We start from the raw sequence: 72,089 nt of genomic DNA on the forward strand, positions 1-72,089 counted from the left end.
GAAGGGAATTTCCTGAGGGAAATGCCAGTGGCATCCCATTCCTGATTGCCATTTCTCGTTCAGGGGCTGGATACATCATGGGGCCATGTCCCTGTCTCCTTTGTCTGGTTGGTTCCATCAGGGCACCTGGCAGTGAACATCAACTCAAAGTCCCTGTAGTGTGAACATTTTTTGTGACTTCCTGAACATCTACAGGGCAGAGAAACCCTTCCAGAGGTGTTTAAAAAGCTGTACCTTTTGAGAGGAGAACTCAGAAGCAGACTTGAGGATTCTTTTGAAGAAAGAGAAAACAATTAAGAGTCCAGATTTGGGTTGACACTGCCATGTTTAATAGAAATTTTTGCATCCTGAATAATCTAAGGGCTTTTCCCTTGCAGGTTTAACTTCAATTAGTCTCTTAACCTATGCACATAATTAGTGTCCTTTAGCTAAACAATGTATATGCAGAGACTAGATTGTTTTAATTATTATTCTAACAAAGAGCAATAACCTGAACTTGCTATTTCAAATCAGGAGAGGAAATTAAAGGTAAGCACAAAATGTCTTCAAGTAATGATCAAAGAGAATCCTTTGTGATTTTCTCCTGGTGTTAATTAATACTGCTTAGTTGGTCTGGTTTGCACTGACAATTTCATTTTTCAGAACATTGGGGCTTGCAGAAGATTAAAGGCTAATTTTAAACATACTTGGATTAAACCAGGCATGTACAGCTATTGCATAATTCAGAAGGCTAGTTCTGAGGGACATCACCAGGGATGTCCACCTTGATTTACAACAAGAAACGCTATCTTGCAATGGAAAGGCCATCTTGCAATGGGAGCTTCCCTTCCCATGGGTAACTTGTCTGGATAACACTCCCACAGCAAACATAGTGTAAGCACGAGGCAGGTCTGGAAAGGTTTGCTCAGGCAGGAGGAACATGTAGCTTTAGTGGAGCCTGTAGAGTCCTGAGTAAGAACCTTCAGCCTTTTTTTCCTGTGTCCTCTCTCTTTTCCATCTCATTTCTTAGGCAGCACCGAACTGGAAGAGGACCCAATCCAGACTCACAGGATGAGAATTATTTGATATAGGCAAGAGTGGCAGAGTTGATCTTCAAAGGAGTAGAACAGAGGTCTTCAGAGTCTCTTTGTAGATAAGACATTACACAGGGAGATAAAAGCAAAATCTAAACAAAGTTAAAATCCTGTGAGAGAGGCACTTAATCAGGTCAAGGCCTGTTCCTAAAGCCAAACTTGCATATGAAGAAGGGGAATAAGGGATCAGAGTAGTTCTGAGTGTGGGGAGCAAAGACCAGGTAGAAGATGCTGCTGTGTCTACTTTCCTTTGCTGAGACTGAGATAATTCTGCCAGAACAAATAACATATACTTCATTTGGTGTCTTCACTCCTTTACTGTTTTCATTCAGTGAGTAGACAGCTGAAATACTGCCAATGAAGGAAAACAGATTTTATGATGAATAGTCCTACCCCATGAAAAATGAGATTAGAGGAATGCCTAAACTAATTTCAAGTTATTGCGTTACAATCTTCATCTCAGACTAATTCTCAGTAGCTTTATTCCACGTTTATGGACAGAAATTTAAAGCCAGTACATTTTATCATCTGTATCATTCAGTCCTTTTTTTTTTTTTACTGAAGCTTTGCAATGTTCTCTTTAATTTCCAGGAGAATGAATTTCACCTTTTATAACATTCAGAGACAATTATGCTGTCTTTATGATGAATGATGTCACCCTGATCCCAGCAATAAAAGAGAATGTACTAATGCCAATAAATATATTAACTGTATCAATCATTCTCCTGATTTTTTTTTACTTTGTTGTTCAGAAGAAATAGCATGCAACCTTGAGCTTTTAATTGGTTAACACTTCCATAAACACCATAATGACTCTTTAAATCTTTCTTTTTGTCATGAGAATGAGGAAAACATAATGAATAAATAATTGAATACCACAGCAGAGCTCAGCACTGATCTATGGGTCATTCAGGAGGTGAACTTGATCTAAAGATTTATTCAAACTCTACAAGACAAATTGAGCGGTTTGTGCTGGAAGTAGCTGTATAATACAATATATATATGCCCTTCCAATTACAAAAGAGTTCCTCAATGAAATGCAATATTGCAATTGAACAGTGGTATAAAAACATGGGCTGGATTCCACTGCAGTCAATGGATGTGGGTCTTCTCTGACACAGCAATTAAATGAGAAGTATTAGAAAAGCAGAATTTAAATCAAAAGATTAAACCAGCCGTGCCTCCCCAGCAGGCACAGGCAAGGTGACGCTGGTGTAAGATCAGCTTCTGCAGCGCAGCTTCCTTGCTGCCTTCCCTGCGAGCAGCGATGCTCCCTGTGCGCTCACGGCAGGAACACATCCCTGACTTCCAGTCACATTTACCTTGCACGTGGCTTTGCAAGCAGCAAGCTCCTGAGAGCTGCGGTCTGAAGCTGAACAGCTTTCCCGAGCGGGATTTTAATATGCTGTCTGACTATGTCACGTTCAAGTGACACGTCTGGCTTGAGCAGAGCTCTAAGCGAGCTCGGAATATGACCCGGTTCTGTTGCCAGCGCACAGACAAGTTAAGCAGAATGAAAAAAAGCCGAGAGAAAAAGGCCTGTTTCTCCCCTCTTTATCGGAACATTGATTTTCACAAAATGGCTGGAAAATGAGGTGGAGAACACCTTTACGAAACAAATGACAGTGGTGGGCCCGCCGCAGGGAAGAGCCGGCGCTGCCAAACGCGAGCGGCTGCTGCCACCTCGTGTCGCCGAGCGGAACCGGGCCGGGCTCCCGGCACAGCCCGGCCTCCAGGGGGAAAGTGACCGCAGATTCCCGCACTTAAGTCCTCCTTTGCTCGCTTCCCCCTCCAGACCTGGATGTGCTTGTGTCTGGCTCCGTTTCCCAGTCACGGGGCAGCTGCTAAGAGAGCGAGGACACGGTGGAGCGGAGCGAAAGGGTGAAGGAAGGGAAAGGGGTCTTCTTCAGCCAAACCTGAGCCGTGCAGGGCCCTGGTAGTATTGTGAGGGGTGCTTTGCTTCTTGAGCATTTTCAGTAACCCGAGCAATGCCTCAGGTGTCAAAATTCCCTGACTTCATAGAGTCACAAAACGGTTTGGTGGGAAGGGACCTTAGGGATCGCTTCGTTCCACCCTGCTGCCATGGGCAAGAATGCCTTACACCAGACCAAGCTGCTCAAAGCCCTATCCCAGCTGGCCTTGAACACTTCCAGGGATGTGGCATCAACAATTCCTCTGTACAATCTGTTCAACTGCCTTTCCACTCCTGTAAAAAAGAATGTCTTCCTTGTATCTAATCTAAACCTACCCTCTATCAGTTTGAAGCTGTCACCCCTTGTCCTATCACTGCACACCCTTGTCAAAAGTTCCTTTCCCGCTTTTTTGTAGGCCCCTTTAGGCACTAGGAGGCTGCTGTAGGCTCACCCTGGAGCCTTCTCTTCTCCAGGCTGAACAACCCCAACTCTCTCAACCTGTCTTCACAGGAGAGGTGCTCCATCCCTCTGATAATTCTCATGGCCCTCATCTGTACTCACTCCAACAGGTTCCTGTCCTCTTAGGACCCCAGAGCTGGATGCAGCACTCCAGGTGGGGTGTCATGAGAACAGAGCAGAGGAGATAATCCCCTCGCTTGACCTTTTGACCACTCTGCTTTTGATGGAGCCCAGGACACCTTTGGCTTTCTGGATTGCAAGCACGCATTGCTGGGTCATGTCAAGCTTCTCATTAACCAGCACCCCAAGTCTTTTTCCTCAGGGCTGCTCTCAATGCATTCTCTGTCCAGCCTGTATTTGTGCTTGGGATTGACTTGAAAACCTTCACCCAGTGGTTTAGGCCATTAAGCTTCTTTTGGTTTAAGGAGGGAGGCTGTGCATTTCACACAGCCACCAAGCAGCTGGCTCATGTTTCCGTGACATGTCTGCTGCTACAGCAGCAGCTGGCTCAGGTGTCCCCTCACCCAGTGCACTCACTGAGCGAGGCAGGACATCTCCCCATCAGGCTAACAGCACCAGCACAGCTCCGCAGCCCTGTCAGACAGGCAAACTGGTGCTGGCGTTGGAAGCACTCACTCTGTCCATTCAGAGCATCATGCAGCCTTTCACACACATCGCTCTGCTCTGCTTGCCAGTGTCACACTGTTTAGTTGCTCCCATTGTAGCCCTTGGACTGTAAGCTTCTTTAGAGCAGGGATCTTGTTCCCCTGCAGTTCTGCAAAGTGCCAGGCAAAATGCTAATTGTGATGACAAAGTCTAAAATTTGAGAGCATAATTGACATATGCAATAGGACTAAATAACTTAAATAGAACTGGAAAAATACTGAATTATCTTTTAGCTGTAAGAGAGCCCTCATTTGTCGAAAGCTATGTCCTATCCTCTAAATATGGGAAAACAGTGATAAGTAACTGAAACCCATGCTGAGATTTTTTTATGGCAATCAATGTATCTGTGGCAAGTGACCCACACATGATCTTTCCTTAGAGAAGATAAGAGAGTACTAATCAGCAGCAATTATCTACTGGCAAAACCTAACAAAATGCTGCGAATATGCACAAAATAAACAGTCTGCTTGCCTAATAACTGGACTCTGAAACAAACTGACAGTTGCTATGGATAATCACCTTATAACTAACCATTGCAAGTTCTGACTGCACATCTACAAGCATGTTGATTTTACAGTCTGTAAAGAAGTTCCTGTCAGTTTTTACAATAATGGTGGTAAAGTAAAAAAAAAAATAAAAACCAACTAATTTTTTCTTTCTTGGGAAAGAAAACAATGCTCACAATACTGGAAAACAACAGGAGATCAGTAAGAGCTACAAACAGGATATAGAATCATCTGTGCATCTTGGTGCAGAGGAATAAGTTGTAAAGAGACAAGAGTAAGTATGGAAAGTCTGCAAAGCAGAGAAGAAGGGTAATGGATATTGTTAACTATCCTTGTATTTCCTAACAGAAAACTGATTCTGCAAATAAAGAAAGGAATTGGATAGGGCAGCACAAAGAATAAGTGTTCCCATACCTATGGCATTTAGGAGTGTGCAGAAAGCTTTGGGCACAACTCATTACTCTGAGATAAAGCTTGAATTTAAAAAAAAAAAAAAGAAGGCTGCATGGCTTAGAAATTTTTTTTCTGAAGACTAATAAGTCTCTGGATAGGTTTTTATGAAATATTGCTTGGTTTCTTATAGGAGCAGCTGAAGGGTGAGTCACATATATTGATATTACAAGATATGTGTGTGGGAGGTAAGCCTGGCTCTCGACTCATACTCTGTGCTTTAATATAAAGCATTATTCACCTGCAGCATAGATAGTTTTTGCAGTCGGAGTATAAGAGGTGAATTAACTGTATGTGGGCATCCTCCCTGAACTCTGCTAACACAAGAAAATGTGAGAAAGCAGAACTGCCCACTGATGGGTCTTGTCTTGGCCATCAGACATCACCTTTGTGGTGTTATGTGTTGCTGGTTTCCATCCCCAGATCACTGTCAGAGTTGGTGCAAGCCTTAGCTCTGGAGCCAACAGCCATGGTAGCTGTGAGGTTTTGTGTCAGTTATGAGCAATTAGCCAAATGGATTATGAATTTAGGTACATCTGTTAGGCAGATCGGATCTCCCTTTGGAAATCTGTGAAACTCCTTCCCCCTGCCATGTGTGATGAGGAATTTGTGTTCTTGCTTCAAAGGACGAGTCCATGAAATCCACTAAAAAAGACTAGTCTGTCAAAGTACTGGCTGGAGCCTAGTAAGATTGACTGGATCCTGTTTGTACTCATTAATGCAAATCTGCTATGTGACTGTGAGTTCTCCAGACCTGAGTTTCCTCTGTTTCTTTTTCTCTTATTTTTAGAGTATGGAGCTAAATATTATGGCCTATATTATAATGCAGCTTAGTCTACCTCCTCTGGTGGTTTCTCTGGTCTCCTCGGTGGATCTCCAATGGGCTGGATTTTGATGTCTGTCCAGAGACCTCTGGGTCTCCCCATCAGTGCTGCAGGGAAAGGCTGACTCCCACCTTCCCAGCCTCTTGGCTGCTTTGGAGTCCTACTTGTGTTCCTCTGAGGGGTCTCAGTGCAGTATTCCCATCAGTTACTCATCTTTCCAGCTTATCCATGCAAGCACAGAGTGTTATGACTATTATAGCCAAGCCTTTTGACATTCAGTGAACATCCATGGGATGATGCATCTGCATCATCAAAGACTGAACTGGCTGTGCATATCACATCCAATCATTTCTGTTTCCTGACTCTTCTTCTTCCTGTAGTATCTCCAGTTGGTTCATTTTGCAAACATTGAAGCAGCCCTTGGCTGGAAAAGTGAGTGGACCCTTGACAGAAGTGATATTTTCTCCTGTGTCAAGCTGGGATTTCACAATGTTGCAGAGAACCTGACAATACTTTTCTGTTGCTGATTACATGGCTCCATGTACACCTGACACTGGCCTGTGCACACTCTTGGGCCATTCATTTCTGAACAGCGGCTGATCTCTGGTGTATTTCTGTGTGTTAAAATCATGCTATAGTTCAACAAGCACTTAAAGCCAGCAGACCTACTAAAAGAGATTGTATTGTCCTTTCTCATTGCCCTTCAGCCATTTCTGCCTCCACGTTTTCCTGGCCTGTATCAGGAATAGTGTGGCCAGCAGGACTAGGGAAGTGATTCTTCCCCTGCACTTAGCACTGGTGCAGCCACACCTTGAGGACTGCATTCAGTTCTGGGCCCCTTAATTTAGGAAGGGTGTTGAGGTGCAGGAGAGTGTCCAGACTCGGTGAAGGGTCTGGAACACAAGAGTGGCTGACGGAGCTGGGGTTGTTTAGCTGGAGAAGGCTCAGGGGTGACCTTACTGTTCTCTACAACTCCCTGAAAGGAGGTTGCAGCCAGGTGAGGGTCAGTCTCTTCTCCCAGGCAATCAGCAATACGACAAGAGGACACAGTCTTAAGCTGTGCCAGAAGAGGTTTATATTGGACATTAGAAGGAATTTCTTCACAGAAAGGGTAATTGGGCATTGGAATGGGTTGCCCAGGGAGGTGGTAGAGTCACGGTCCCTGGAAGTGTTTAAGACTGGATGTGGCACTTAGTGCCATGGTTGGCAAGGTGGTGTTCAGTCATAGGTTGGACTTGATAATCTCAAAGGCCTTTTCCAACCTAGCTGAATCTGTGATTCTGTGATTATCTCCTTCCCTGTGTTCAATTCCAGCCCCAAGCCATCCAGCTGCATTCAGCTCTGCCTTTTCCTGTGTGTGATAAAGACAGTGACACAGGTAACCACGGGTGACTCTGTGGCATCCCAAAGAAACCAGCCAGTTACTGCTTCTGTAAGCTTTCTTACAGCTACCAGGTTTGTTTCCTCAGGAGCTCCAGGCTATGTGTGTCTTGCTGAAGCAGCTGGTGTCACATCTCCCTGTGCTGCGGGGACTTCTGGCATCCAGAGAGGGACCTTACTTCTCTCTTTAAGGTGCTTTGAAAAGGACTTAATCTGAAAAATAAGAAAAATACAATATGAAATTGGGTTTTGATACTGTTCCAACCAAATAAGTCCTGGGGCTCACTAATGCAGAGGTATTTTAAAATATTGTGCTATTTCTCTTTTCTGGAGGCAGATACCTGCATTTTCTGAGAGGAGACAAAATCACCAGCTACACAGAGTGTGGGCAAACTACTTGAAACTCCCTTCAAACTCTGGCACTGCACCCTTCTGATAAGGGGCTGTGTGTCGCTGGGAGTGGGGGGACAGATGGGCCATTGTCCCCATAAAATAATTTCAATCCATGTGTAGACCCTAAACAATGAAAAAAACCAAAGTTCACCCAACTCAGAGCACATTTGTTCTGAAAGTTCATCCCTAGGAGTATAACCTGAATTTTCTGCCGAGGTCACGTTGACTCTGAAGACACGGGACCTGTGCTGCACGTTTTCAGGTTGCACAGTGGCTGCTGCCCATCACTGTTTTTTAATTCAATAGACAGGCGAAGTGCCAAGGCTCCTCGTCAGCCATATATACATGACCCTTGGAAAGCAGCAGCATGATCTCTTCCACACCATTACTTTTTATTGCATTCACTGTTATCTCTCTGTGAAACAGGGAGACAAAATACCCACAGAGCTATTTTCGTTCTTTGACAGAACAAGTCTGTTGAGCCTCATGTGTGTGACGTGAAGAACATCAGACATTTAGAGCCAAACTGCAGTTGAAAAGGTCACAGTCACTGTGACAGAGTAAATGAAATGTTTAATTCAAATAGAATATCAGTTACAGTTGCAGTGGTGCTCAAAGTCACTTGTGTTTTCTTTTCTTTTCCCTAAAGCTCAGCAGAGTATGATTCAGCATCAGCCACAGGCGCCCTTATGCTAAAGAGCCCTTCCAGAATGTAATTTCTTTTTATTTTAGAGGTTCTATAAACTGAACAGCAGGTTCCATCTGCAGAACCCTGCCTCATCTCCATGGGTCGCACAGGAAGAGAACTGGGAGAAAGGGGGAATGTATTTGTATTTCTTTTGTATATATAGTAGTATCAGTCACAGACCCAATTTTGGAATTTTTTTTAGTGAAAACTAGGTTCTTTGGAAAATGTGAGTTTTTTAAAACAGATTTTTTTACGCAGGTTGTTTATGGGAAATAAAAACGTTTTGGCTGGAGATATCATCCCTGCCCTTCAGCTAGGCTCTCTGCTCAAGGCCCTGGCCAACACAGCTGGAAACTAGCCTGGCCCCAGTCCTGCCCCCTGGCATGTGCTCTGGGGTGGACTTGAGGCTTACATGGACATGGGCACTAAAGCCTCTCCCTTTCTCCATCTTTATTGTAAGGATTTCACTCTATCACAGCAAAATTCAGCAGCAGCAACTCTATTTATGTATTCTTGTGGTTGTTCACAGGAGTGGAGAATTTTGTCTTCCATGTTCATGGGGAAACTCACCACCATGACCTGTCTGAGCTATAGCCACATCCTGCATTCAAGTCAGTGCTTAAAACTGCCCTGGGTGTCAGACTTAAGTGCTGAGGCTTCATCTTAGTTCTCAACCTAGCAAAACACATCATCCTAATATGTGAAACACCAGATAACACCAACAGGATACACTGTCTTTTTGAAAATGTATCAATTGCATCATGACTGTCAGCCTGATAAAAGAAGTCTGGGAAGGCTCAGCAGCACTAGTGCTTTCTTGACTTGTCAGGGCTTTTATTTAAATGGGAACTGGAAGAGGGGAAGAGGGTGGCATTCCCTGGAACCAGGAAAAGTTCATTGTACTGGCCTTTGCTGTGGGCTTAGAGACCAGCCAAGCTGCCATATGTCTGTGAGTGATGCAGAATCCACTGGCAAATGAAAATTGTACCCAAATTCCTGGGTCACCAAGGAAAAAGGCCCAATAAAAAAATATGCCAATTATGCCAATTTCATATGTGAATTAGGAGATGGTGAAGAAGACATCGATGCTGCTGTCCATGTGATGTTTAGTAGTGACTTATAAAGCATCCAGAGCAGTGCTGGCTCCTTTGAAGCCAGCATGGCTGTCCTGGCTCTTGATGGCGTGGACAGTGCCCAGTCTGGTTAAGTCACTCACAGGTGCTCCAGCCTTTGCCCCAGCTCTGCACAGCCCAACGCTTTGCTGGTGGAGCTGAGCTGTGCTGGCTCGTGCTCGCCGAGGGCTCAGGGAATACAAACAAGCTGTGACTCACCTGAGCCACAGCACCTCTGTGAGCCCTGGATATGAAGCCATGAGTTTCACCAAACTGCCCTGGAGCCTGAAGTTTGCTGCCTAAACGTGTGATGAAGCATGTGAGTCCACAGCCTGTGGTCCAGAGCCCAGTTCAAGAGGAGCATCCATGAAGAGGGCAGAAAGAAGGGCTCTGCTTCCTTGGGCTCTCTAATTTTTCTCAAATTTCTGACTTTGCACTTCAGTATAAACCTCTGTGATTTTAACAGTGGCTGGTTATCCATGCTTCTCATTTTTGATGTGCTGAGGCTGTACATTTCCTGGGAAAAAAAATGACTGGGAGAAGCAGAGTTGCAGAAGGCATTTGAAGGTTTAGTAATTTGCACACAAAAAACCCTCTTCTCCCAGGCATGCCTGCCAATTTCCCATTTTCAACCTCTGATGCCTTTACTATTAAATTACAGCCACTGAAGCAGATCCTGAATTGGTGCTCCCAAAGACAACAGCAGTTGCTTTGCTGAATGGCAGGAGTCCTAATAGCAGCCTCAGCAATCACAGGAACACCAAGATCTGTTGCCTCTTTGTGGATATCTTCTTGATTTAGGCTCCAAATGTCACTGCTGTGGAGAGTTCCTTGTTTGGTGTTTCTCCCTGCTAATATACTTTAAAAATCAGTTCCTTTCCTTTCTCTTCATGCTACACCTATTTCACAACTTCCCAGTTATAATTAGATTTTGTGTGGCTTTTTTTACAGGGTGCTTGTTGGCTTGACTATAAAAAGAGCTCTGGTGCAATTGCAAATGTTTACTGTGTGCTTTGCGTGGGACCACTCAGACCTGAGAATTTGGGTAAAGAGAGGGCTTAGATAATGAACCTGCAGTGTGGGAGTGTGTAAGGAGCTAGAAAGATCTTGCAATTAAACAGCACAAGGAAATCATCTGAACAGAGCTGGAGAGCACTTGGAGCAGGATGGGCTGGTGGGAGCTGCCTGGAGCCTCTGCAATGCAGTGAGCTGCAGCTCTGCCCCCTGCAAATCCTGTCCCTGGAGCTCACAGAGGGCCTTCTGACGTCAGCCCTGATTACTGCTCACCGTGGCTTCTCCAGCCAAGATCAAACATTATTGGGGTCATGTGTAATTCCATCCTCTCTATTCCTTTTTGCTTTGACAAGGCTGGAGGAAGGCTGAAAATAATTTCTCATGTGAAATATGACCTCTTGTCTGTGGACTCCTGTATTCCTGGGGAGTATCTCCTGCTTAGCAGCATCTGGTCAGTGCAAACATTTATCAAAGTCCCTAAATGCTGTTTGGTTGCTGTCCCTCATTTTCCCAAGCATCTCTGTCACTGAATGTTGTTGGGACACACTCATTGCCACAGCGTGCTACAGCATACCTTCTTTAGGAAATCCTTCTTGTGCCAGGTTCCTGTGTATACCTGCAGCTGTATGTTAGAGAGGAGGGTCCCTAGGAATTTTATCCATAAATACGAAGCAAGACAAATATAAATGTGCATTTGTTTCTTTTTGATGTGATGAGCACTTGGAAATGTTAATCATTCTGCAGTTTTTACATGAGCAAAAAATGGACTGCCTGCAAATCATAGCTAGAAATAGAGCTGCAAGATATGCACTGAGGGCAAGGCCATGTTAGATGCTCACATGGCAAATATATTTGAGAGAAAGTTCATCACCCGACATTCAGCCCCTTTTAACTGCTGTCCCACAGGAATGATACAGGTCAATTCTGACCACCTCTGGCAGCCTTCATCTCATGTTCCACCCTCTGGTATTTGTTCTTATTTTCATGATTTTTATGAAAATCCCCAAATAGCAGTCAGATAAATACTGGATTCCAAGCATTGCTTGGAAAACTGCGCACAGGCCTGCCTGTAGCCAGACTCTGCCAGTTCCTGCTGGATGGTGGTGATCATGTCACTGTGGTTTTTATGTTTCTGTTACTTCAAAAGCTATTATATTCTTAGCTAGGTGTTTTGAGGTGCAATGATATAAATAGGTAAAAAGCAAGATACAGATAAATTCATTGAATCATAGAATGGTTCGAAGTCAAGGGACCTTCAGAGGTTATCTATCTCCAACCCTCCTGCAATGAGCAGGGACATCTTCAACTAGATCAGGTTACTCAGAGCCCAGTCCAGCCTGACCCAGTGTTTCCAGGGATGGGGCTTCTACAGCCTCTCTGGGTAAGCTGTGCTACTGTTTTACCATCCTTATTGTAAAAAAAGTCTTCCTTATATCTAGTCTGAACTGTCCCTCTTTTAGATTAAAACCATTATCTCTTGCCCTAGCGTAACAGGCTCTGATAAAAAGTTTGTGCCCATCTTTCTTATAAACCTCCTTTGAGTATTGAAAGTTGTGAGTTGTGATTAAGCTGTAGGTTGTACATGAACAAATCCAAAACTGTCTTTGCATCAAAACTAAAACAAATGTTGTGTAAAGAACTCTATGAGTAACAGCAACATAGAAAGCACAAGAAATCCATCCGTGGTGGATATGTGCAAGCAGTCTGTCGTCATGTAAATCTTTCTCAGGAAAATCTCTGACTCAGTGGAAGGCTGGAGTTCTGTCATCATGTTTTATCTAGTAAAAAAGATACAAGTGCTGAACCCAGAGCTTTGAAGTCTGTGAATATAGTTTATAGACTTAAGGAAACCAAGTCCAGTAGGTAGCATTTTTTTCTCTCAAATAATAAATCCAGTTCTTTATGGTAACAGCCTGTAAGTGATGGCATGGTTCTGGTGTACAAAATGCCAGTCTTTTGTAAATTTACATAGTTTCCTTCCTTAGAGCAGGAACTTTGCTGTGTACCCAGGTAAAACCTATCTTCAGGGTGACACCCAGTGACATTGTTCAGGAGCCTTCAGCCAAACATCACCCTGAAAACAGTTCTGGATTTGCTTAAAAGCTGTTTGTACTTTCCTCAAAAAACACAATACACTCCAGAGGTTGTTTTTATCACAGATTGTTGTTTATTTACCTTAATCTTCCTGATGAAATGGAAGTCAGTGGTAAATGTCTACCTTTGGTAGATCCTTTTAGCCCATCTATCTCCTGTGACAATGAGGCTTTGTCTGAGTTACACCCGACCATGTAACTTTTGGATGCCAACATCAGGGCAGAGCACCACCACACTCTATACCAGGAACACTGATAGGCAAAGTACTGAAATTGAATTCCAGTAAAGAATTCACTTTGAGGCTTTATGTTGGCATTACTCAGAGAGTAGGACAAGCTATAAACCCTGAAATAGGCAGTAGGGATGAAAACATCTGTATATACTAGATACACTTTAGTAGGCAGCAACTTTCCAGTAGATTATCAACCAAGCATCTGACAGAGCAGAATGAGCTATCATACTAATAAGAACATGTCATAAATATTATTGCTTTGAGAATGTTGCCTACTTTTCCCAAACCCTTTCAATTTTGTCCCCAGTTTCTCTCCAATCATTGTCAATGGTAGACCTGGATGAAAATCCATGGGTTTATTGTTGATCTCTAGGAAATAGTGACTTCTCCATCATTATTCTCAACTCTAAATGAAAACTTAGAGCCAGCATGGCGAAACTTCCCATTCAGTAAAAGTTCCAATAAGTCAAAACCAACAAAAACTTTTCATTGTGATAATGCCATGTATTAGAAAAAAGTTTCCTACTATGCACAATATCTAACTTATTGAATAAAATTGAAACATAAATACAAAAAGCATTTTGACACTGTCAGAACAAGCCAGCTGGACTTTTTCCCTCTGAAAAATGCAATCAAATTGTCCTCTAAAAATTTAATACAACTGCATTTACCAATTGAAGAACTGATCCATCAGCTGGCCCTAGCTTAAGGAGTCTGATCCTGCAAATGGGTATTCTAAAAATCGTCAGCAATCTAACCGGGTTAGAGTTGCAGAGCTTTGGTTGAACTCTTTCTCTGGGTTAAATTCTTGTAGGGTCATTAATCTCTGGTACAGGGCCCTGGCTGATGGAAACCAGTAATCAGCCTGACTTCTTTGAGCCCTGTAACGGTAATGCCAGGTTAGACCCACCTATTTCCTCAGCTTTAGCTCTGGATCCAGAGAAGAGGAGTGTGCTGATCCACAAAAGCCTTGCTGGTGTCCCACAGCAAAAACCTTGTCATAATTTGTCACTTTTCTGAACTGCAGCAAGAAGATGGTGAGAATCAGATTTCTTTTATTACTTGTGGAAACCAGGAGTGGAAGTAAATAATTTACTCAGCAAAGCATTTCCTTTCTTGAAGAACTCTGGCAGTGATCTTTTCGTCCCAAATCCGACATGGTTTAAATCCATTGCTTGCTTGGTTGTATCCTCTTTTCTCCCTGACACTTTTGACAAGCCAAAGTAATTCTCAGAGTGATGTTTTTCCCTTAAAGTGGCACAAGCTGGTTTTACACCTAGACATATTTTCAGACCTAACACAGATTCCTCTTTATTTTTCTTGTTTTAGCGAAAGCATAGCCAAAAAAAAAAGAAAAAGAAAAAAAAAAAAAGCACCTTTCTGTTAATTCTCCCACATTTTCTGCTCTCCTTATTGCCTCTCTGAAGCAGGATTGATCCTCCCCTGCCCAGGATGCATAATGAGCTCAATGCTCCTGCATCTCCACTCAGCAAGTTCCTCCCGAAAAGACACAGCAGGTCAGTGTCCTTGTGCTGTTAATCCATTGAACTAACAACTGAAACATGGGAGGATTTTTAGCCAATTATAAATGAGCAAGTTCTTAATGATTAAAGTTACTCAAGCATGACTTTGTATTCCTCGCCTCAACCCTACTCCCTTTTAAATAGTGTCATCATCATATAAAGAAAAACCCTGATATTGAAATGTTCTTGTACTTACATACTTTGACAGAAAGTTAGCAAAAAATCTAATGCTTACTGTCTCTCTGTTATGTAGAGGTTGAATTGTTTTTAGAGCAACTTGGTACCTGATAAATGAACCTCACCTGAAATGAATCCGGTGGCTTGCCTTGTTATTTTCCAGCATGCTGTTACAAAGAAAGAGAAAATGAAATTCTTATCCTCAGAGGTGGATAAACGCAGCAAGGTCAAGAGGTTTACATTGCATTTCTCACCTAAAAAATATTGTTGCTGTTCACTGAACTGCTCTAGACACCTTCTTACAGCAACTGGGTCAGCCCTGAGTGGGGGGTTGTTCCCCTCTGATGTTGGCATCCAGGTGTGATGTGACCTGAGTGATGCTCTCCTAACCCCTGAACATGGTAAACTGACCAGAAGGACACACCATCAGTGGACTACTGTTTTACTATCCTCCTTTAGGCATTTCATGGATTTTTCAGTTCTCACAAAGCTTGAGCAGCTTCACAGCCATTTTAACTATCATTTAGCTCATGGTCTTATTTCATGGTGAATTAAATTTTAGGTTTTTCCAGCAGAAAGAAAGCAGCAATCATATATGATTTCCTCACAGCTATTCCAGGCATGTAATAGCTGAAATGCACTTGAAAGAAAAGGTCTTGGTCAATGCAAGGAGTTTTAAGGTATCTTACCTAAGTTACAGGATTAGTCTGTGGACTCCCCAGGTAATCAAGGGAAAGTGCATCCTGAGAGCAATTCGGAGCAGGAGCCTAAATTGGACTAAATTTTGGGTGTCCATCCTTCTTATCCTTCTCTCCTACTGGCGGCTCAGTTTTCCAGACTAACTTTAACTTGAGATTCTTTCTGTCAACATTTACTTCTTAAGTGTCACTAACTGAAGCTTTTTCTCACCACTGTCCATAACTACGGGCAGATGACAAGGCATATGATGTAAGAGAAAAAAATTTTTTGAGAGATCTGTGTTATTGTGAGTGAAAACATTATGAAAAGCAACCTAAGACAGATAAATCACGCTCCAGCTAAGGATACCCTCCTGTCATTGCTCAAGAGAGAGTGTGGGCACAAGTAGCACAGATTTTCTTATTTCTGGTTTCTAGCTGATGAGTCTGAAAGGATTTTTATTAAATCTTCCCACATCCTAAAGGAAATCTTGATGTTTCATTTGTGTTGCAGAAATAAAATTCAACACCAAGCATAAATATTTTATGCTGGATTTTACCTGTGGCGCATCAAAGTCCAGCCAAGCCAAGAAAAACAAAGCAGAACTGCAGGGAAGCATCTGCCATTTCCTCCTTTTCCTGATGTGTCCCATAAGCAAATCTGATAAGTAACTTCTGCAAAATGTTGTTTGAAATATGACATTTTAATGAAAAGCCATAGAAAGTGGTAGAAGTAATTCCTAATGCACAGATCTCTTTTGTTCTATTATGCATTGATGAGGGAATTTGCATGATCATTAGGGGATGACTGAATTCTGGAATCTTTTTAATGAATATTACATTCCCATCTATTAATGGGAGGAATGACAGTAAATTCTTCTTTTAGAAAATTTCTGCCGTCTGTGTAACTTTTACTTAGAGCACTACTAGGAACCAAGTCGAAGAAGGCATTTAAATAGAGCAAAGCAAGGAACTTCAGCAAAGTAAGACCTAACCAGCTTTCCGTGTTGCTGGTCCCTTCTCTCTCTGGAATTTTGCTTTTTCTTTTCTTTATTGTCTTTCTTTCTCTTTTTTCTTTTTCATTTTGCAAATTGACCTATGCTCCATGAAGTTCAGCTGACCTCTCCTCATGCTCTTTTTGTATGAAATTTTGAAATATCACGAGACATACAGGCTTCTTTTATTATATTCAGTGAAATATATTTGACAGAAAAGTTGGCATTGATAAGTAGATATTAAAAAAATCCAGTAAGTTTTGCACTAGTTTTCTGCTTCTTAGACTCTACATTTTTCCATTATCAACAGTTTAATTCAAGGAAAGTCAGATGGACTACTTGCCTAGTTTTCAAGAGTATGGATATTTATTCAACCAGAATTTCATGTATATGAAAGAAACACAGGGTTTTTTTCTTAACTGAATATATATTTTAAAGAGATAAAAAGACTTGATTGAGGGGTCTGAGCAACAAGTACTTAATCACGTAGTTAATCAGCTAACATGTACTAACTAGAACTGTTTAGAAAATGTTTCCCTCCCCTTTAATTATTTTGAATCCTGAAATCAGTGTAATTGATTCTCAGAATGCTTCAAAAAACAACTCCAAACACAGGAGATGTGATTTGCTCAAACTCATCATAATCAAATCTGATTAATCTCCATACTTCATTATATTTGTCTCTCCCTTTTTGTTGAGAAGCCATATACATCATGAGACCTTTTGTAACAGACCACCATGAGAAATGCAATCGTCATGCCAACATGGCAACATGCGAGTAAAAGCTGAACCGCAAAGGCATCAAACAGCATATTTGTACTGAAAAGAGATAGAAAACATCCACATTTCCACAGAGAAAACTTTTTGTTTGGAAAGTCATTTATCTGGAAAACAAATGGAATTGCTCTATTTTCAATTATTTTAGCTGGCAGTTTAATTAATTCTTCAATTTATTTTCAAACTTCAGCCCCCAGCCATTTGATATTGTTGTTAAGGAATGACCTGCTATTTCTGTTAAAATCATGCTGTTATCTGGTATCTTTCTCTTATAGACGCTTTTAACCACTCTGCAATATTCTTTGGCTTTCAAAAGCTAAGTAAGTTCACCTCCTTTGGTTTTCTCTCTTCAGGTCAAAAATCCTTCCTTCAGATTCCTTCTGAATTCTTTTTAACCTTCAGAATTCCTTATGGACTGTTTTCTATGAAAGTTTCTAAAAACTTGTCTTTCCCTTTCAAGCACACTCCTAACAGTCTTTCTTCTAATGTCATTGTGGCGGTTCAAGAAGACAGGAATACATCTGACTACTTACTTAAAATGTCTCACCACCCCCTCATGTACCAGAAGTAACTCTTCTCCTAAGGTCTGATATCAAAACCACACCAAGCCTGTCTGTCCCTTGGACCTCTGAAAATATCTGAAATTTCAAATCCTTGCTATTGAAAGGAGATCTAAGCAGGACCATGAAGCAGGTTCACCAGGTCCCCATCAGTAAGTACAATGGAAGGTGGACAGTGCTTGTTAGACAACAAAAGAGCTCCACAGTGTGGGTGCATGAAGCTCACGTCAGTCATGCCATGGCCAAGAGACCTGTGAAGATTTCCTGAAAATGTGCTGCATACTCCCACAAAACATGTTTCTCATCTCTTTGGCTACTTTCCATCTTCTTGAGATGGAAGAGAAGGCAGTGAGCTTTGTGTGACCTTGCTTTTCGTGTTTCATGGGGCAATCATGACTCCTACTGGAGATTTGCTACTTACCAAACCCGGAGTGCTTTCAGCACAAATTGTGTAAATGCACGTATTGGCTCACCATACATTAAGAAGAAACATGCTTGTGTGGGAGACTCTCGGTAGAGAGGTCACTCCTTCTGGGAATTTGTTCATACATGGAGACAGATGACTGCTGAGATTCTGGTTTCAATGCTCCTACCACAAAACCTCCTGGGAAGAAGAGGTACCTTTCCTTCAGCTGTTCTTTGTGCCCTTGTTGTGGGAGAGCTGGTTACCTTGACCTCCTCATTCAGGCTGTGGTTACTCTTGGGAAACAAATGAAGCAGCGAGTTAAGTAAATGAAGTAGTTTCTGTTTTCTCCTTTCTTTTGCTGCTGAAGAAAGCTGAAGCCACCAGTATGATTTCTGACTTGAGGCAAGACAACCTCAACAACCCATGCCTGGAGAGCTGGTCAACTGCAACTGCACAGTTCTGGTGGAGAAAAGATCCTGGGTGAAGTCTGTAACCACAGCCAGGCTGAAACTTAGGTTCCACTGTCTTTGGGGATGTACCAAGATTTGAAACAGAGCTCAGTTTTAATAGGAGAAGAAATCAGTGTAAAGATGAAAAGATACTTAAAGCAGTAAGAATGGTTTGACAATTCAACAGATTCATTGCATTTCCTTGTCTATCTGAGCCATGACCCAGCAGATGCTGAGTACTGAATTGTACTGCCAAAATGTTTATTAATCAGAGTAACTGTCTATCTTGCCACTTCTAGGAATCCAAGACATGTCTTTCTTCTATTTCCATGGTAGTATTTTATGGAAACCAGTAAGGATAGAATAATTTAGGCTGAAGTACCTGAATCATAAGTAGCCATCAAAATCAATGAACTAATTTTCAGAGATGCTAATCATCTCTCAGTTCCTATGGAAAAAAAAGAGGCCCATGGTTGTTTGTAATTTGAATAGACATTTTCTATTTTTATTCATTTTGCTCCAGTAAACCTTTATTCACTAAGAATATGTGGGTTGCTAGCTGTTAATTATTATGCTAACAGTATTCTGCTAAATGTGGTCTGGAAACCAGTTTTCCCAGTTACTGATTCATCTAATTTGAAAAAAATAAAGTATTAAGACTGTTTAAAATAGCTGTGACATTGATATTTTATCTAATGCCCAGTTTAACAGAAGCATTCAGTATCTTCTCTTTGCGTCAGCAGGTGAAACTGTATATTGCCACTCTAATTCTCTAGTTCTGTGACTGGATTTCTTTAGCCTCTTAACCTTAACAGCAGTGCTTTCCATGTGGAAAGATTTAGTATCCATAAAGGTCCTCCCCATAATGTGGTGCTACAGGAGGAGTCCCTACCTCCCTCTGAGGAAAATGTGATTATTAAAGACTTCTTCAGTGATTAAAGGTAACTCAGATTCAAAAGTCCTTTGCAGTGCAGGCATTTAGCTCAAGACTGAGACATCTAAATTAAGATGTCTAAATGTAAGATCTTGATTTAGGTGCCTAGTGCTTTTCAAGATGCCCTTGTGAATTTGTTGAGATGCTCATTTGGCCTTCAGCTGCAATTCTAGAAGCAGATGGGTCTCCTGCAGGTCATGGCTGTATCTGCCAGCTCTGTGGATGTCCTAGGTCATCTGAAATGGCACCCAGCACCTATGTTTACTAATTGGATAGAACCCTGAATACTATTAGATTGAGGAACACAGAGAGAGTCAGTAGAGAGATTCAGCTCTCACCAGGCTGGCAGCTGGATCTGCCTAATCTCCCCTGAGGGTACTGACTACTGCAGTGGTTTAGGCACCGAGCTCACATATAGACATTTACTTGGAAACACCTGATTTTAGGTGTCTTCATCCCAAGCAAGACCAACCCATGACGTATCTGTTATAACAAAGCATGAATTCAGAAATGGAAGGCAGAACATGTTGAAAGGAGGAAACTGCAGTGTTTATGCCTTTGTGAGGGCTCAACAACTGATACAAATATCAGTGGGCACTCCTCCTCAGTCCCCCTCCGAATGTTTCAGTGGGTGCCATGTCTAGAACAAAGGGGACTACAAAAGGGCAACCTTCTCTTTTTACCTTCCACTGTTTGAGGTTAAACAGTGCCTCTTCTATGGAAGACTTACATCAGCAATCAGCTGTAGGCCAAATACAGGGACAGTTTTTTAATAATTATCCTGTTCTTTTATTAACACAATTGGCTTAAGCACCAACCACTGCATTAAAAATAATCTGAACTTGATTGTGCCCTTCTGTTTTAGTCAGGAGTATCTGCCATATGCTTGACAGAAAGGGACAATATTCAATGGTAGAATTTTTGAAATGCTTCCAAAATTAACCTTCCTGTTTCTTACACTATTAAAAACAATTCTCTCCTGCTACTCAATGCAATTTACAGGAGGTGCTTGGAAGAAAACAACCTTGAATTTTCTTATGACACTAACTTCAATCATGATAAATCTCAAGGTGAGAGTAAACAGGAAGATATAAGCCTCTTTTACAACCATGTTTCTGAATAACATTATAGTCAGAGATGTTCTTTATAGTCTCTGCTGAAAAAAATGCACTGAATTTTATTGTCATCATCTGACAGATGCCACTACTGTCCTTGTTTAAATCAGCATTAAAACGTTAAATATAACTTGAAGAAAAAGCCTGTTATAAGAGTTTGCATTTAATGAAATACAAAAGTAAAAAATAATTACCTAGAAATTAAAAATGAAACTCGAATTTGCTAAAATAAAAATTCTGCATTAAAGGTATGTTGTGTGGGATGCTGAATTGCAGAAATTAATACAAATACGTGTAGAATTGAATAGTTTACAAAATTGACAAAAGTGCTAATTGTGCGTGCCAAAACCCCACTTTCTGTCTTAACTACTCAGTGAGTTTAACTTTTTTAATATCTACTTTTAGCACTGTTCTTTAGAAGCAGAGATAACTATTTAGAAAGTTTTACAAGACAGTGCCATACCAGTAACATGAAATATTACTTAATAGCTCCTTCCTAAGTATTAAAATGATGCAAAGAGAAAATATATTCTTCCTTTTAAGAGCAGAAAATTGTGTTCTATCTGATTTTTCATCTTCGCATTTATTGAGATAATTATTAGAGGTTATTCTGTAGTTTGGAACAAAAATCCAGAAGTTCCCTGGTACATGTGTCCAGCCAAGCATTAATTAGTCTGAGTGCCTCAGATTCTTGCTTTACTTTCTGTATTCACTCTTCCTAAGATAGCCTAAGTGAGATTTTCTGTGATGATGTGCTGGACCCTCCAGAAGTCTGATGGAAGCTTTCCAAGGCACTATCCTGCAGTCAGGAGCTCTCACACAGATTGTTGCACCAGCAGCAAGACTGTGGGCAAATAGTGAGAAGCTCTGGAAGTTTCTGTAGAGCTGCCACTGAGGAACTTGCTTTTGTGAAAGGTAACAGCCTTCTAGAAATCCCAAGTTAGGGACCTGAGTAGGAATGGCTTTAGGTACCACAAACCCGGTCCTTGCCTTATCTGATCTGATGGAAAATTCTGTAATGTTTGTTGATGGAGTTTTGCAGTACAGCTGGAGCCATGTGTGGCCATGGAAGTGCTTGTCCCATTTATAATGCTGCCAGTAATATTGAATCCCAGCACTGAACATCACAGGCATAGGGTAGGGTATATTTTTTGTGTAACATTTTTGTAGCACATTCAGTAGTGACATGCTTACTCATTATGAACAACAACACACTTAGGGAATGGACCTGTAATTCTAAGTATTTTGACCTCCACCATCTCCATAAATATTCAGTAAATCTGTACTGAAGTAGAATCAAGAAAACTATGCCAGACCTTTGCTCTCACCAAGAAATATTTCTCCTGACACTGCATTAAAGAGCCATATATAAATACCTCTAGGGCAGTAAGAGATGGAAAGCAACTGCTTACATCAATAAGTCATTAGCAGCAATTAGGACAGAACAAAATTGGCATCTGGCTATTCCAGATGATGATTGAAGCGATGTATAATTGTAAAAACCATGAAAATGTAAAAGAGGTATTGGAAATCCATACTCAGTGAACTAACGCAGGCAGCCTGAGCACAAGCTGCAAGTCACTAGAATTTGACAAGCCTTTTTGAGCAACACTGTTCTGAAAGCAGAGAAAAGGCATATGAAGTGTGAAATAGTCTGTAAGTTAAGAGTTGATGGACTGCCTGGTCATTTCCCAAGTTCCCTTATGAGGTCTAAATAATCAGCAGCAAAGTGAGTGCAAACACAGCCTGTTTCCTCTTGCACTGGAGTTACTGCACTCTTGTGAGCAGCATTTTGTTAGTAAGAGTAAAATTTGGTGTACAATGAGAAAATAAGGCACAGATGAAACGCCACTTGACTAAGTACAGCAAAGCAAGTGACAGAGTGGTGTTGATACAGCTCACAAGTGCAAGCAGGTGGGAGCTTCAGGAGATGGGACAGGTACCCAGCATACTTCAGTTCAAATAAATAATGCCATTTGCTACACTGCATTTGGGTGTGTATTTATGATTCCTACGAGGAATCATTTGCAATAATTCAGGCTGATTTAGACACTCAGCCAAGAGTGTGTAGATTTCCTGTATGTATCCCTCGTGCATAAGGCGGCCAAAATCCTCCTTAAATCTGGAAATTTGGTTGCTCTTCATGGAATACTTGTGGAAAACAACATGGCTTTTTCCTGCTGTATAAATATCAATGTGGGTATTTTTGCACTTAAAAAAATCTAGCCGCTTTACATGTGCAGAAAATTTGCTATATTTTTATATCTGGCATTCAAAATACTCTGAAAATCCACAGAAGTGACTGCTAATGAATATGGCTTTAAGAAGTCTAACATTTCAGTCTCTGTGTCTGTTTAGTACCTAGTCTTTCTGCTGTGACTACCCCTGATGGGTTGGAAGGCAGATGACTGTGCAGCTGGAGGCACCTTCAGGTGCTTTCCTGCAGGTCATTAACCCTTTTTCTGCCCACCCTTATTGGAACTACCAGCATCTATAAGTCACATAGGGCAACGATAGCGCTACACACAGAGATTTTTTATTTATAACATCATGTGAGGCATAAAGCACTGTCAATTCAATGTACAGATCAAACAATGGTGTGACAAAAGAGGAATGCACTTCAGCTCAAGCAGCCTATGCCCCTATGGTCTAATTTGAAGGCCACTGAAATAGCTGGAATGAGATAGTCATTTCCTACGGGCTTTGGAGCTCTCTTTTGGTTGTTTCTGTGAAATCCTGAGTGTGAAGCAGAGTGGTATTTGTGGGGTTCTTTGTGTTTATGATTATAAATATAATCCTTCATTCAGATGCTGTGATGCTGAAAGCTGTAGAAATCCCCTAGGCTCATATAAAGAGTAAGGCTGTTTGGTAAAAAGGAGATTCTTTTGCAAAAATGTGTTATTTCCATTTATTTAAAAGCAGCTTTCCAGCAGCCAATGGATGCTGATGGAGTATCCACTGAAGTATGGCAATTTCCTGATTCCAAATTGGTTTTTCTCCTACAATGCTATCAGGTTGTTTTTATCTTAAAATATTTTCCTGAGAAGACCAGTGACATTTTTTGGCTTTTACAGCTAGAGAAACTCAAATCCTCAGAATTTCATCCCCATGAGCTATCCCTGGCCCTACCATATTTCAGTTCAAAAATTCTTAGTCATGCACCCTTGTGTCACTGCACTTCCCAGTGGATGAATATGAAATGAACTCCGTTAGGAATTAGCTCTTCTGAAGAGCTGTCACTGATGTTTCTGGAGACGTGATGTCACCAGCAGGTCAACGGAGGGGATTCTCCTCTCTGCTCTGTTCTCGTGAGACCCGGCCTGGAGTGCTGCATCCAGCTCTGTGGTCCCCAGCATAGGAAGGACATTGACCTGTTGAAGTGAGTGCAGGTGAGGGCCATGAAGATGATCAGGGGAATGGACCACCTCTCCTATGAGGACAGGCTGAGAGAACTGGGATTGTTCAGCCTGGAGAAGAGAAGGCTCTGGGAAGGCCTTATAGCATCTCCCAGTACCTAAAGGGTGCCAACAGGAGACATGTAGTGACAGGACAAGGGGAAATGGCTTCAAACAGAAAGAGGCAGGTTTAGATTAGGTATCAAGGAAGAAATTCTGTACTGTGAGGGTGGTGAGACACTGGCACAGGTTGTCCAGAGATGTTGTGGATGCTCCATTCCTGGCAGTGTTCAAGGCCAGGTTGAGATGTGGCTCTGAGCAACCTGGTCTGGTGGAAGGGGGGTTGGAACGAAATGATCTTCAAGTCTCCGTCCAACCCCAATTCTATAATTTATGTGATATCTGGCCTCAAACTATTAATATACTCACATTGTAGTAGAGGGGACTTGTATTCTGGTTTGTAAATGAAAAGTAAATTCCAGGAAAATTATACCCACTATTTAGCTTGCTGTCTAACTAGGAAAAAAGAATGAAGAAATTAGCTGACTTATTTTATGTACAAAGCAGAGCACTTGACCTTTGATTCTCTGAATTTTTCTAAGTGTGGATCTCTTTCCTTTTTTCAAAGCTTCCACTCTGTGTCTAGCTAAGAACTGGAGAATACGTTGATCACAGATCCAGAAACCTATAATTACCTCCTCAGAGTAGACATTTCTTTGTTTTTTGTTACATAATACCAAATTTCTTCTCCCCCTCATCTTGAAATGTCTTTCCTCCTATTTTTTCCCCATCCAGATCGCCAAACTAGAGTGTGGCCTTTTATTTTGAAACTACTAATCATGATGTGAAGCCATTTCATATGCAGGTAATTACATTCATTTAACTTAGTTGCACAGATAATGCTAAGAGAAGTATCAAAGCTCTCACAGGGCTGATAGAGTTGCAGAGCGAGAGTTGCAATGTTTTGAACTGAATTTTGTACCATCATTGTCCTACCTACACTACATATGTAGGAGAAGTCATGGGGAAAGAATCTTCAAGGATGTAGTAAAATGTACAGCTCCCCAGTTTGAGAAATGTGTACAAGCATTAAATACAAGTAGGGCTTTGTGCTTGTTGCTGACAGACATCATTGTTGGGCCAGGAAGTATGGTTTGCATACAGGAGATGAAAGCTCTTATCTACCAACCCCGAAACAGTAATTTAAACTAAATATCTCTATTACTTCCTGATGCAGGCAAGCCATTATTAATTTGATATCTCATCAGGCTTATGTGCTTCTAAATTTGTCCATCAAGTGAAGATTTTAACAAAGAGCTTCAGTTTTACAATGACAAGTAGTGAAAGCATAGAGAATGTGTTCTTTAGGGAAAAAGTAAAAGCACTGCCATGGGAATTAATGAGGTGATAATTGGTGCAGGGGATGCTTGGCAGACACAGGGCTCCACTCGAATTCAGCGTGTACCCTTTGCTGTGTGACTGTGTGTGGGGCAGAAGCACGGAACTTTAGTCAAACGTTTGAAATTCAAGTTGTCCTACAGTTGTAAGTGTGGTGTAGCTGGGGATCAGGGATTGGCCTGGGTATGCAACACTTCACCCTTAATTCCTGGTTCCAGAGCTCTCTCAGCCAGCTGCTGCATGCATGAAACAGGGGATTGTCCCAAGAGAAGACCCTGCCTTGTAAGGAAGGGATTGCCTGAATTCCCAGCCCCTGCACAGCAGAGATGTTGGGCAAGAGCTGCAGGAGCTATCCAGAAGTGTCAGACTGGCCTGGAGATTCCCCATGGCAGCTTCTGCTGTGCCTGGATGGACTGACAGGCAATATTTATGTGTTAGATGTGTTGATTAACCTGGCCGGGAACCCAGCCATCCAAATGACTCACCCAGACAGTTTCTGCTACAGAACTGACCAGACTGCACAGGGAAGACACTTGTAAATAGTGGAAGTTGTGCAGATGAAGAAACAGGCACATAGCTCAGCACTTGGTACACATTCAAGATACAAATTTTGTGCATTATTTAATACTCTCAGTAGAAACAGACCATACATGTGCTGGAGTGGTCATGCAGGACCACTGCCCAAATGGATCATAAACCCTGAGCAGAAGTTTGAGGAGCCTCACCAGGTCCAGCTGAAGATGCTGCTGAAAGGACCCTCACAACAGAGAGTCCCATCACCACCTGGACAGTAACCAACCATGCTGTTTGAGGGACTGGAGCACTATCCCATGGGAACAACCTCTCAAATCTATTTCGTTTCAACAAATACTCTGTGAGTGTCCATGCAACAGTGGCGCAATGCTCCTGGGGCACTGAGACAACTTGCATACAGCAGACCCCAACACACTCAACACAAAGAAAGAGAAACATGATTTCACCTCTATTTGAGCACCTGTCCTTTCTCATAGAAAGCAAAGATAGCCTCCATCTTACTCCTGATACTCCTGTTTTGGACTTCAGCTCTTGTGCTAGTGCATATTTAATTGTTTTACTGGAAGTGGGATCTGTAGCAAATATTTTCTGCCATCTTAGAGATATTATGTGGTGATTAAACAGTCTTCTGACAGGGAGAATTGAATCAAATCTTATCATGGATAATTAAACATGGATCCTTCATATCTCAGGAGTCTATCTTTGTAACTTTGAGTAAGATGTTTTGCAATCTCCTCTGCCATCTTGCATGAGACTCCTCTTACTTACTAATGAGAGTCTGCTTAAGAGCTAGGAGCTCATGGCTCCACTTATAGGGTGCATTTTGAAGGAGAAATTCCTATCTGTCTTAAACATTTCTCAAAACTTTTGGTGATGGAAGGTTTGTGCCCTTGGTTACTTGTTCCATTGATTAACTATTCCTCTAACTAGAGAGTTTCTTGCTCAGCTTTCTCTTTTGCTGCAAATTGTCCTAATCTGCTGCTTGTCCTTCTTGTTCTCTGCACACCTTCTGCAATATCACCTTTCTTCTGCATTTGTACCAGTCTGCTAAGCTAAGTCAAGCCTATTATATGTCAGTCATGCTCTACAGAAAAGATTTTCAAAGTGCCACTTTTCTTAACATCAAGCAGAAAGTCTTTATCTCTGTAGATATGTAACATCTAAACCAGGACATGGCACTCCTTGTCAAGCTTCAGAAGTGCTGATGAGAGGAGAACTGCTGTCCGTTTTCCAGGTTTGAAGGTGCCTTTCTGGCAACAGCATGATATCAGTCATTTAGATATGACTCCCTGTAGCCATCCTTTCTGCTGTGTTTCTGCCCAGTTATTTTTCCTTTTTCTTTTTCTTCCCAAGTGTAGCACTTTTATGCTCTTGTCTATGCCACGCTCCATCTTCCCGACTTCAGATCACTTCTCCAATATAGTGTTTTAAATTCTAACCATCTCAAATGCTTTCAGTTCCCCTTTGTTCATTATTTTCACATTTGAGGACATCCATGCTTTTCTGTTATCCAGGTCATTGATGGGGGTAGGGCACAGTATACCTGATTGTGTAGGATACAGCCTGTGTGAGTTACTGAAAATTGAGTGCAATCTTACATCAACTACTGCATTCATATTTATAGTGTTTGATTCCACTAAATTCATACTCATTTCAAGAATTTCATTAAAAAACCACAGCTATACAGCCTAGACAGTAAAAAACAAAGTGTGGTTGTGAGGAGCCGGATAGCCAAAGTACCCATTTAGTCAGATTTTTCAGCAATAAAACATTAATCAAGCTTTTTCTAGAAATCTCACCAAATCCTTGGCAAAACCTCAAATTTCAGCAATGCAAAATCTATCAGAAAATAGGGCTGACCTCTTCACACTTTACTAACAACACTTTATGCCTGAAAAGCTATTACTTGCTATCACTGCTACAGTTATATTTTGAACTCTCCAGAATGTTTTTTACTTTTCATCTATTTTCATAAGATCTACTACAAATGAGCATCTTTCTACCCATCAGTGTAACAGAAAGAACTGTTATCCATATACTTCTGTGAATAATTCAGGAAAACTTGGCTCAGTAAAATCTGGGACTCTGGCTACTGTTAAAGTTATTGCTGGCTCAGGTTACTAAATTTTTTAACTCCTTGATAAGTCATTTGAAACATAAGCTTTCCAGACTGTTTCGGTTTATTACTCTCTTTAAGTGAGCAGATCTAAATTAGAATCTCCTCAGATCAATAGCTCATTTTTATCACAGGACATTTGAACTGTACCATATAGATCAGATAAATCATCTTTCACTGCACTTGAAAGTTTTAAGCTGCAGATCTGTGGTGTAGAACTGCTGTAGGTTGGGTGCTAGGAAAATGATATATTACAATTGTTTCTCCCTACCTATGGCTCTTCCTGAATAAGTACCACGTTTCAGCACAGTGGTTATTTTAATTGCAGATGTTTCCTCAAAATGCATGATATATTTCTCTCTCTTAAAGCAGGTTGTTTACTTTTACATTACAACCAATATTTCCTCACTGGGTGCTGCTCAGATTATTTACACCATGAAAAACACTAAGTAATGTATTTGACTCCATGAGATCCAGACCTAAAGGAAAGTGGAAGTTGTAACCACAGCTGTGTCCTGGGCAGTGTACAAATCACAGGATGATGGAAAATTCATGCTGGAAGGGACCTCAGGAGCTCTCTACCCTATCCTCCTGCTCATATCCAGACTGAATTTATCTTTCTTTTTCTTTCATTTTATGCTTATTATCTCTCATCCTCCCACTAGGCACTCAGCTGTGAAAAGTCTGGCTCCATCTCCTTGATGACCAACTTGTGGGCACCGGGAGCTACTTTTGGGAACACCCCAAATTGTCTCTTCCCCAGGATGAACCAGTGCTCTTCCCTCAGCCTGTCGTCACATCCTCACAGGGTGAGTGCTGCTACCCTGAGCATCTCAGTGGGCCTCGGCTGAACTCCCTTCTGTTCATTGGCGCCTTCCTTGTGACACTTTGCCTTCCAAAGATGATCATTCTTTGATTTTGATATTGCTGCCCTTTATGTATTAAGCCATTATATGTTGTCTGCTGATCAAGAACTGCCACAGCAAAAGTCATTACAGGGCTTTTGGAGGCAGATGACATGACATTGCATAGAAACACTTGAACTTTTTTTCTGAAACACTTTTTTTTCTAAAGAAAAACAATCCTTTTCATAGCAATTTTTCATTTGTTTTCTTTTACTTCTTTCAACAGAAAAAGTTCTTGAATGCATAGGAGATATTTTTTTCCTTCATTTTGCCTAATTCATGATATATAAAAATAAATAAAGGATTCTTAATCTCAGTCTAAAGTATAATTCTTTTGAAACAAATCAACTTCTTTGCAGACCCTGTAGATAAGGTGAAGAGCCCTGTGAGTTTCAGGGCAGAAGGAAGCCTGATATAAAGAGGGATCCTGCAGAGCCACACAAGCAGGAACATGTGCTCACCACCCAGCACGTTACTGGTGTGGAACTTCAGCCACCAAATCTCCACAATTAATCCATTCTCAAGGCCTTGACCTGAGTCTTTCCATGTGGCAAATGTGAAGGGCAAAGTCTCAGAAAAATAACAGATACAAACCAATATTCCCCCATGATCTTGTGCACAGGTGTTAAAAATTAAGTCCTGAGGTGTTTTTCCAGGACATCATCTATTACCCTGGTCAAAACATGGTTCCAAGAAAGCATTTATACTCCTGTTAGAAAATAAGGATAAAGTCCAAAGTTTTTCACTGTGCTATCATTGCTTCTGTTGGACTTGCAGCCGTACATTACAGCACCACCATAGCGACCACAGGTAGGCTTCCACATCTGTGAGTTCCATGCTAAATCAATTGCAAATTGTGTACACATGCACTTTAATTCATTAAGTTCATTGTGGTCTGTCCTTCACCGCCATTATTCAGTATTTTCATTATTGCTATGAACAGAGGCATAGAGGATGTGTTTATTAATTTTTCAGATGACCCCAGTCTGGAAAGGGTTACCTGAAGGACTGAAAAATAGGATTGGAATTCAGAATACTTTTGACAAATTGAATAAATTGTGAAAACAAAACAAAATAAAAGAAGATGCAAATAGATCCAGTGAAAAGTACTTATACACAGATAGTGGGAATTGCCTACTCAAATATGCAATAGCAAAAGTGGGGTAAGCACCGGTAAGAGGAGAAGATCTGGCTGGGGGGAGAGGGCACTTATTAAATCACAAGATGAAACAAGGTAAGTAATATTATACTGTTTTCAGAGAAGTATCCACAGCCATGAGATATATAAGTAAGATTTTGTCTACGTGACACGTGGTGGAAATCTTTCTTCTTTCAGCACTGGCATGGCCCCAGCTGGAACATGTGCCCAGCTGTTGATGCTCAGAAGCAATACAGCCTCTGGTGAGTGTCCAGGGGAGAATGGTCCAAAAGAACAGCCTGAAGGAACTGGAACTGTTTGCTAAAGGAAAAGAGAGAGGCACGACTGCGGCTCGTAACACATAAAGTGTAGCTGTAGAGAGGGAAGGAATTAATTCTCCATTATGAAATAATGGCTTAAATTACAGTGAGGTTTAAGTTAGGCATTTGGAAAAGCTTTCTAATAACAAAAGTAATTAAGCACAGAAATAGACTGCATGAGGAATATCCATCATTGGAGGCTTAAAGAGGGGGCTGTGTAAGCTGTATAGGAATAGGCAGCCCTGCCATGGGGCTGAAAAGGGGGAAGAGCTGCTCTGATTTGGGTGCTAGCATGAGGAGAAGATTTTCCAAATGCAAATCTCATGGCTGTAACACACTGCTGTCTGTATAATGCTAGCACAAGATGACCTGGAACAATTACTTAATTTATGGATGTGCACAAACCCCAACAGAAGGCCTGTTTTTACAGATGGCACCTCAAAATGTTAAAATACATGGAACAGGGCATAAAAAAAAATCCTCTGATTCAGTTCTTGGTATGAGGTCAGCCCAGATACTCTGCAGGAATTGGGGTCCAGCTGATGCTGCAATGTTCTAGTATTGATATGCCAGACAAAGCCTAGCAGGTGAGTGCTACCAACCTTTGTAATAATCAGCATGCTCTTACTTAGATGCCTTCCTAACAGATTTTGCTTAGATCAAATTTTTATTGGTGTCTGAAAACCCCAGACAGTGGGGGACAGTGAAGAGAGGCTGGTGAAGAAGTTTGTTTCTGGTAGGAACACAAACTTCTATTTTACTGAATCAGCTCATATGTTGGTATCCTACAGATATCTACAAAAGCCAAATACTTTTAAAGAGAAAACTAGATCCAAATTTATCCACAGAGTTTTAATATTAGAAAAAAGCAAGAGCCAGAGTCTTTAAATGTCATATTAAATGCAAACTTATCCGTATTCACCAGCTTGATGCTACCCCTAGTATCATCAGGTAGCTCAGGGACTTGATTACAGTCATCATGACAATGCTATAATAAAAGATTATGAATAGCTTGTTGCTGACTTGGGAGCAATCTGGAAATCTCATATCATAAAACCAGCATTCAGTCTCTTTATTATATTAAAAAAGTTATAAAAACTCTCTGCGTAATTTTTACCGTGCTCCATACACAAGAGAGCCATTATTCAACTCTTCATTTAATTTCCAGATGCTTCACATGCACCATATAAAAGGCATCCGGAGAATCCGGGCAGGAAACAGACTTATGGTAGGCAGCTCAAAGGTATGCATGTGTGGAAAATGCCATTAAAATTATAGCTTATCTAGTGTGCTTTGCTTCCCAAAACTAGAAGAGTTTCAACTACTTCCTCAGGTTTAGCTTCAGGCTGCAAGGTTGATGTCCCTTCAACTTGTCTGGGAGTCCAGGTGGGCACTACCTGGGGGTCACATATGTGCTGCACCTCTGAGATGCCGGATCCTCTGAGATGCCCATGTGTTTTTTGCCTTGCAACACAGCCAGTGTGTCCCATTTGGTTCCCTTACATCATGGTACATTGCTGCAGGCTATAATGCAGTGCAAGTGTGGCAGTCTTTGAAGTCCCAGCCCTGGACTTTTCAGTTTTCCTATACTGGACTTCTCAGTTTTTCTTTAGCAGAAAAGAGAGAGAAAATATGTGACTGCAAAGAAAATCTTACCCAGTGGCAATTTCCAGGAGACAGAGCAATGAGGGCTGCCTCCCACCAGGAATTTTCAGGCATGCCATCCCTGTGCTATGGAAGAGGTGTGGCTGGGAGCCCTCACACTGCAGCTGGGCTGCCTTGGCCCTGGTGCCTGAGTGCATTGTACATATTCACAAACTAGGAAGGGAGTAAGCAAAAAACCATCTCGCTTCTTCAAAGTTTCAGTGTTCTTGAACATTTGAATTGTGAGCCCTGGTTTCCTCCCTCACAGTAATACACATTATTACAAAGAAAATTTTAGAAGTCATGGAAGAAAGAAGAAGTGCTTGAGCAATGACCAGTATGGCCCAGGCAAGAAGGATGTGAGCACTGTTTCAACACCCACTGCAATTTTACAGGCTTGAGAAATCCTCGTTGCTGGGAAACAAAACACAAATTGTCCCTGCAAATGCTTTTACCAGGTCGCTCTGTCCTTTTCCTAATTCAAACTTCAATTATAGAGATGATAAAATGGAAAATAAATATATATACAGTAGCTGAGAAAAACCAATTAGTTTTGCACCAGGTGAGAAATAATGCAGAACTCCTTGTGTTTTTAACAAACTGGCTCTCAATATATATTGTAATCTATCTTCATGACCCAAATATACTTAGGAAGAGCATGGCAATGAAATGTATGTAGGAAGTGTAATAAAGGAACTAATTCAGTAAAGTTACTATATTTTATTAGTAGAAGAAAACAATTAAAATTATATCCAGGTAGTAACTTAGAAGCCAAATGTCATAGCTGTCTCTTTTGCTGCCAAAATATGTGTACTCTCTTCCTAACACTCTCTTCCCCAAGGAAAAATAAATGTATCTAAGAAATACTTGTTAGCAATGCAATTACAGGCTTAATTCCCCAACCAACTTCAGACATCATAAAAACAAAACCATGCAGAAGCCCTTTGCAATTGCAATGGAAAAGAGACAGAAAACCACTAAGTGCTCAGAGAAAGATGATATCTTTTTAAAACAAAAGCTGACACAGTCTTTGACAATAACATTTGAGATTACATTAGCATTAGTTTTTCAAATGCATTGTCTTTTTCTTTTAAGCTACAGCCTAGAATGAAAAACTTCTTCTAAGGTTAGACTGCTACTCCTGGACAGGCCTTTTGGGACACTCAGACACCAAAGTAGCTTGCCAGACTCTCAGAAAAGCAAAGTAGCTTTGTATCAAAATAACATTTCTTGGCACTCTTTACTTGTGAAGGTCTGGTCCCTCCAAGGAACTTAATGACAACTGGGTTATTTGTATATTGTGGGTTCAACCATGAGATCTGAGACACTGGGAAGCTAATTGAGAGCACCTCTGAAATGTTGGCACTAAAAAAATGAGATCAAGATAAAAGTTTGAATAAATAAAATAAAAAGCACAAAAAAATGCTAAACCTTGCTCTTTTTTTCCCCCCCACCATACCAATTAGACCCATATTCGTATCGCAGCTTGGAGAAAGAAAACCTTCAAGAAGCCTTGCATGGTCCGTGGGAGTTTGTAGCTGTGCAAGGCTCATGTTTGTGGTGTCCTTCAGGATTCCCATGCTAGGGTCTAGATTCATCCCTATCTCCTCATCGATTTGCCAGTGTGCTCCCTGCCCAGCCTGAGCACCCTGGGCTCTCTCCCCATCCACGGCAAGGCCTTGAGGTCCTCCAGAGATACCTGTCTTGGGAGGGGCTGTCTCATACCTTGGCTTCACCAGGCAAAACTTTGGACACTGTGGAAAGTCTGCTCACTTGAGGAGTAGATGTCCTGACCTGAGGCTCCAGGCTTTGTAGAAGCTTTCTACTTGATTTGGTAGCAGCATATACTTTTACTGTTGGAAGTAAAGGTGTACACCCCAAATTAGTACCATGTTCCTTCTAGATCCTCACTCCCAATGAAAGCTTGAATTTCTTTGACAAGGGCCTCAAAAGTCTTTTTCTCCCCAATGACATTGTGCAATTTAAAATACCCATCTAAAACATTGCAGGTGACTTCTACCCCTAGTCAGTTACCGTCAAAAGTCTCCATTCTTTTGAAAAATTGGCAGCAAACCCAAGATAAAAATATTGATGTTTAAAAATTTAGTATTTTAAAATATTGAACATTAACATCCTTTTAATGATTTTTAAATTGGATCAGGGTAGATATTTTCCTTTTGACACTCACTTATAAAGGGTGTTTGCATTGATAGGTTCACAAGAAGAGGCAAGTGAGTTTTCTTTCAATTTGTCTTGCCTCCAGCCTTGGATCCCAAAATTGCAGATGGCTGGAAGGCACTGGAGCTTCACTGGGTGAAAGAGCATATTCTCACTACAAATGTAAAAACTGTAATAACCAAGTCCCAGAAAACACAAATGCCTGGATCCCTAGGTTGAGGGTGATGCAGTGCAGAGCTACTAAAGCTGATGCCAGAGAAAGGTAGACAGAAGAACTTTGCAGATGATCTTTAAGATGTCTCATGGCTCATGAAAATGATCGACTTCAGTGGCATTTTCAATTAATAAATGCACTGATTTTTCCTCTGTACATTTAAGCTATCAGTATCTACTCCCATAATGACAGGATGAGAGGGATTGGATTTTTTTTCATATTTAAAGTGTAGCTGATTAAAGTTGAAATGGGATAAAGGATATGCTTTTTTACTAATGGAGATTTTGGATAATAATGACAAGAAGCTTTCAATTGCAAAAGCCAGTGTGATGCCTCACATGTCTGGATTGGAGGCAAATCTTGAGAAGTGTCCTTGACTAGGGTCATTAAAACTGGTATGATTGGATTTGCGGCATTTTTAATGTAGGCTCAGAAACAAACTGCATTATTATTGAAAGCCTGAGATGAATTTATTGAGATGGTATGAATAATTTTTCTGAAACAGAAATTCCACAGACAGCTGCTGTCTCTCTCTTAATGAGTTTCAGAGTCTGTATAAAGAGGAAACCCACATCTTTGTGGAAAGCTCAGAAGAGATTTCTTTCTATCCTGCCTCACAGCCTGTCTCCTGAGAAGCACAACCATCAGCACTGACAATAATAAACACAAAACAGAAGTCTAGATTAAATGCTGTGAATGATCTATGGCTTCGTTTTGCTGGTATGCACCTGAGGCTCAAGACCCTTTTGCAAAACGATGGAAACTCATCTATCTCACTAACACAAGTTACGTGCCTACAGTGATTTCAAAGAGAAACTGGCTTTATCTGTAATCTTCTAAAGTGGATTTTAAACCTTCCCTGAATTGAAGGTGCTTAGACCTGATACTTTGGCTTAGCACCCTAGAAAAGCTGAGATCCACTGTAAATCAGGTTCCAGGTCAGGTTTATTTTTCTGACATCACGAGTCTGCAACAGGATGTTGCTATTTGGTGATTTCTAAAGGAAAGATTTGTCGAGATGCTCACAGATACACTGCAATAATGGTGACATTTATGAGATGGGGAGCCAGCAGAATCTCTCACTGGGAATGAATTATAAGCCTGTGTCAGGTTCCAGGGTGCTCTGCTGGAAAGGCCACCTTCATTTTCCTCCCTTACTCCCTCCTGGCAGCAGAATAAAGCTGCTTCTCAATGGTGTTTCTGGGGTGACAAGAAATGTGGTACTTCTGTTTTGTAAGATTGCTGCAAATGCCCTGGGTCCATACTATGCATCCTTGGACCTGAGTCTATTCGCAAACCAGCCTTGCCAGACAACCACATTGTCAGGTCCAGTAAGTGGCATCAACTTTAAAAAACATTAAAGAGCAACCTTTTATAGTTCAGAAGAAGACAGGAAGCTCCTGGAATGAGTCATAAAGTTGATTGCTTCCACCTAATAAGGGTGTATAGGTGGCTATAAGAACCTGGGAAAAGGCTCTCAAGAAAAGGGCATTAGAGAGGCAAAGGTGACAGCACATCTGAGAAAAAACATGCATTTCTGCTGTGGCTGTTCAGAAAAGTGCCTGAGACACAGTCAGCTCCTTGGCTCACAGGTTCCATAGAAATGTTTGCACAGCTGACATGTGGGAGGCAACATGTGGATCTCTGATGGCATAAGCTCAATTATTTGCATTTATATGTACAAATGTGCTACCTTTCCCCATGAATTTCAGAGTATGTGTTCTGTGAGCTGAGGGAAGGAAGGGGTGATCCCATTTCATCGTATTCATATTAGAGCACCCATGGTAAAAAAGACTGGAGAACTAAGACCGGCCCACAACATTTGCTCACTGCCTTGTTCTAATCTGTCCCATGAAAGCAGTGCACAGGTAGGGTTCTCAATCACAGTTTACTTCTGCCAATAATATGGTAAAACAGACAGCACTGGTGCAATGCTTCCCATTAGTGCTGAAGCAAATGTCTGAGGTCAGGCTGTGAGAGGAGTGAGGCTGGAGGACTTCTCCTCCCCTCCAGGGCCCGCAGCTGTCAATAGAACTAACAATCTGAATAAAGCAGAAATAACAACCTGCAGTCCTTCCTGCTGAAATGAAGATTTCAATAACCTGTGCTGCAAATGGCAATAATAAGCAGCCTCTTCTGTTTCGAACCATTAGGATAGAACATGCCAGGGGTAGAAATCAGTCGTTACTTAGAGTGATTGCTTAGATTAAAAGGATTGTGCAAAGCTGGAGTGAGGGAGGTTGACTTTACTCCCAATCCAAGCAAGCAGAAAGGCAAACAGGGGGCTGACTGTTTCCAGGCAAATCAGCCTGTTTTAATCACCCTCCTTCTCTTTTTCAGTGCATTCACTCGAGCTCCTTTGTGCACATCGGTGTGTGCTCTCCTGTGCTGGACCCTGGGCCCGTGACTGGGACAGCACGCACTCCCCGCGTGACCAAAGAGCAGATTCAGCACCAAACATGGGTGGGAAAAAAAGAAAAACAGGGAGGGAGGCCCGAAACCTCCAATCTGACACGCTCAGGGAGTTACTGGTTGGCATGGAGTGATGCCACTGGCACTAGGAAAGCAGCTTTCTCTCACAGTTTGTCTCAGGTTTATTGGGAAGATTATTAAAACATTTTAATTTAAAAATATTTGGTAGAGACTTCTATATAAATCAAGAGGACATTTCTGCCCATATCGCTTCAGACAGAGAAAAGAGAGTTTAAAGGGAAAAAACAAGCAAAACCCCATCGACTTTCCTCATGGCTGCTAAAAAGAGTCTTGAAAGAGCTTGTCTTGTGAGCGAGAGGGACACCAAGAAGTACTCCTTGGCCTTAGACAGGTAACACAACTCTTTGTTTCCTTCACTGCCATTTCTGCATCAGAGCAATATGAGATCACCGATCTGCCAACCAGCTGCAGGTATTGAAGTCTGAAGAGTATCACCATGCATACATTTTACTACTTTCAAAATGTTTTGTTCATTTTTTTCCTTCCCAAACTTTCTTATTAGATATTTGAAACCTTTACTAGACAGCAGTCTGATGTGTCTGTGTCTGTGATGGATTGAACCAATCTACTGTTGAAGCAAGTGTCTCCTGCTATGTATTTTATAAGCTTAGTAGATTTATTGTAGGATGCAAAACCTCATCGATTATGCTGCAATTTTAGGCTGAATTATAATTGTGCGATTGACACCATGTTTGACTCAAGGCTCCTTCATGCTTGAATGTCTAAATTATCCACTTGGTTTGAAAGAAAGATGATGCTATATTCTTGTGGATAATCTATTGGGCTTAGAGTTAATGTACCTCTTGTGTGCCAGAGGTCCTGTGAGTAAAAGCTTGCTAGAGTGGGGAAAGATCCTCTGAAAACATATGATATACTGTAGATTGGGTTAAAAAATGACTATAAATGTCTATCATGAAATAGTTTTGCAGTTTAACTTATTTTCATTCTTCGTCTTGACTCAGACTAGCAAGTATTTTTAAAAGAAAATAGCTGCTCAGTTACAGCTTAGCACCTCTTGACATTTCCATTATCTCATTGGTTTTCAGGTTATTTATTGCTTGGCTCTCTTAAAACATGTGGGACAGAAACTTGGTGTAAACACTGTCAGTTCAAATAGAAATCTGTCTCTGTCTCTTCATGTTCTTATACTGGGGTCAGTGCCATCGTATTTTAGTCAATTGAACATCTGGGTTATTATTTAAGTATTATTACATGGCTCCATAAATATAGATGGCACTGTCCAAAATGACTTCTGTGGTAATATTTATATTTCAGAAAGATCCCGTATGATTCTGCAGTTCATTTTAGTTTTTGAAGACACTCAGTGCTTTTTGAAAGTTTGCAGTTTTGTGGGCACAGCTTCAGTACTTGAGGTCCTTTGGCCCCTTGCAACCTCTGGACACAAAGGACAGCTCAGGGCAAACCCATTATATGGTCCCCTGAGACAGGGACAGTTGTTAGGCTGCCTTGTGAGGAAGCAATTTTTTCCCTGGATCACCAGTAATGGGGAATATCCCTGGTAAGATGAGAGGTAAAATGCACACCAGGGGCAAGTATCCCTGGCAGTTGATCCTCCCATCTGAGAGCTGACTCATGTTCTGAAGGAGTCAAATTTTTTCTAATAATTATTTCTTAATTTAGGATTGAAATTAGTTGAGGTGAATTGCTGAAGCAATTGTGATTGTTGGGCTGATGCTGCAGCTACATGCAATAGCCCCTGAGATGGAGGGCTCTGCAGTGGTGGTCCCGAGGTGGCTGAGTGATGGAGGTGGCAACACAGCTCTCCAAAATGAAGACAACTTGTCGTCTAGCCATGTGACTTTTGTGCTGCATCTCCATTTTGCTTTTTCTGCCAGATGAAATTTGATTAACTGCACAATCTAATTACTCTATTCCAGAAATAACCAAAAATGGGGGCTGAGAGCCAGAGTCTCCCTCCTGTTGGAAAGAGCTGGTAGCACAGGGGAAGCCCTTGCCCTGCTCCCTGTTGCACCCAGCAGCTTGGGGTGCCAGCCCGGTGACACAGGGTGCCAGCCCGTGAGCCACAGCCAGCCCATCAGGGGATGCAGCCTTCTGGTCCTGGGGTCACAGAGCAGCTGCCTGCACAGCTACAGGTGTACTAAGCTAAGAGTAGTAATAGGCTTATCTGTTGTAGATGTGGTCTCACAAATCTGTCTGTCCCAGGTGCAGGACTTTACATTTGTTCTTGTGAAATTACAGATGGCTCCTGTTGAGCTCTTCCTCCAGACTCCTTATGGCAGCCTTGCCCTTCAATCCATCAGCTGCCCCTCCAAGGTTGGCATCATCTGCCAATGTAATCAGGGTGCACTGCACCTCCCCCTCCAGAGGAAGGCATTACACAGGATGGGTCTCAGGACAGGACACGACTTCCCACCAGACTTGAGGAAGGTTATGAACCATTATGGCTGCAGGGTCTGAAGCTGAGCACTCAGATCCTCCTGCTTCATGCAAAAGTGTTGTCTGTAAGTCATATACCATCTATCTTTAAATTAGATCTAAACTAGGTGTCTGAGGTAGTTTTGTTTGGTCTTTTCATAGTCAGTGGTGGTATTAAGAGAGAATTAAGTTCTTCTAATGATTAATCATTTATATTCTATTTTGTCTCTGAGACAAGAGACAAAGTAGGGGAAAAACCCAGCGGTGGGCAATGCTGAAAGCAGGAAAGTCATGTGGAAATGTTGGGGTTTGTCTTCATGCAAAAGTTTTTAACAGAGGGCATTAACATGACCTGTAGATATTCCTATGTATAGGCCTTAGACTCATAATTGGTTCCTGTGTGCCAGGCTCATACCAGCAGGTAAAAAGCTTGAAGTGAACCTGGGAGATTATTTCTTCAGGTGAAGAGTGATTTTCTATAGCAAGAACATAAGGAATATTTTCTTTTTCTCCCTTCCTGCAGGCAATATGAAAACTCTTATGAGATCAAAGACTCATCATCAAATAAAGGCTTTCCACCACTCCTTATCCTTTACAGAATCAATGCTCAGGAGGGTTATAGGTGTTTCTTGTGATTTCTGGACTGTTTTAGCTGAGGGCCCTGTGGTTATGTCTCCTTTGTACTGGCTTGCCAGCTGGTCCTAGTAGCACACAGTACTTTAGCAGACTCGGCAAACCCAATCCCATCGCCTTTGCCCTCCTGCAGGGGACATAAGGACCCTGCAGAAAGGACTGTGTCTGCCCAGTACTGGCCATATGCCGTCTCCAGTACTCCCACTTCAGCTTTGGCCACTTTCTCTGAGAAAGAAAATTAGAACCAAGGTAGTAACTGATATGAAGTAGAAATTAAATAACTAGGGCATCAGCTCAGAAAATTGATGGTTCAGAGGTATAACAATGATACACAAAATCATGAATGATGTGAGGCAGGTAAACAGGGAATAGTCATTTATTATTTCTAACAGTATAAGAACTAATTAAAATAGCAGGCAGACATCTTCAGAGTGACAAAAGACACATTGTTTTTACACACATCATAATTAAATTGTGGAACTCAATACTTTCAAGTCAGCTGGTTTTGTGGAATAAAGATGTGTAAAAAGGGGTTGGACAGGAGCTCTGGTTCAGAACTGGGGAGCAGTAACTCTCTGGGAATGTTCCTCTTTAGTACTTTGACATTATGTATTCCTTCATGCTTATGACAGAATTTGGATACTTGGCTCCATGCACCTCTGGTCTGTCTCCAGGCAGCTATTGTTATAGTGTTATGGAGAAGGAAAATTATTGACAATGCTTTTACCCATATAGGGCCAGGCCCTCAAAATGAGGCCAAATAAAATAACTAAGGCATGAATTCCTATCTAATGGAAAACTAAATGTATGCAAATATATAAATATTTGCCTTTATTTTGTGCCCTCAGTAAGGAAAATGAGAAACTGGACAGACAGGCTATTAACAGGGTCTTAAATACCTTGGAAATATTCAAGATTGGTACATCAATTGAAATCGGAATGGTGCCAGCATAAGGGATGTGACTATGGCTTTGATGAATTTTTCTCTGAAGGCAGTTTCATTATCCTTTCAGGCACCAGAAAATTACTGTTTTCCCTCATGAAGAAGATGATCTCCTGTGGAAAGTGCAGTGATTCCACATTTTCCTCTTTTGACTGGGGAACTCATAATGGTCTAGGAGGATAGCAATTATTCCCATAAGCCTGCAGATCAAGGCACCCAGCAGATCAAGTGAAAATAAACAGAAAGGAAGTTGTAATAAAAAGCTATTGCTAATGATTTGTGTGGAATCTGCAATATGTATTAATATTTTCTGCTTCCCCCTTCCGGGCATGACTCAGTTGGAGCCCTTCAGTGACATTCCCCTGACTATCTTTTTTACAAAGGAAAGAGAATCCAAACTGGAGAAAAGATTATGTTTTAATCTGTGACTTTGCACAGAGATCTGATGCTCAAAGGCTGTATCTTGCTCTAAAACACTATGAAGGGGTTTCTGGTCTAACACAGCTGATCTTTGCACTTTAAGCTTTTGATTCACACTTTTATAAAACTGCCTCTTAGATTCTTAGATTCTTTTAATTAGTGGCAGGCAGCTTTTGAAAGAGAAAAATAATGGTTACATACAGGAGCTGGCAGGAGTTTTCCCAACTCATCAGGCCAGATGCTGTTCTGCAAGTTCAAAGGGAGCAGTGAATGCTTCCCACCTCTGGCAACTGGGGCACTTTTATTTAGGTACCCTTTAGACAGAAAAATGTGACATTTGTGGGTTTATGCTGTCTCTGTTTGCTTTTGCATCTGTCCAGCAAGATCTGAGGGGCAGTGCTTTCCTGCCCCTCAGTGATGCCCCGAGGCTTTGTTAGTTGACAGAGAGACTGGAAGACAAAAAACAAAAGAGAGTGAGATCACAGAGTGACCTATTTTGCTAACAGCAAGGAAAGGACTTGGAGGCTCAGAATCTGCAGCAGTAATTTTGGCACTCCTGCCTGAGAGGCTGGTGAGCTGATCATGACTCATGTCATTAAGATGATTTTAATGTTCAATGCCAGCTGATGAAAATTGAGGTAAGGGGAAATTAATTTTACATGCAAACCATATAAAAGCATTGGAAGTTAACTCCAGAGAGAGATCATGAGAAAGAAAATCTTGCCTGCCTGGATCTCCAGGGGAGAGTGAGAGAACTACAGCATTTTATTCAGCCATCTGGAAGGAATTAATTTGTGGTACCTTCTGTGTCTAATTCATCAGGAAAATATTGTACAAAAATGACACAGTGCACATTAAGAACCTGATAAATGTAAAACTAAAGGACTGGAGAAGGACTGGCTGGTGGGGACCCCAGCTGCCAGATGGGCAGCCCATCAGTATGGGCAGCCCAGACAGTCCAGCTCCCATTTATTTGTTGTTGTGGGGAAAATAAAGGAAAATGCTGACAAAATGACTAAGAAGACTCACTGTCTCCAAACATCATGCATTAAATCTGACCAGTTGCTCTTTCACACATATGTACAAGGGGAATCAGTCATCTCTGCTGAGCAAACAGAGACCACATGCTAACCTGGCTGGGAAAGAGGCTGACTCAGGGGAACACCGCACCCTTGGAACATCTCAATAATATTTACAGAACCAAATCCACATTGATTATCTACAGTTGCAGGGCTTGGCTGCCTAGGTGTGTCTTCTTTCTCCAATACCTCTGTGGTGTTGATGAACATAAAAGGCCAAGGCATTCACAGCTCTGCAGGTGCCTTTGCCTCTTGCCCATCAGTGTGGGGCATCTGGCAGGACTTCAGACATGCTGAGCAGCTGCAGCCCCCTCAGGCTGCCCAAAAAAAGCAGCTGGAAAAAGCTTGTGATTTCAGTACAGTTTTTTTCTTGACATTGACTACTGCAGGTTGGCAGCCACCAGCTGATTTCTTTCCAGTGAGATTTTAGGCATCTTGACACTTCTATAAACAGTGCAGAAACACTACAGAAAGTCACCAGGACTCTTGTTACTTCCTGGAGCCCAGGTTTCCTTCACTCAGCTGAAGAAACAATTCTTCCTGGTCCCAGAGAAAAGTCTGAAGTCAAAAGGGGGAAAAGCCACTGGGGCAGCTAAGCTCAGCCCCACCCAGGCTGATTTCAGACTTGGAAAAAAAAGCGGTGGAGTTTGCTGTGTTTCTGGGTAGCCCCTGCACACACAGACCTCAAATAGCTGCAACATGTGGTTATATGGACGTTGTGTATGTGCATCTTGGCAGAATTCATCTTCTGGTGCCACAGTCTCAGTACACTGTGATCACATCAGGAGTAGCTCTGGCAACAAGGGTTGTATTGGGAGACACAGAATGGTTTTAAGTCGAGCCTCCTGGGACAAGCTTTAGAGGGGGCTTTTTGCCATTTGGGCTCCTTTTCTATTGAGAGATAATGAGAAGGGAACATCCTTGCTCACCAAAACACCTTGGGAGATTCTCTGAGTTGCTCTACTGAGAGCACCAGATGTTGTGGTCATCCAGGAGCTTCCACAGTTGCAGTGCAATGTGCTTGGCCCAGGAGCTCTCTACCCCCACCCTGTATTTCCTGTGCAGGAATCCTGAGAGGGACAACACTGAGGTTTTGTGGCAGAGCAGACTTGGCTGAGAAATCCCCTTGTGATGGAGCAATGCTCAAAGAGCCACTTCTGCTGGACTTCTCACCGTTCCACAAAATCAGTGGTGCAAAGGATTCAACATACTATGGAGAATTGATTTCTTTGATTTTTTAAATACCTTTGAGATTTTTTGGCTAATATTTTCTATGCTCAGGCTCTGCTGGAATATTGGTAGATTTTGTACATATGTGGAAATTTGAGATAAAATAGTTCTGTGTGCAAAGAGATGAGAGAAATATCTTTATCTGATTTTATTTAAGAAAAAGAAGTTTGGGGTGGTTTTTTGACTAGTCTTCCTGACAAAGCTGTTTGGAATAAAATCCTGACTTTTTTAGTAGAATTTTCTCCATGTTATGCTGAATTTGGTAGCTATTTGCATGAGGTACAACTTTTTCAAAGTCATGTGGTGTGCATGAGACACACAGGTTAAGAAAGCGACCCTGCGCTTCATAAACTGCTAAATGATGTAGGAGCGCCCAAAGAGCTGGGAAACACGGCCAGAGCACTCATTTCATGTGCAGCTCCGTCCCAGCGCCTTGCTTGTGCGAACAAGCCTCTTCTATGACCTGCTCTGCTGTTCCCAATGCTGCTTTTATCCTTTGAAAGCATTAATTACATAGTTTCTGGTGCTGTAGGACTAGACGCCTGAATAACCATGGTTTTTCTTTTCTAACCTTCTGTTTCTTTCTATCCCAAAGGATGAGCTGGCTTCAGAAGAATTCAAATGAAGAGAGGCAGCAGCAGGAAGCAGTAGCTAATCCAGCGTATCACTGTCACAGCTACTCACAGGCCTATAAGAACAGAAAGAGGGAGCAGCATCAAGCCAGGAGGAAGCTCTGTGTAGCATCAGTAATTTGCACCTTCTTCATGATTGCTGAGATAACAGGGGAGTATGTGTGTTCAAAAAGAGTCCAGTCAGGTGCCCAGCACAGCCACATTCTTCCCTTCACTCAGACTACAGGGACCATGGTGACAGGAGTGAACCCATCTGGCATTAAATAACTCTCCTTTGTCCTTTAAAAGAATTGGGAGGAGGAAAGGGTTTAAGTGAAATTATCAAAATATTTTCATATATTCATTCAAGGATTGCATCTGGGTAGGAATACAAAGATCTGAAATGGTCTGAACCGTTCTTCCAGGTCTTAAGCTTGACTAGAAGTGACTAGCATGTCTTAGCATCATGTCACAAAAGGTTTCTAATAAATTGGGTTACATTCTTTTTAAAAGATTAAAAGATTTTACATATTTATCCAGGTGAATGAGACCTCAGCACTGATGGAGGCTGCTAGCAGCAGGATCTGAAAATAAATGCAAGAGTCTTTACAAAATCCAGGGAAATCCAGGGCCAGATTAGCCATCTGTTTTTCTACAGTTAAGTCAGTGTATTTATATCAGGGCACGTTTATCTTTTAAATTGGCCTGCTGGTGTGTCTCTGGATCAATGGAAGATTATTCCCCTACCTAATTAGCTTTCACTTCTGAACCCACCCTACAATATCCAGTATAGGTATTTGGCTTGCTCATAGAGCATCAGCTTTCATTTTGTCTCACTGATAGGCTCTCTCCATGGATTCTGTGATATTTATATCCACCTGATAGTTCCTGGCTCTTTAATTTGCCCTTCTCTGCAGTGAGCTGAGGTAAGGGAAGGCATGAGGAATCCCACAGTCTTTTGCCATATGTGTTCCAGTCGATGTAACAAAAATCAGCCAGGAAGGCCTCTGAAACCCATATTTTCCCAGCTCAGACATCTCTGGAGCCCCATGAAAACGAAACAGAAAGGCTTTGTCTTCCCCACAGGTGAGAAGTGGAGGCACTGACAGAGTTGCTACATTTCTGCATTCTCCCCTGGCTGCCAAACCCAGCAGGGACTTCTCCAACTCTTCCCTCCCACGTACTCCCTCTGCACGAAGCCCCATTGTTTGTAGGTGACGTGCATTTCCCCCATGAAAACCGGTGCATGCTGCTAATCCCCATGCAGCAATTTCCCGTGCCAGAAGTAATGCATTATTAACAAAACCATATAATCTGTAGGCTTAAGTTTGGTGAATGCAGCTATGCTGGAGGATAATTGGAAGGACAGATGATATGTTAACTAAATGTTTCGTTTTGCTTAATGAATCATGCAGCTTTTTTGCAGTGACAGCTTAAGTAACAGGCTTGAAGATCGTTTTGCTTCACACCATTAAACTTTGACAAACCAGTTATTAACTGCAGTTACAGACAGCTCTCTGTGGAGATTTTTGTAATTATGAACCATACATTTAATTTTTTTAATCATTAGGCAAGACTGCTGTGCCTGATGATTGACCACTGAGTGACTGACAATTTCTACTGCTTGTGGTCTATAAAGCTATAAGCATCCATTGTAGGGAACGGTAAGTCTTAAAGGCCACTTGTTGGGAGTATTGATAAAAAGCTGTAAAAGCCTGTAACTATTACACACGTTTTGCTCCTGAAGATAAAGAATGTCTTCCCATCCCCTCCTTGCCCTCTAAGGGCAAACAGCTTCCGTGGGCATTATTATGCTAAACAGAAGAAACAAAGCTGCATCACTCTCAGGGAGGCTGAGAAGTTGTGCTTCTTTGAATACCTAGATCTTTCCTGATACTTTTTCACAAACCGTCTGTGCTGGCCATTACTGGTTTCTCAAACAGGGCACTGCTGGTTGAGCCTGATACACCACCAACTCTCTTTGAAAGACAATTATCTTCTGTTCTTCTAAGGCAGATCCATCACAATTTGCATAGACTTGGAGATATCAGTCAGACCAATACCATCCTGTGTGGAGCCCAGATATGAAAGTGCTTTCCAATTGTTTTTGGTGGTTAAGGACCAAATGTGGATTTCAAAGTACTTCACTTCCACTTGGGCAGTAGAAAGAAAGACAAACCCTGCATGTGGCCTCATGTCAGAGCAGAACGTAAAAACTTGATCAGTGAGACAAGTTGCTAAGTTAAGCAGACTGAGATCTCTGAAACTCACCCGAGGCATTAGTTATGCCATCAATACATAAAATAAAATTTTGCAAACATTTTTCAAAGACAGCAGGCTAGAAGCAAACTTTTGAGATGCTGTCCCACAGAACACGGCAATAGAGTATATAAAAGGGTTTTGCCCACAGCTTGTGATCAACATATCTGTTTGCTGAAAGATACCCGATGCCTGTCTTATTAACATCTGGGCACTGCCAGACAAGCCTTCTTCCCCCTGCTATGCACAACTGCCTCCCTCTTGAGATACAGCTACTCTGCAAACAGTGAAAGTCTAAGAGATGTGCCATGACCAAAAAGTATCTGCGCATTTATACTTGAGCATGTGCTGGGGAATACTTATTCTGATGAATTTTTCATTTTACTGTAAGGAATGAGATGCCCCCAAATTCCACAGACATGCTTTCTCTCTTTTGGGAAGTAACTTTGGGCAAAATTCTGTGCTGAAAAAACTTAGGTTGTTAGGTATTCTAATCTAAAATATGCATAGAGGAGGAAATTAAATAGACAGTCCATCCTGCTGGCACGAAAATGCTCCAACTATAAGGAAACAAGAGATATATCTACATGTCCTTTTGGCAGTGGTATGTTGCCAAAGATTTGAACGAGGCATTTTATTGTTTCAGTATCCGCACTGTAACAAATATACATCGTGTTGCAGTATCTGCACTGTAACATTTTATGATGTTTTATAGGCTTCATTGATTCTCATATGGGTTGTGGTCAGGAGAAATTAGTGAGCTGAAATTAATTAAATGACTGAAGAATGAAAATGATTGCCAAATGCAGAAACTAGGTGTTTTGGCTCTATTATTTCACATTTCTGATGAAAAGACTCCCCTGTTGTAATGAGTTGGAAGGACAGTGGGATCCTTGTCTTCTCCTGCAGCCACCAGCAGCTGGGGCAGTTTAAAGCAAACTTTTAGTTTATTGGATTTGCCTTTAGCCCTGAGACATGGTTAGAAGAATTTGGCAAAATAATGATATTTAGCTTATTGAGTAAAAGAAATAAAGAATTAAAATAACCCAAAATGTTTTGAATTTGGTGGGGTTTTTTCTTCAGAATCCACATAAATCTAAACCCCCACAGAGTAAAATTATATTCAGCCACATTTTTTGAGCTCTGGCAGGAAAATTAAGTTGTGCATTACAGATTCAAAATGGTAGATTTGTGCTGAGAACAGAACATTTTTCTCTATGCCCTCACTAAAATGATTGATTGCTTATCACAGTTCTCCTACGGGGACCTTTCCATGTATTCCTGTTTTAGTGTTGCCTGTGACAAATAGAGTCAGGCAGCAGGAAGAACATTCATATTTTCCTATAACAAATAGGAAATGAGTCCCATAAGCTAGGTCTCTGAACTGCTGTACATACATAAAAATATCAGTGTTCTGTGAAAAGATAGTGGGAGGATACTGGAAATGTGATTCCTAATATGGCTTTTCACAAAAAATCAGATATTAAAATAGTCAACAGTCCAATAGTAATATAACTACAGAACTAATGTATCACAACTCTTATTGTTCTTAGGTCTCTCTCTAACAAAGAAATCTGGCTTATGTATTTCCATTAGTTCATACCTTTCATTGCTTGAATGAGGTACAAAATTAAATTATCTTTGAAGATGTTTGGGTCTTGTGTATGATGACTGAAAATTGAGTGCTCCCTTTGATTCTCAGCAAAACAGGTCTTGAGTTTGATGTGGTTGGCTCAACCTTCTGACCAGAGCCATGATGTGGACGCGTGTTTCACACAGGTGGGCAGATCGCCGGGAGCCTGGCGGTGGTCACCGATGCGGCACACATCCTGGTGGACCTGACAAGCTTCATGATCAGCCTCTTCTCGCTGTGGCTCACCTCCAAACCTCCTACCAAACAGTTAACTTTTGGGTGGCATCGAGCAGGTAGGAAACACGTCACAGTATGAATATGTGGAATGGGAAAGAGAAGTTATCACAGCCAGGGGCTGGAGAACATGCTGATGTCCAACATAGGTCTGCAGGCATTGAGAGACAGTGCACTAATGTTCCCACGGGTCTCAAGACACAAAACCAAGAAAGACAGTGATTTTCAAAGAAGAGTCATCTCTTAGTTAAAAGCATGTCTTTCAGTTCATTATTTACCATAGTTTTGGGCTGGTGCTAACTTTGGTTGAAATAACAGTAACTTCTTTCAGTGACTTGAATGTGTGGAGGACTGAGCTCTCAATCTGTTATGAAACACAAGTTTCTATAAAAGCAACAATAACTATAAAAATGAGGGTTTGCTCCATTTCTAAAGCAAATTATTATTTTAAAAAGTCAGCAATGTTACATTCATAGAAAAGTGAGATCCTTTAACATTTACCCTTTTCTAGATTCTCTTCTTTCATATCTCTTTATCACTGTTGGTTTTTATCAGATGCAAACACAGGCAGGTTTTTTAAGCACTCTGTCCTCAACCTAAAACGATGATTTTACAGATGATACCTAATACCAAAAGCCTGACAATCAAACACAAGTGTTTTTATAAAAACAAGACACTAGCAAAATATTAACCATGAGAATCATTTTCTGGGAGTATGAGTCTGTTCAAGATTTAGACACGTAAATATCAATGCCTCCATGTACATGAGCACCTTTAAGCATGGGGTCCAGGTCTCTGATACATTCAACAGAAATCTTGACTCCATTCAGCCTCCTAAACATGGAAGTCCAGTGTCACATCTCTAGAATGTTTGAGGTTTATGCATGGTAATGACAGCTGTTGCACAAGACCCATAGCAGACTGCACAGGGTGCCAAGCACAAGACCAGGGCATGTCATATGTGACCAGACACTCACAGTTAAGAAACCAGTATTTTTTCCCAGTCAGTCAATGGAACAGGGAACTGTGTCAATCACTATTAATTTGATGTCCATTGTCCACAGGGCAAGCTTAGACACTTAGCTAATGCCTCCAGGAAGATAATTTAGTTGTCTCTGTCTGAATCTCATGCTGGATGTCTCAGGGCTCAGTTTTGTCGCTTATATGTAAATGATTTGTGATGTTTGAAATCCAGTTGCCACTCTGGAACTCTATGAGTCAATTATACACCTTGTGTCAAGCCATACATGGAGGTGTTAGTGTATCTCAAATGACTCTGGACGCCTGTGCACCTGAACCAAGGACTCAGAAGATAAATGCTTCAAGGATGTTCAGTAGGAGGGTCCAGAAAGAGCTTCTGACTCAGATGTCTGTAGGCCAAGGTTTGTTGGAGCTGCAGAAAGTACCAGGGAAGACATATGCCATAGTCATCCTGTCTTTCTGTAGCTTCCTGAGTGTAATCTACCAGCTCGGCTGGAAACAGGCTGCTGGGTGAGTGGGAGGTTCAGTATGGCTCAAGCATGGCTGGCATTGTGTAGACAACACACAGCTGAATTTTGCAGACTTAGTAAACTACTACTTAACATCAGTTGAGCCACCATTACTTTTTATGTTTATGACCTCTTAGCCTGGGGGGAAAAAAGTGAGACACCTCTCTTGCTAATGTAGGCAGGTTCAGCCACTTCATGTAACTTCATCCTCTGTTGGAACTAGATTATTTTTATTTTGTCATTGCAATGCAGAACTTCAAAACCAATCCTTTATTGCCTTTTTATCCTGGTAGCAAAGAGAGCCTTGCATCAAATGTTAGAAGCTATTTAATTGCATTCCATGATTGGTATCCTGTTTCTTGCTTAGTTTCCTGGCTATATTTTCAGTTAAATATGCAGGTGTGTACCTTAATAGAGTAGCCGAGGGCAGTCAGGTGGCAAAGTCACTATTCACTGACTACCAAGGTCTTGCAGGTGCAGCCCTCCATGTCACTGGAAGCTGTTTCTTCACTGCTTCCCTCAGACTGATAGATATTGTCACGAAAAGACTCTGTATGGCAGTGCTGAGGTTTAGCAGAAGCCATCTGAATGCCTCCTGCCCTCCATGCCAAAGCAGTGCAGCTACTTTCAGCAACACAGAAACACAATATTGAATAAGACTGATAGTGTGAGCCAAACTATTTCCAAGTACAAAAACTCTCTTGCACCTTAATTTCCCTCAGCTGTGACTCAGAGATTCCCACACAATCCTACACTATTGTTTGCTGTGCTCTGTTAGTGCTAGTAGGTCTGAAAAAAAGTAACTGAGAACATCTCAAGTGAAGTATTTAGCGCTGCTGAACTGGTCTGTAAGCTTAACTAAACTTCTGCTAAGATACTCCATTGAAAAGTAATATGTAAAGATGACTGCTAATGTTCTGTTGTGGAAGATATACCTAAATCCACACAGGTGAATGCCTGTGTTCACAAGAGCTCTTGGCTGCTTTCATGTCAATGATAGCACAGCCATCAACACCTTCAGCTGGGCCAAGTTTGCAGGTTCAGCCTATAACTTGCAGAAAAAAATTGTATTATTTATGTTTACTTCTATCTACTTTTAAGCAAAACTAGATTCCCCTGTTGGTGCACTTTCATTTATTACTTGCCAGTTTTAGGCAAAACAATTATTTGATAAGCATTTCCAGCCTGCAGAAGGGGTGATCCTCATAAAATTATGTTAAAAATCATAAGCTGTTTTAATGGATTGTCAGTGGAGGTCTGTGCAAATGCTTTCTGGTTGTCTACTGCCTTTCACTTTGCTGTGAGCTTGCATTTTCTTTGGTATTGTCTCGGTTGTGCTCATTTACCCATTCAAGTCACATGGCAATTACTAGTCCCACATCCTATTAAAAGCATGCTGCACATTCATATGCACTTCCCTGGACCTCTCCTATAACAGTGCAATAAAAGGTGGCCTTGGGGACTGGATTTATTTGAGCCCAACTCAAAGCCAATAGAGACAAAATTAAATTTTGCTACCCCAGGGAAAAAATAACTTCTTTTGTTCTCATCACAGCTAGTGGCGCAAAATGATTTTGTGGCAGTGGCAGGATGAGTTCCAGGATAAGTTTTGCTGACAGGACCTCGCTGGAGGCTGCTACTGTCTTTCTGAAGTGTGAGGTGGTGAGAGATGTGCAGAAACGGGGGAGGCTAATGGAGGGGGATTATGGCTGACAACGGGTTTGGGTGAGCTGTGCCTTTCTCCTTCCTTCAGACCTCTGCTCCTGTTGATGCCTGAAACCTAAGGCATCACTGTGATGAAGATAACCTTGTTGGGGGAGGAGGGCTGGTCTTTGGGGGTTTCACACCACACTGTCAGGGCCAGGCAAACTCCTTTTGCTCCTCCCAGAACTCCCCAAATGATCTTTTACGTCTCTCCAGTTTCTTAGAATGTTGCATGAACTCAGCAATGGAAAGGGCACAACAGTAGGAGCAGGTAGAACAGGGTTAGGCCACCCCATGCATAAGGCTACCCTGGATAGCCACTGGATTTGCTATGATCAGAAAGGAGGTTGACCCATTCTTTGTGAGCATCAAGTCTGCCAGCATACAAGAAGCAGCTCTCCTCTCTATAAAGCTCACAAACCTGGAACCATTATCATCAACCTCTTAAAATTTCTTGCATTCCTATTCTGACTCAAAATCAGATTGTTTTAATTCCTAGAAATTCTGGGAGCTTTGATGTCTATGATAATTGTTTGGATGGTGACGGGTGTGCTGATATATTTGGCTTGCATGAGGCTGCTACACCTGGATTACGATATTGATGCTACAGTGATGCTCATTACCTCTGCTTGTGCCGTGCTCGCCAACATCCTGTAAGTTATTTTGTTCTCCTCTCATGACATTTGAGCCTTGAACCTGCTGCTGTAATTCAATAAAAAAACTACAAAGAGATAATGGCCTCAAAAATATTAAGTGTTTATAAGTTCCATGAGGATATGGAAAAGGGTCAAAACGAGAGGTCCTGCTTCTCATTGAAAGTTGCAGCTGCTCTCCTCCTTTCTGTTAGCTGCCACCCTGGAAAGGCAATTTATGAATGTACAAACCCCAGGAAAAGATTATTCTCCATCTCACTTTTTATTAGATGTCAGAATATTCAAGAACTCTATAAAAAATGTGGCCTCATTAATTACCCCATTCACAGTCTTTCTTGATTACGCAAACCACTGAAAACCTAGGAATTATCTGCTCAGCCGCTCTGCATCTCTACTAGTGTGTCAGATTTTACTGTTCAGCATTCAGAAGTGAGAGGGGTGATGATGTGTATGACCTCACTGCTTTCAAGGATGCAATATATCCACTGATATTTGCAACTTTACCTGTCTTGCAGACTAAGTCTGATTCTGCACCAGACTGGCCACAGGCACAGCCATGGGGCACAAGCCAGGGAATGTGTGTCAGCGCCTCTGGAAAAGCCAGCTCTGAGCAATGCCAGCCTGCGGGCAGCCTTTGTGCACGCCATTGGAGATCTATTCCAGAGTATTAGTGTGTTAATTAGTGCACTTATAATCTTCTTTAAGGTTGGTTTTATTAGCTCATGTGCCTTCCCTGCAATCAAGGATAAGTGCTATTTTCACAGCATTGTGACACTAGGTACTATGTAAATATTTCCTCTGTCTTAATCATACACATTGTAATTGTGTCAAAGAGAATTATTCTTTTTCTTGGGAACTGAAATAACTGTTGAGAGTGTAACCCTTGCTTCTTGGTGTTTCAACTGGATGCTTTGGTGTCTCTCCCTTTCTTCATCTGTAGCACCTTCATTCCCTGTACTGAGGCTCTCTAACTGGCAAAGGAGGCCAGCATTCATTCTGTACTAGTTGAATGGGATATATTATTCTTTAATGTTAACTAATTAAAAATGACAATAACCACAAATAATGAAATTAACGAAGTGGTGTTTTCATATTTTTCTAGCCACAGTACAGAATAGCCGACCCAATCTGTACATTTGTGTTTTCCATCTTTGTTTTGGCAACTACCGTCCCGATTTTAAGGGATATCTTGACTGTCTTAATGGAAGGTAAGACCTGATTCCAGAATCAATACACTTACATTATGATTTTTTTCTGTTTCTTTCTCCATAATGATTATATATGCTAAAAAAAAAGTATAATAGCACATTTCTGAATCAGTTTCTGATATTCTCACGACTCTGATCGTACTTTAAACCGACTTTCAATTTTAATCAAAACAGTTTTCTACCATTACATTAGGTTTACACATATGCCAGTTTTTGTAAAAATCAGTGTACTAGTGTTTTGCTAATGAGCTCTGAGTTTCTTTTGTTTATCATATGTGTAGCATTTCTTTCTATCACCCCTTTGGCATATGAGATGCCTACTCACATTGTTCATTGTGTAGTTCCTTTACCCGTGTGAAATACATGTCTTTGCCAAGAAAAAGTGCTTTGAACTGTGTCTGTGAAATAGGCTGAGTGCAAGAAACAGAAGTTTACAGGATTTTCAGTTGCACCAGTCCAGAAAAACAAGCTATTGGAGCTTTCCAGTTGTGTTCAAGTGCATGGGAATAGAGAATTCTCAGCACAGCAGCAGCAAGAAGAGCCAGGCTTAGCAATATTTAGTCCTGTCAGATGTGGGCCTGAATATTTGTTTTGCAAGGCCAAATGACTTGAACAGTCACAGATGCATGTTTTTGCCTTCCTCACATTGAATAATATAATGCAAACTCTTTCTCAGCTATGAAGACATGAGGATTAAAGGGGAAAGTAGCTCTAACAGTGCAGGTTTTGAATGGCTACTCAGTGTGACTGCCTGAGTGGCTACTTCTGTCTTTCACTTGCACCTACTGCTGTTTCAATAAATAAAATATCCAATATTGTTACAATAGTCTCATTCTAGGGTTTTTTTGCCTTCAGTGATTGTGAGATAGAGATACTTCCATGTAGAAGTATACCTAGACAAGAGTGTGGCAACTAACTGTATTTTGGTTGCCAAAATATCAGATCTCTTGATTACTGGAAAAAAAAAAAAAATCAAACTACCAGGAAGGGGGAGCAACCCTTGACACTCAGGAGTTTCTTTGTCAAAGCAGTAACTCCCAGCTTCTGTAAACAGTGCTGATATGCCAAAGTCATCAGTGCTCTGTTCCCCTCTGCAACAAGCCCACTGTCCTCCTGAGCAGCTCTCTGGGGATTTTCCTATCTCCTAAGTAGCATATTCTGCCCAGAATTTTCTGAAAAGGGATTGGAAGCTGGAGCTGCTGTTTCAGTTTACTGATCCAAGTGGATTATGATGAGTATAGCTGTTCACATAGGCATAGAGATGCACTTATGAAAGATGTTGGTTCAAGGCCAGGACATGATCTGGCTAAATAGCTCACTACCATATGTAAACTGGACACCCAGATTGTTCCCTAAAACATGCTTGAGTCTCAACCTTCCATGGAGAAGTTTAAAACAAGGGATAAGATTCAATAGCACAGTGAACTCTGAAATAGATGGGCTTTCCAAAGCATCGAATACTTTTATAAAAATGATACATCTAAGTGAATAAAGGTTCACGATTCATTTTCCTCTATGGATCATCATTCTTATCCCTTAAAAATATTGTTTTCCCATTGTACTAGTTTGAAAACAAACCAGTGGGAGGCACCAAGTCAGAATAACAATTTAATGGAAATTAAAGAAAAGGAAAAAAAGTAAAAGAAAACACTGGTTCAAACTGACGGAGTCAAGATACAACCTGAGTCCCTGTTAGGCAGGGTGGTGGTAGCAGTCTGGTAGAATGGTGGCTGCAGTCCTCTGAAGCAGTGATCCTGTAGTAAAGGGGTCTGCTCTTCCTCAGAAAGTCCAGTGGTGGCTGTGTAGCTCCTGTCCTCTGGAAATCCAGTGGAAAGGATTATCTCTGGTGTTCAAAGTCCCAGATTATATCCAGGATGGGATGCTTGGTTCCTCCCTCTGGGTGGAGCATCTCACAATGGTGTAATGAGTCATGAGGCCAAGCCTTGATTAGGCTCATTAACAGAAGATGGTTTGGAGGGAGTTATCTCTGAGTCATGTGGCATGGCATTGATGGGCCATTAACAGAAAGATAGTCTGGGGGGAGGAGGCAAGGAAACACTGCCCCACCTGATTTCAACAGCTCATGAGGATGGTAATGGAATACCCTGCAACCCAGGACACCCATCAATTTCTCCTTTTCAGGAACATCAAAAGGATTTGCTTATGATGCCATAAAAGCAAGAATTTTAGCAGTTGAAAAAGTGGAGTCCGTTCACAACCTTCATCTTTGGTCTCTGACAATGAATCAAACTGCTCTCTCTGCTCACATTGCCACAGGTCAGTAAATTTCTATAAGCAGGGAGTAACTATCCAGCTGTTGTCTAGTAAAGGTCAGTCTTTCTTGATTCAGATTAAACTGACCATGTATCTGTTACTTGTCAAAAAAATTGTCATCATTTTGTTGGGAAAATAAAACCAACAATAATAACAAATAAAGCTCTCAGATCCTCCTCCCAGAAACCTTGACTAAACAACAAGGACCTCTCCTTAGCCCAAAACTTGAAAGCTGCAGAGGCTGTGGGGCAAGGAAATAAATGGCAAGCTATTTTTAATAAATTAAAAGAATTAGACTCAAACTGGATTTTTCTCACAATTTTGTCAAACTTGAAAACTGTTGGTCTCTACAAGAAAAACTTACAGGGCAAATCTGCATTCCTGATGTATCTCCCGCAGTAAAACAATCTTTTAAAATAGATGGAGTTTAGAAGTAGCTCCAGTTCATCTTTTAAAATATTATTTTAAATTGTTGTTCTTATCCCAGTTGACAAACTGTCCACTACCCAGGTCAATTTTCTTGCTTGTCTGTCTGCTTTTTATGTATTAAGAAAAAAAAAAAAGCCACCTGTGTTTGACCAAGGACAGGGCTAGAGGTGAAGTCCTCCATGGAGTCCCCACTTTCCAAAAACAGAGGGTCTATCAGCCACCCAAATCACTTGGCACTGCTGCTACTCCCTGACTGGATGAACTAATCTTTATTAAGTATTTCTGCTTTCCTCCAGTCTTCAGCCAAACTGAATTTCTATGGTGATTACTTTTAACTTAACTCTTGCCAAAATTGCATATTCCAACCACATTTGAATGAACAAATTTTGCTGACATGGAGGTTCCTGAAAGGAGGATAAAAAGGACAAGAAACACTTTTCAAACAAACTTCCTGTTCCAAGTTTCTGTCTATCCTAGAAGTATACAATATCTATACTCGATATCAATGTCTATATTAGAAGTATACAATACTTCTTTAAAGTATTGTCAAAATGTATGTGTTTTGATTATTTTCTGCTTACTATCTGTAGCAGACACAACAGACAGCCAGAAGATTTTGAGAGATATTACCCAAGTCTTGTTTGAGCACCACAGCTTCCACTCCATCACCATTCAGATTGAATCAGGACAGGATCAGAAAACAGACTGTGTCTTCTGCCAAGAGCCCAGGGATTAAAGGGAGCGGTGTGCTATGCCAAATAAATTTATCCCCTCTTACAGGTCAATGGAGACTATATGTGCTGGTTGAATGTAATTGATTAACAACAAATGGTAATTAACTGAAATAACAAGCCCTGCCATTGCAGGCAGAGCACGGGCCTTTCTTTGTTGGTATCATCTACCATGAGAGAACATGTAGTAGATCCAGCCATCAGCCAGATTGCCTGTCCATCAGCAGTTTCTTTCAATTACAAGAGGAATATCTAAATTATTCTTGACTAGACCAGAAGATCGGCAGTAAAGCAACATTTAGAGTGCCTGTCTGTAATTACAGGTAACAAAAACCAATCAACCTTCAAATTACCAACAGACAAATTATCACAGGTATAATGAAATGTGAGTTTGGTGTTATTAAAGCTCAACACTCAGGATGAAAGAGAAAATTTAAATTACCAAAGAGTTGAAGAAATCTGGGAAGGAAAGTGATGGTAGCATGTGCTTTCCCTGCCTTTTGGCAGACACTCTTCTTCCTGCCTATTAAGGGAAGTATCAGATATGTACCATATTCTTCTGCATGGATCACAAGAGAATTCATTCCGTTCATATTTGGCAAATAGCTCTTTGTTTTAGCTAACCCTATTTATTTTTCAGCCAGCCTTCAGGCAAACTCTTTCTTGCCAGGCATGGGCAGTATTCTGTACTATTAAGACAACCCATAACTCGAATAGTGCTGCACCATGATAAGTTACAAGAGAAGATTTGAGGTGGATTTCTGTGTGTCCATATCACAAGGTACCACTGAGTCATGGCAATAAAATAGTCCAGGTGCTCTTAGAAAATGAAAAAATAATCAGGGCAAGGAAAGACTGAGACCCATTGTGAACATCCTGTCTGATGTCATAGCTCAGAGTTCACGCCTGTGGGATGTTACCTAGTGACACTACTTCCCTGAAGTTATATCAGGTAATTGGAAAAAGCCTTTGGCATATCACACAGCCATTCACTTTAAAGGGAAGTGACATGCTTCTCCTTCAGGTAACTAATTCCCATGTTTCCTAACAAGATCTGAGTCATGGTTTCCCCGAGTGTTCCCACAAAACCACTCCAAACCACATGCTGCTTGCTCACTCCCACATTCCCCCTCCGCTTCCCCTGGAGAGGAGAAGCAGCGGCACAAAAGGTAAAGATTATAGGTTGGGATAAGAACAATTTACTGGAAACAGCAATGAAATAAGAGAATGAACAGGAGCAGCAGCAGTACCAATGACAGAGTGTACAAGAGATGAACAATTCACATGAGTGCTCACCTGTGGCAGTACCCCACTGTGCTGCCACACTACATGACCCCAAAGGGACCCTTTCCCCATCCCTGGGAAATGAGAGGAGGTGGTATAGAATAACCTCCAGGTCTTGGCCATGCCCCATCCTGGCTACTGCAAAAAATTAACTCTGTCCTGGCCAGAACTAGGACAATGTGTTAAATCTTCCTCTTTTACAAACTTGGCAATGCTTACAGCAGAACTGACAACAAAGAGTCAGGTCTTGCTGCAATCCCTCTATTTTTGTCCAACCAACTGAATTAAACTCTCGCCTGTTAGCAAAAGCAGGGCTTGCACTTCAAAATGCATGCTCCATTGCTCCAAAGAACTTCAATTCCGCCCCTGGCTGTAACAGTGCTTACCATGCAGAACTAGGCGTAATGTTTTCCCACTCCACAATTCTCTCTCCAACAGCTTTGGGGCTCACTTTACTAACAAGTTTGTTAGAACAAAATAAATTATATGATACCAAGTGGTACTGAGTTTCCAGAAACAGTAATGGAAGGACCATTGTGTTATTAAGGTATAAATAGACCTTGCTTTTTAGGGAATTCAGTTTTATTAGCAATAGGTTCACATTAGTTTTCTCCTTTATCATTCTAAGGAGATTAGAATTTTTTATTGGGGCTTTTGACTACAGATAATACATAATTATGTGATGATGGATTGATGTATTAAGCTGGCATTTGTTACCTGGTAGGGGAAACAAGAAATTATTCTGCTTAGTGGAAGATCTTAGTCAGGTAAACCTCCCACTGAAATCAGATGAGGTATTAAAACAAAACACCCGCTAGGAATTTCATGAGTATCTCATTACTTACCAGCTTGAAAGAGCTGAGGCCATAGCAGTGATATTCAGTACAGCAATAAAGACAATTCTTGCCCTTCACAGCTGAAACTCCAGAAGATAAGACACAAATAAATCAAAGCACAGTAAGAAATTCTAAATGAAGAAGTTAACTTGTATTTCAGCCAGTTTCTCTGCTGGTATAATTTAGCCTAGTTGCCTCCTACCAAAGGCAACTCAGCTGTGCTTGTCAGGCAACCTGAGTATTCTTTTCATTACTTAGAGAGGACAAGTTAATAGTGTGGCCATTATATGAAAGAAAATGTCTTTCTAAGTGTTTGGAACAAAATGAGGACACAGACCTGAATATAATAGGGAATTCTGAAGAGTTTTATGGTCAAGGACAATGTAAAAGATAGTGCATGGGTGACAGAAACATCCATATAGGACACAAATTCAGTTCTGAGATTAAGGTTGAGGTAGGGAAAAAGACCAGAATTTTAAGAGCAAGAGTAGATTTTGGAAAGAATTTAAACAGGCGATATGGTCTACTAAGAAAGTTATGTTCAATAGTAGAGCTGTGAAAAAGCTGGATGGAAGCAGCAGAAGAGGGACTGGAAAAAAAAAAATTCAGAAGTCAGTACCAGGACTGCTAAGGCTATCATGCAAATTAATTGAAAGTGGGAAAGTGTTTCATTATGTTTGGAAATTATCATTATTTGATAACTAGTTATCATTAGTTGTCATTATTATTTGAAAAGAGGAGCAGTGAAATATAAAAATGTGAGGAAAGAAGGAGTTAATCCAAAATAATGATCGGCAATGAAAAGGAGAGAGGGGCAAGTTGTAAAAATGTTTTAAGAAGGAGTTGAGGCAGCAGCTTCCATCCACAGTAATGTAACCTAGGTATGTGAGTAGTAAAGGTCAGGGCAGGATCAGGGAGGCAGAGGAGAAGTCTGGGTTTGTTAGCAGCAGCAAATGTATTTCAAGCAAAAAGAATTTAACCACATATCTTTAGCGAAAGCTAGAGACGTAAGGCAATTTAACATAAATATGATAGATTGAAGATGAATTTAGAGAAAATATTTACTTGTAGTTATAAATATTGCTATAAGGAGCTATGCATATGAATGTAAAATATATGTTTGTTCTTCATTCCTGTCTAAGTCTGATCCTCAGGGATATTATCTTGTTATAAGGTTGTCTTCAGAGTACTGTCTGACTGACTGGGGAGGATTTCTGCAGAAATGCTATTGCGATATGCAGAGGTCAGAGACAATTTCTAGACTTGTCTGCTTTTATTAACTTTACATCCTTTTGATTGTCAGAAGAATAACTACAATAAAACTGACCAAAAATTGTTAACTCTAAATTAGTCTTGGAACCACTGTGAAAAGGAAAAGTATTTCTCATGTAAGTGGTCTGTTTTCCATGCCTGATTGTTTTTTGATGGAGTTCAGTTCATGTGGGCAAGTACAGACTTTACTGGATAACCCATGCTGAAATTCTGTGAACATGTATGTACTCATTTTCCTCTAAATTTTGAAGTAGATATTATGCAGCTTGTAAATTATGTATTTCTCTAGTCCCCTAAAAGCAGTGTCTCTTTTTCGCTTTCCACAAGGATAAGGAGTTTGTAGAAACTCAAGACTTTTTGGAGTAGAAATCATGAAATAGGCAAATGCAAAGCTAAACTTTCCTCATTCAGCAAATTAATTGACAAAGAGCTTAAGTGCCAATAGTGTGCTGAGATGACCACCAAGCACCGACAGAAGTATTTATAATTATTCCAGCTGGGAACAGTTAAGACGCAAATCTGTTATTAACACCAATAGAATAGTCTCTTACTGTAACTAAAGTCATAGACATAGTTCTGTGATCTCCTGAGATGTTATTATGAGAACTGCATATGAAATCAAGGATTATATTTCCCACTTAGTGTGAGAAATCACAAAAGTAATTCATCATCTCCAGAGGAAGGCAAACAGATATCCCTGCCCATGGCAGCCAGTGGTGGGCTAAGGAACAAGAACTGTGCAGGTCTGCAATATGTCTCTTTCCATTGTCAAGAGGTTTTATCAATTTTGTCTCGGAGCATTTTCTCCTCTGCTTTAAAAGCTAGCATGCCCCAACACACATTCCCCAGTACCTTCACCCCAGCCACAGCAGATGTGTTCTCCTTCCTTTTTCATTCCTTTTGGCTATTGTTCCCTTCTTCTTTGCTCTTCTATTTTTCCCCATTTGTCTTTTTTCATCGATGCCTCTATTGCCCACCTATTCAAATTTCAATGCCAACATATCCTTTCTGCTTGCAGCTCTTCCCATTCCTCTTCAACCTGTGGTTAGATAAAAGCTACTCAGAAAGAAACTGCCTTTTGCTCCGTGTTTGTTGAAAATGTGGCATAATGACCCATCTTTTTTCATAACAGGAACTTAATAAAAACAAAGACCAACAGCCATTCCAGACATCACATATTAACTCATGTCCAGCACTGCTATATATTTACTTTGTACTACAGTTTAGAACTTTCATAGCCAGAAAATTATCAGAACTGTCTCCAGCTTAAGGTACTCTTTCATGTTCCTGAGCTTTCTGATAATCTCTTTCAGCTAAGAAAAATAAAATCCTTTCTCACTTGAGTACACACAGTTTAAGCAAGAAAGAAATTACAGACTTCCAGTTGTTTAACTGCCTCCTTTGACTTCTCTCTGTTTGGACTTTGTGTCAGACAGTCAGTGTCTAGCAAGAGTGCACTGCAGCAAAGGAAGTTTTGGATAGCAGCCCGCTGAGAACAGTGTCTGGAACGGAAGCACAACAGAGGGTTTTTAACATGGTTACTGGTGCACATTCAGAATTTTCCATCCCAGGTGTTATGTCGATGAGAGACATGTCTGCTTTTCACTACAGTCTCAGGGTTTGACTTTCGATTTTTGAAAAAAAGGATGGAAAGAAATGAATGAACGGAATCTAGAAGGGTTGTATTGTGAAATGTTCCTGGTGGCAGCAGAGACATTTTACCCTACAGCTTGCAGTCTAACAGCAGGGCTCTGTAGCTTTGCCTCCCAAACTGCACCGCCGCATGCTCTGCCAGCTGTGCTGTCTCTCCTAACGCACAGCACAGAAGCTGCCATGGCATACAATGAAAGGTGTCCTGCTGGGACACATGCCATGTGACTCCTCGCATGCTATGGCTACGAGCTTCTCACCTACAGGGACTCCTCATGAATTGCAAGGGCAGAACCATCATCCAGGCTTTGGTGAAGCACTGACTTCTTTTTTCCTACTGTGTCATTATATTCTGTACTAATTTTTTTCTTGGAAACTGAAGCTGACTGGAACAGTTCATGTACCTTCTGTCTAAATAAGAAAGAGCAGGAATTCATTAATCATGGCACAACCTGCTAATCCACAAAGAGGTACAAGGCACTCTGGGCTAGCTCCTGGTCTAGGCAGTAGTTCTGAAATTAAAATGCTTGGAAACAGTGTGCTTCCCAGCAGCAACCTGCAACCTGGGTCTTTAACTTTTGGCTCCTGCCTTGCTTTCTCATTTGCTGACAGGCAAGCATTAGCAGTGCTTTGAAAGACATGCTGTGCTTTGAAGGATGTGGTGCACTTTGAAGGAGCAGCATAAACAGCTGATGAGCTTATAGGGACATTGCATCCAGCCCTTCTCTACCATACAGATGGTTTTTGCAAAAGCAGATCCTTTGTAGGATGGAAAAAAATAGTTATAAGGGTATAAATGGGAAACCCCATGGGCTGCAATGCTGTCACGGTACCAAGCACCTGCGAAATGGCTGGGAATGAGCTGCAGAGATGTACTCTGCCTGCAAAGGGGCACATTGTCCCTCAATATGCATGAGCAGCAGCAACAATTCCACAGGAGTACCGACAGGAGAAGAGTGTGAATGTGAAATGAAATTTAACAACTGCCTCTGCCCTTTCAACTACACTTAGAGAATTAAATGCAGAACCAGGGAGCACAAAAAATGTTCTCTTAAGAAGAATAGTTTCGAGTTTCTCTGAGTACTTTCTGCACTGTGAGTGTTTTCAAGAATTGATCAGGCACACTCATTTCTATGGTGTATTAGCAGAAAATAGCTGGTCATCCATTAGTCCCCTGCTGAGTTTCAATTGCAAAGATGTGACTGAACGCTGGTATTAACTGTGACAGAGAGGCTTAAGAGCCATATAGACTTCAATATTGTACAAAAGACGTGAGTCAATAAGGCTTTTCAATAGTAGTTTAATGTCATTAATTTGTATTCTCCTAGCGTGCAGAGTGTGTAGCAGGCACAGCTCAGGTTTTTGTGGTCAGAGATGGGCTCTGCTCTACCAGGGCTGGAGAGACCAGGGACAGGACAGGGAACATGATGAGGGAAATCTGAGTGATTTTTGTGAGGTCATATCCAGGGTCTGTGGTGGAAGCCGTTATACAAACCAGCTTTCTCTGAGCATGCTGCCCAGGAACAGACACATAAGTCAGCACTTACCTGTATGGACTGGGTTGCATTAGACAGCTACATACTTTAATATTATGGGAAAGAAGAAAGGACAGTCAGAGAGGACTTAACATCATTAACAAAAAAAGGGATACCAAACACAAGACCCAAGGAGGAAAAAAACCAACAAACCAAAAGCTTCTTTTAAAGGTGCCAAGGAAGGTGTATTGGAACACATCACATCATATTACTTTGTATTTTATTTTTTAGCAATGTGTCCACCTAAGCAGGCTGACTTTGAGGACAACCAAGGGTGTGCCTTTTTGCCCTGGGAGAGTCTGCAGATTTTCAGGAGGAGAGATTTGTTCTCCATGAGCCCTATGTTACATCCCCTCCATAATGTCCAAGAAAGGGAATGAGCCTGAATAGTGACAACACAGTCAAGGATACAGACAGCAATGAACACAGTACTTTTCTTCCTGCAAAAAATATAAAAACCATTTTATATTTATCATGGATATGTCCCATCCTTTCTCTACCAAAAAAAGCATTGAAGACCTACCCAGCCAGGCACATCACTGAGCCTGGGTTGAAAGCATGAGTCACTTTCTTTACTAGAAAAATTAAGTTTTATTTTTATGATCCACTAAATGGTGAGAGGAGACACCCTGTCATGGAACAATAAATTCAGGCTTAAATCCTGGGGCTGGAAAAAAAGATTTTATCTTTCCTTGTGTAATTCTTCAGGCAAATTTAATTTTCCAGAGAGTATTTTAAGCCTCAGCTAACACAGTGTTATTCCATTTGGTAGTTGCCTGCAGAATACTATATTTTGTTTCACCTTTTCACTTCTGTAATTCCAGTTCTTTCATAAGAAATAAATGCCTATTAATCAGGCTTGGGTTATTGTAATGAAGGTAATGTCCTACTTTGGTTTAAAAACCTATATGAAAAAACCCATGCATGAAAAGGAAATATTGCCACCATTTTAGGGCAAGGACATGGAAGAAATTAGTCCTGGCTTTGCAGGCACGGTCTGTGCAAACCTGACACAAGGGCAGGTCTCACTTCTCTAGCATTACTGCATCCCTGAGGAGCTCATCTGTAGCTGCTCAGTAGTGGAGGGTCCTCTGAGTGTCTTGAGCATGAACTTCAAATCCCCAGGAGTGTTGTGTTTCCCTGTTGGTAGGTTATATGTTTGGGAAGTCCCAAGGCTGAGACAGCTTTCATTCTTCCTGGTCACCCACTCCTTCTGTGGTGACCCAGCTTGGACATCATTTGTGCATCAGCCATGGTGAAGAAGATTTTGGTGTCTTGGAAAGCCGCTGCTGGGACCTGGTAAAGATTTGTTCTTAAGCAGCTGTCATTTATGGCCAACCCCAGGGATCAAATGCATTCTGTATAGACACTGCACCACACCTTGTTTACAGCTTTCCCTTCTCTGAAACACTGACCTGGGTTAAGTGAGCAATGAAACACTGAAAAAAAAAAAAAATTGAAAAAAAAGTGGATTATTAACTACTAAAAACCAGCAAAGCACTAGGAACCTTCTTGGATTATTTTTCAATGTATGTAACAAAACATTATTGAGAGGAAAGAATATAATCAATACAGAGGAGCATTATAGCTAGCTGTGCAGCAATTTAATGTGAGAAATGGATTAAGGTGACAGGAAAAGTCAATGCAGTCTTAAATTAAAGGTGAGGAAAGTCAATGAAAAGTCAAAGCTGGTTAGGAGTCCATCAGGTAAGAGAGGCTAAAGCTCTGGTAAGTACAAAGTGCCTCAGAAACCTTACCTTATCACTGTAGCTCTGTGTTTTTCATGTTTGTTCAACAGAGTAACTGGGTATGTGTTTGTTCTCAGTTTGAACCATTAAACGATTTGAATTCATTGAGCTATTTCAAAGAAGATTTGCAAAAGTGAAGAAGTCTGGGGTTTTATCTTCTTTGTTTAAGGAATAAAAATGTGGAATTTTCCCTCGGTGTTATATTTGCAAACCAAAGTCACTGGAGAATAAACAGGATTATAATGTTGCTGGTACCAGAGCAGACAGCTTTGGTTAAATAAAGTAGGGATAATTTTTACCTGCAATTTTAGCTCAAATTGTAGCTTTGTTTTGTTATGTGAAAACAAATTATAAGGAAAAAAATTTGCATTTCAGCAACACCTCTGCCTTTAATTCTCTGGGGTTTAGGAAACCCTTTGATAAACTGAGAAATCCCAACCTAATATTTCTCTTATTTCTTAAACAAAAACAACAAACAAACAAAAACCCACCCCCCCCCAAACAAACACCACCCCGCACCCCCCCCCCCCGAAAAAAGGCTGTGTCTCTAAATTTTGTTGTAATACTCAAAATCATGGATATTCAACAATGGTTGCTGTCAAAAGGCTCTGCTCTTAAGTCCTTGATTTCTCATACTCCTACTGGAATATAAGGCTGACCAGAAAAACCTCAAAATGTCATGTCCCATGTGCTATGATTTATATGCTAATATCTTGCGTAGCTGTTGAGATTTCAATATTTTTTAAGGCTTTGACCAGTTCACAGCAGGAACCAGCACTGCTAGTAACACGGAGAAAACATACTGACGAGGAGCATTGGATTCTAGGTCTTTGGTTGCTCAGTTGTGTTTTTGTAGCTTCATTTTTGATGATGCTGAAGTTTCAAGTTATGTGTCAAGCTACCTGTTAGTGTTCAGGCAGAAGCAGCCTAGAAAATCTTGTCTTGCAATTGCCATTACCTGAGATGTCAGGCAGAGCTTTCTCTTGCCTTTAGCGTCTCCCAGGTGTGCAACAGAACTTGAAGGAACTTCCATCACTTGCACCTACTGATGCCAGAAGACAGGCCGTTGTTTCAGTGCAGTCTTTGCTCCGTTGACGCTTAACACTTGCCCCACTTACTAGCTATAGTAGTCACCAATTATTTGTTCTCTACTTAAAAAAAGCTGCTTTACCTAGACATAATCTGTAGCATAAATGCATGTGAATCTGGCCTTTAAGCCAGGACCAACAGGTCATATTTCAAAACACAGCACTTTGTGACATGAAATAACAGTAAATCCACACTGAAGTAGGCACCATGTATTTCCCCCCTTTGCAGGTGACCAAACTTTCTGACAAGTAACAGAGATTGAAATCTCTGCCATCACAGAACACAGATAATGAAACAAAGCAGTTAGCATATTGGGGCTAGAAATTTTGGGGGCTGCCAGTGTTCAATTCTAGTTTGCAAACAATTCCTTTGTAGTACTTTGAAAACAAACCAGTGGGAGGCACCAAGTCAGAATAACAATTTAATAGGGAAATTGAAAAAAAAATAAAGGCAGAAAACACTGGTTCAAACTGAGAGTCAGGATACAACCTGACACCCTGTTAGTCAGGATGGTGGTAGCAGTCCGATAAAATGGTGGCTGCAGTCCTCCTGAAGTGGTGGATGTGGTTCTGTTGAAGCAGTGATCCTGTAGAGAGGGGCTGCTCTTCCTCAGAAGGTCCAGTGGTGGCTATGTAGCTCCTGTCCTCTAGGAAACCAGTGGAAAGGTTGTTTCTGGTGTTCAGAATCTCAGATTATATCCAGGATGGGATGCTTGGTTCCGTCCTCTGGGTGGAGCATCTCACAATGGGGTAATGAGTCATGAGGCCAGGCATTGATGGGCTCATTAACAGAGGATGGTCAGGAGGGAGTTATCTCTGAGTCATGTGGCAGGGCATTGATGGGCCATTAACAGAAAGATAGTCTGGGGGGAGGAGGCACTGCCCCACCTGGTTTCAACAGCTCATGAGGATGGTAATAGAATACAGTGCAACCCAGGACATCCTTGTACCACAAAAGCAGAAGATAAAAAGAGTTATAACAGATGTAAAACTGTAGTCTTGTCAACTTTGTTGACTCCTCTGACTGGTGGGGTTGAAAGTGCAAAGGCTTTTAGGTTGAAAGGCTTTTATTCCAACAGCTAAACAGCACAATGCAGTCTAGCTCCCACAGAAACCTGGAGAAGAAGATTTGCAAAGAGAAGACTTCAAGTCTCAGTTTGCTTGCTACATGTTTTTCAATCATTCTGTCAATCGTTAACAAGAGCACACACAAGAAAGGCAATGGGCAACCGCAGGTCATAAGCACTGATTTATTTACTCACTTTTCTTGTAGTGGAATATGGAAGAGGTTTGAAGTCCATGTCAGTGGTCATGTTGCTCTCTAACAGAGAAATGTATCTTGCTATTTAGAAGTAAATATCTGCAGAAAGTCAGAAGTAGCAACAATCACCAGAGTGGATTGATTCTGGTTATGTAGAAGTATCTATTTTAAATTACTATCCAAACCTTCTTCTTTTTACAGTGAAATTAAATCCAGACTTTTCTCTAAGTTTAGTCAGTTCATCAGCAGACTTATGGGGAATTTGGGCTTAGGAGACCACCCCAACTGACCTGTTTCTGCATCTGAAAACACCATGAAATACAGCGTGGCAGCCTCAATTACACTGCTCTCCTATATAGACCTGACATTTGGATGGGAAGTGTGTTTCACCCAGTCATACATGCCCCATTCACAGCTAACACAAGTGGCCTCTTGATGCTCAGGACACCTTTGGGCTGGGGATGGCTGTGGGCAATAAATTTCATGGCAGATACATGACATTAAGCCTGTCCTTGGCTTAAGTTTTCTGACTGCTCCAAAGGCAGAAAGAGTAGACAGGGACTTGAGAGCATTTTCAGTGAGCTTCAGACTCACTGCTGCTTCATAGCCTCTTGCATGGGCGTTTGTTTTTGCCATTTCCAGCCTAGACAGCAGAGCTTGGGGCACTCAGGGGAAAGTTTCAATGTGTCTCTGTGGCAATGGTATCACTGACACCAAGCTGCAACATCAGTGAGGGCTTTTGTCTTGCTCTCGCTAGTCTTTCAAAAAGTGCACATTAACTCTTCTTGTGAGGGTGTCCAGAAGATTTGGTTTTGAGAAAAGTAAGTAGGGCTAGAAAGCTGATTGCTGAAGTATTTAGAAATTTTAGTTGCTTAAGGGAAGAAATAGAAACTAATGAGGAAGGACATGCCAATTTTAATGTGATGTTGCTGCACCAAACACAGATTTGCAGAGATTTTAAAGTTCATGGGGTGTGGAAGAGTCATGCTTATACTTCTGCTAATATCGTTCATATTTAACCTTGCCCTCATAATCAACCTAAATTAAATGAGTTTTCAGTCCACAAATCCATCACATACATATGATGTTCTAATCTTACTCACACACCAAGGGAATTTGTTTCTCTAGCTAAATCCCTAACACAACATTATATAGATAACTTGACAGCTTATGTAACAAGCACAGTTTGGGTTGGTGAATGTGTATGGGGAATGTGGAGAAAAGGAAAAAAAAGAAGTAGGTTCATAAAGGAGGGAAAAGTGTACTGCGAATTATTCTACTATATAAATATTTCCTTGAGCTGCAAGCATGCCAGTGTGGAGTGAGATGAAGGACCAAGATTAATCTGAAAAACAGAGTAATGCTTAGTTCTTAGGGAAAATCAAGGTGAAATGCTCTCAGTTCTAATCTACTTCCATTTACCTCATTTGACTTTCTTTCCTCAGACTTCAGAAGAAGTAGGCTTCATCACAGCAGAGTTTTATATCTTTTTATTTTATTATAGTTATACCATATGGCCTTAATCGCTTACTCTTGTCCTCCTAAGAGTCTGAACCATCAGTTGCAGCTGAAACATGTAACATTTTACAAGATTTCCAAAGACCTTGTCCTTCCACTGGAATAAAAACCCTTAAGGGGCATAGCACGCAAAATGAACAAAGCTTTTATGCTCCAAGTGTGGATTTAGCTGTCACCCATAGTGCTGTCATTCAGTCCCTTCCTTCTGCCTGAAGGTGGTCTGGTTATTGCTCAGGACTGTGAAGATCCAAGCAGGTCATGCTACTACCCACTGTAACAGAAGCTGGCAGCAAGGTGTACCACCTTCCCATTGGGTTTTCACTCTGCCAGCACTTCGGAAAGAGAGAATCTCCAAGTATGGAAATCAAAAGCCTTTGAATCAGCCAGTGAAAACACCCTGTTTTCCTGACTCTTAAACACCCAGAATAATAAATCTAGTTGGAGGGGACTTGTGGAGGTCACCCCGTTCAACATACAGTTCAATGCAGGCCTAATTAGAGTAGGCTGCTCATCTCCAGCTGAGTTTTAGATCTCTCTAAGGATAGATATTCCACTCCTCTCATGGCCACTTATTCCAGTATTTGATCACTGTCACGATAAAAGTTTTCCTTCTATCAAAGAGGAATTTCCCAAATTTCATATTGAGTCTGTTGCCCTCTGATCCTGTCTCTGCACACAGCTCTGAGAAGAGTCTGTGTCTTCTCTGCATCCTCCCATTAGCAGTTTCAGGTAGCAGTAAGATCTCCCTGAACTATCTCTTCTCCAAGCTGAAAAAAATCCAGTCTTCTGCCTTTTCTCCTAGTCATTTGCTTGAGCCCCTGACCATGTTGGTGTCCTGTTCACTGACTTGCTCCAGTCTGTAAATGCCTTTCTTGTACTGAGGAGTCAAAAATCATAATCACAAACAAGACTTTGATCAAAGGAATCATCCGTAAAAGAATAATGAAATCTCAGTAGGAACTTTGGGAACCTGTATCAAATCTTTCCTTAGTCTTATATCAGGACATGCCTATCTTAGCACTAAGATCTTAACAGGTTAAGATGAGTCAGTCTGGAGTACAGACTTACAAGAAGCACCAACCTTACCCATGAATTCTCATTGGAAGCTGAAATTGAGGCCTTCATATAAAGTTTAATATAAAGATGAATGCAATCTACATCAATTCACTGAAGTTGTTTCTCTAATCCTCTTATGTGCATCAGCCCTTCTCCCTCAGGGGACATAACACACACAAAGTGCTTCATTATCTTTATTCTTCCAAGCTTAACTGAAGCAAACTCTTCACAGATGAAGGCAGAGCCTTTTCCAGTCACAAATTTACTGAAAAGACTAGAGGAGACCTGGTGAAGTTGAGAAGGTTTTTGTAAGGCAAAGGCTGATTTTGAAGGGTACTTGTTCAGAAGAAGCTGTTTTGACTTTTCTCACTATTACTGTTAGCAATTTCATCAACATGCAGCTTACATGCAAGTAGCAAGGTCACTGTTGTATGTTACAGCTTCAGAATCATAGAATTGGTTGGAAAAGACCTTTAAGATCCTTGGGTCCAACCCTTAGCCTGTCACTGCCTGGTCCACCACTAAACCTTGTTCCTAAGTGCTACATCTGCACATCTTTTAAATACCTCCAGGGATGGTAATTGTTCCAATGTTTGATAAGCCTTTCCATGAAGAAATTTTTCCTAATATCCAATCTAAACCTTCCCAGGTGCAGCTTAAGGTAATATCCTCCTTTCCTGTCCCTTGTTACCTGGCAGAAGAGCCTGACCCTGCTGGCTACAGCCTCCTTTCCAGGAGTTGTAGAGAGTGATAAGGTCTCCCCTGAGCCTCCTTTTTTCCAGGCTAAACACCCCCAGCTCCCTCAGCTGCTCCTCATCAAACTTGTGCTCCAGACCCTTCACCATCTCCGTTGCCTTTCTCTGGACACGCTCCAGCCCCTCAATGGCCTTCTTGTAGTAAAGGGTCTAAAATTGAACCAAGGATTTGAGGTGTGGCCTCATCAGTGCTGAATACAGGGAGGAAACCTGCTGGCCACACTCTTTCTGATACAAGCCAGGACACTACCAGTCGTCTTGGCCACCTGGGCACACACTGGCTCATGCTCAGTCACTGTCGACCAGCACCCCCAGGTCCTTTTCCAATGGCACCTTCCCAGCCACTGTTCCCCAGCCTGTAGCACTGCATGGGGTTGTTGTGGTACAAGTTCAGGACCCAGCACTAGGCCTTGTTGAACCTCATACCATTGGCCTTGTCCCGTTGATCCAGCCTGTCCCTTTGTAGACCTTCCTACTCTCTGGCAGATTTCAACACTCCACCAAACTTGGTGTTGGCTGCAAACTTTCTGAAGTGGCACTTCATGCCCTTGCTCTTATCATTGATAAAGGTATGGAACAGAACTGGTCCCGGTACTGAGCCCTGGGAACATTCAGGGTGCAGCTGCCAACTGAATTTAACTCCATTCCCGACCACGGTCTGGGGCCAGCCATCAAGCCAGTTTTTTACCCAGCAAACTGTTCACCTGTCCAAGCCACGAGCAGGCAGTTTCTCCAAGATAATGTTGTGGGAAATGGTATCAAAGGCTTTACTGAAGTCCAGGTAAACACATCCACAGCTTTTCCCTGATTCACCAGGAGAGTCACCTTGTTATAGAAGGAGATCAGGTTGGACAAACAGGACCTGCCTTTCCAAACCCCTGCTGACTGGGCCTGATCCTCTGGTTGTCCTGCATGTGCTGTGTGATGGCACTCAAGACAATTTGCTCCACAACCTTTCCCAGCGTCAAGATCAGACAGCCTGTAGTTCCCTGGATCCTCCTTCTAACCCTTTTTGTAGATGGGTGTCACATTTGCTAATTTCCAGTCAACTGTGACTTCCCCAGTTAGCCAGGACTAATGATAAATGATGGAGAGGGCTTTGCAAGCTCTTCTGCCACCTCCTTCAGTACCCTCAGGTGAATCCCATCCAGCCCCATGAACCTGTGTGTGTCTAAGTGGTGCAGCAGGTCACTGGCCATTTCACCTTGCATTATGACATCTTCTCTGTCTTCCAGCTCAGGGGTCTGCTCACCTGGAGAACAACCGGTCTTAATGTTAAAGACTGAAGCAAAGAAGGCATTAAATAACTCAGCCTTTTACTCATCCTTTGTCACCATGTTTCCCCTCACATAATAAAGGATAGAGATGATCCTTAGCCCTCCTTTTATTGCTTTTGAAACCCAAAA

The 72,089-nt window shown here is 41.4% G+C and overlaps 1 protein-coding gene across 1 annotated transcript; it reads left to right on the top strand.

Moving 5' to 3' along the window:
* Nucleotides 1–37,003: 37,003 nt before the first annotated feature.
* Nucleotides 37,004–56,685, top strand: SLC30A8 (solute carrier family 30 member 8). Its single transcript, XM_048286929.1, has 8 exons — nt 37,004–37,083; nt 44,050–44,249; nt 48,104–48,250; nt 51,885–52,038; nt 52,554–52,743; nt 53,141–53,246; nt 55,389–55,523; nt 56,540–56,685. The coding sequence occupies exons 1-8, from the start codon at nt 37,004–37,006 to the stop codon at nt 56,683–56,685; spliced, it is 1,158 nt and encodes a 385-aa protein (XP_048142886.1).
* Nucleotides 56,686–72,089: the final 15,404 nt, after the last annotated feature.

This window comes from Corvus hawaiiensis, chromosome 26 (assembly GCF_020740725.1).
Source record: "Corvus hawaiiensis isolate bCorHaw1 chromosome 26, bCorHaw1.pri.cur, whole genome shotgun sequence".
In the NCBI taxonomy this organism is placed as follows: Eukaryota; Metazoa; Chordata; class Aves; order Passeriformes; family Corvidae; genus Corvus; species Corvus hawaiiensis.

Coding starts and splice junctions, on each gene's coding strand:
- SLC30A8 (XM_048286929.1), top strand. CDS start 37,004: ATGGCTGCTAAAAAGAGTCTTGAAAGAGCTTGTCTTGTGAGCGAGAGG. Junction 52,744..53,140: donor CACTTATAATCTTCTTTAAG/GTTGGTTTTATT, acceptor ATATTTTTCTAG/CCACAGTACAGAATAGCCGA. Junction 55,524..56,539: donor CTCTGCTCACATTGCCACAG/GTCAGTAAATTT, acceptor TACTATCTGTAG/CAGACACAACAGACAGCCAG.